The sequence below is a fragment of the Dipodomys merriami genome, unplaced genomic scaffold (assembly GCF_024711535.1).
Source record: "Dipodomys merriami isolate MVZ:Mamm:240054 unplaced genomic scaffold, mDipMer1.0.p SCAF_843, whole genome shotgun sequence".
Lineage (NCBI taxonomy): Eukaryota > Metazoa > Chordata > Mammalia > Rodentia > Heteromyidae > Dipodomys > Dipodomys merriami.
Window position 1 is genome coordinate 177,309 of NW_027206450.1, and position 72,089 is coordinate 249,397.

General features: G+C 40.4%; 1 long non-coding RNA gene across 1 annotated transcript; it reads left to right on the forward strand.

Annotated features, from left to right (window-relative positions):
• The first annotated feature begins 6,602 nt into the window (after positions 1-6,602).
• LOC138820162 (uncharacterized) lies at positions 6,603-38,690 on the forward strand. Its single transcript, XR_011369746.1, has 3 exons — positions 6,603-6,861; positions 13,426-13,545; positions 38,502-38,690. It is a non-coding gene; the product is annotated as an uncharacterized lncRNA (long non-coding RNA).
• Positions 38,691-72,089: the final 33,399 nt, after the last annotated feature.

The window sequence follows — 72,089 nt, forward strand, 5'->3', positions numbered from 1 at the left end:
GATCCCTCTACAGATTAAATGTCCACAATTAGCCAAGCAGGAAGTACCTCAGCAGGGCTGAGTGAAGGAGTGATTCTAGCGGGAGCCATGACCCTGGGTCTTGGTCTGGCGCAGCCTTCAGCTCTGTCTTCTGCAGCTACTCCAGCTATTTCTCATGAAGCTCCAGTGTAGCCCAGCAGCTGCATGTCTGCTTCCAGCAGTGCCCCAGCTCCCCAGTCCTTCTTTGCTAAGGCACCAGAGCAGACCATGCACCGCTACAAATACAACATGCAGGAGATCATACCCTTGAAGCCCAGTATTCCCCAGACAAAGCCCCTATTCCCTGGGCTACCGCCCCAGCTTCAGCTCCAACTCCACCGGATAAGAAGGGACCTGATGCTCCCCCTATAACTCAGGTCAGATTTGTCACTTCACTAGCCCAGGAGGGGCTGTAAGAAAAGATCCCATATTGGGGAAGGCAGCAGATGAGACAGTTCATCTGCAGCCCAGTTCTGGCTCCCAAATTTTTGTGGATTTGGGGGTCTGTTGAAAAAGGTGGCCTGTAATTTTCTGGCTAGAAAGTTCATTCCTTCTCCATTCATAAAGTGTTTGGTGATTCCCAACTTGCCACTGATTACTGGGTATAGACTGGCAATCTAGGGATGCCCTTGCTGGTGGTTCAAGGCAGAGGCTTTCAGGGAAAAAGGACAAAGCTGCTCTTCCTGTTATGCCTGGCCCTTGTCCCTGCTTGACCCCCTTCTACCCTGAGAGAATCCCACACCGTGTTTGTTGCTATGAATGGGTCTGTTAACCAGGTCCTTTACCTTGTGTTTACTCTGAAATTGGAGAGAAGTTGAGCCAAAGCTGCCCCTATCAAAGCTTGCCCCCACCCCATTTTCCCTGCCATTCATGGTATTGCAGGTTTGCCTTGGCAATATGTATATTGCCCTCTCTCTCTCTCTCTCTCTCTCTCTCTCTCTCTCTCTCTCTCTCTCTCTCTCTCTCTCTCTCTCTCTCTCTCTCTCTCTCTCTCTTGCTCGCTCACTCTGCATCTCTCCATTTCTCTTTTGCCTTTATTTTATTTACACTACTATGTATATACTATATCTGTATAGTATAGATATAGTATATACTTGTATATAGTACATGCTATATATATATATATATACTATATATATGCTATATATATACTATATACATAGCAGTGTACATATACTATTATAAATTTTGTGTTTTGTAACTTTGTAGCATTTTAAGTAAGGTTGTGTTTATGCTTTGCTGGGTACAATAAAGATATTCTATTGAATAAACATAGCATTAGAATGCAAAGAATACATGTCTTCTGTTACATTTTTCCTTTATTCATGCTTTCCCTGATTTTTTGAAAAATATCCTCCTCACTGAAATATTCTTTTGTTCCTTGATTATAAAATGAGTCCATTCTCCAGATAGAAGTCTACCGATAATTTTCCTATTCTTTCTGTTTTTATCTTCTTGAAAAAGCCCTCCAATTTGGGCACATGTGAAAGAAATGAAGTTGATTGATAAAGTTGCAGAATATCACTGTTCATTAAAATGTTAACCTCTTATAAATACGTTAGAAACAATAACAAGAAAGTAAAAAAAAATACTTGTGTCCCTATCTTGGGGTTTATTTTGCTTAACATCATCTTATCTGGTTGTATGTACATAGCTTTTGACCTTTTTTGCTTGTCCCAGATATATACTAGTCATTGCAAATAAGGGAAACAGTGGACCCTATGTTTCTTTGTGGCTTGTTTACTTCCCTTACTATAAATTTTTCCAAACCTTTCTGTACCATGTGATTTTTTTCTTTGTCTGTTCCTCCTCCATGGTATAACCCATGTATTCACTGTTTTTCTTGTCGATACTCTGCATCTTGTATATATAGTTCTATAATTTGGGAAGGGAAAATGCTTAAATAGGCATATAGGTTGATCCATTGTAACAATGAGATGTACAAGACACTATGTTGAAAATTGAACTTTACCATTTATGGGGGGTGTGGGGAATTGTAGTTGTGGAGGTGGGAGGGGAGGGATGGTAGGGGAAAAACAAAGGAGGAGGCAACAATGCTTGATAGGAAATATACTCATTACCTTGCTCATGTAACTGTAACCCCTCTGTACAGAATTTTTACAATAAAAAGCATATTTTAAGAAGCCAACCTTTTCTGTTTCAATTGTCTATCAATAAAAATGATTCAGAGGCTGTTGCTTCCCCATTGAAGATGAAGCTCAAATGATTTCATTGGCACTTCATGTTAGTCAAGTATGTGAGAGTTATTTCAAACCTGACATTGAAATCTTGTGTATTTTACATTCATCAGAATGCATAATTAGGAAAAAGAAGCATTCAACTTTGAAAATAACAGAGAAGTTCTAGATAAAAGTCACTGAGAAACTGCAAGATTTTCAATAACAGAAGTAGTACCACATCTGGTTTTTACTAGGGATAAGTGTCATGGATTCTTTTGCCCTGGCTGGGTGCAAAAATTAATCCTCACGGGGCTGGGATGTAGCTCAGTGGCAAAGCGCTAGCCTAGCAAGTGCAACGTCCTGAGTTTGATCCCCAGAACCAAAAAAGAAAAGACAAAAAAAATACAGTTAATAAAAACCCAAACAAAAAATTAATCCTCACATCTCATCTTCCTAAGTAATCTTTACCACTCAGAGTGAGAATCGAGTTTAGAGTTTGTTTTCAAGACTAGTGCTCTACCGGTTGAGCCACAGTTCCATTTCTGGCTTTTTATTAGAGATGTGTCATGGATTTTTCGCACAGGATGGCTGCAAACCTTAATCCTCAAATCTTTAGCCTCCTATGTAGTCCTTACTACTCAGGGTCAGATAGAGTTTGTGTCTGACCATTTGGTTCAAGACTAGTGCTCTACCACTTGAGCCACACTTCCACTCCTGGCTTTTTTCCCTGGTTAATTAGCGAGAAAAATCTCATGAAATTTAATACCTGGGTGGTATTTTACCTCGATTCTAAAATCTTAGCCTCCTGAGTAGCTAGTGTGAGCCACCACTGCCTGGTTCTACACTTGGTCCCTAGCTTCAGGCCCCTGCTCTTCACTCCCTTGATATTATTGGTGGTGTCCTCGTTTCAGATTTCAATTGAGCTTAGTGTCCTGCGTCATTCAGTCTCTGGTTCCAGGAATCTATAGCAAGGCTGTTATGACATCTAGACTAACCATAAGGCAATAAGCCTGGGATAAACAGCGTGGTGTCCAAGCCTGCGGCTTCTTACATCTGTCACTGGGCGAATGATCCCAGGACTCATTTAATGCCACTGCCTTCTTGGAGGCCTCCTAGCTTCCTTACGATCTGACTGCAGGCATGTCATAACCTGGGGTGCAGGGCACTAAGGTTTCTCCTTCATTCCACTGCCATAAATGGGACTTTCAGAAGTCACTTCTCCCTTTTGAATCTTCATTTCACAGAAATTGTGCTTAAAACCCTGCATTCTGATCCTTCCTTCTTCTGGATCTTTGCCTATCTAGCAAGTTTGAGCTTTCTTCTGGTCTCAGAAAAGCCAGATGTTCATGCCAACAATTGTACTGATTCAACACCCAGTGACATGGGGGCCCTCTCTACTCCTCCACTTATGCCAGGCTCAAAGGTCTTTCGTACCTAGCATGCATCTTGATTCCTAGGAACCCAGGGCTATGATTTCCCTGAAGAGCCATGGGCTTAAAAACTTTGATGGAGTTAGGCACCAGTAGATCACATGTATAATCTTAGCTACTAAGGAGGCTTTGTTGTAAGAATCAAGGTTCAATTCAGGTTGAACAAGAGTCAATAACACTCCTCTTACAATACCACTGCATTCCAAGACATGACCCCCCCCAAAGATTCAAACCAACTAGAGATGTTCTCATTGTGTGTGGGGACTAGCCTTTCTATGAGCGTATTCCTGAGGGCTCCTCTTGATCCAGGAGCCTTGGAAGGGGCAAAAGCTTCCTCCAGCAGCAGGCTTATTTCCTGTCTATGACCAGCATAAGCCACATCCTCTAGCAAGCAGAACCTCCTTGTCCAAGTTGGGAGAGCTGCTGTCCCCAAGATATCTGCTGGGGAGATGCTAGGCAGCTTCATGTGCCTGTGGGTGAGTGGAACCATGGATTCTGCTAGTCCATCCAGCAAGGCTTCATCCAGAAGTCTATCTAGTGCCCAGCCAGCAGAGCCTGGTATCTCCTTGGGTTCCAGCATCCCTACTCTGCAATGTTAGGGAACCCACAGAGCCCACTGTGATGTCTTTGCACTCCAGTTTCAACATTCCATTGCCAGCCACCAGCCTGTCCTTTAACTGTGGGCCTTGGCAGTTTTACCCTCAACAGCATGGGACATTTCCAGATAGCAAGCAAGTCTAGATCTTCATTTGGAACCCTGAAGACTACTAATATAGGCTCATCGCCTGCCCCCTGACAACCTGGACAGCCTGGCCCTCCCAGCTCCATTTTCCAGCATGTGCTTAGGGGCCTTCGGAGCTCGGCTTCTGCTCCCTACAACTACACATGTCTCCTGGAAAGAGCCCTTGAACCTGTTGCGCCCCAGAGGTCAGGCCACAGTGAGGTCTCTCTGCCCCCAGCCTGGCTCCTAGCACAACCAGAATCAGGGCAGCACTCCCGGGCTCCACTGCAGACCTCTGACTTGGGTCAAAAAAGTTCCTGTGCTTGTGCAGTCCACAGTCAGCAGTCGGTAGTCCTGGAACAGGGGCATCTACTAAGGTCACTCCAGAAGAACTTTTGCACCAAGCAGGTTGATTTTGGAGCAGCTCCTCTTCTAATTGCAGGCCTGGTGTCCATTGAAGCAGAGCATGACACTGCAAAAGATCACAGTGCACAATAGAAGAACCTGACAAGCAATGGTCCTGTGCTCAGAAACCTGACAGAGACAGTAAATCAGGCTAGATTGTACCTGCTTCAATATCCTTGCCAAGAAATGTTTATTTTCACCAAGATATAAAGAGGAAACTTCTAACTCTATCTCTGACAAAGCAACTTGTACGAATCTAGACTTCCATAAACAATCACAAAAGTAGAAGCTATGTGAAAAATAAATATATGTATGTAAATATATATATAATACAAATATGTAGGAATATATATTTATATTAGCGTATTCACATATACAATGTGAATATGTATATAATGTATGTATGTATTATGTATAATGTATATTTATGTGTATATATCTATATATATAATGTACAGGAGAGAAAAACTGCATAGTATTTGGAGGAATAATTACCAAAATCTTCCCAATTTTCATTAAAAGCATGAACCCTTATATGCAGGAATCTAGCAGCTCAACAAAAGTCAATTAGCATAATCCCATAGATCCACACTAAAACACATTCTAATTAAATACTCAAAGACAGCAATCCTCCCAAAGCACAGAGACACAACTCCTCACACACAAGTGATCTTCAATGATATTATGACCAATTTTTCATTAGAAAAAAGAGTATTAGGCAGCAAGGGCAACAAATTCAAAGTGCTAAAAGAAAAGGACATATCTAACACCAACCTTTCTTTTATAACATTCCCCCCACCCCAGAGGTAGGGGCCGAATTCAGGGCCTTGTACTCACCAGGCAGGCACTCTTCCATTGAGCAAAATCCCCAACCTTACAACTACCCTTTCTAAAACAAAACAAAACAAAAAATATATTTCTTCTAAAAGTGAGAGATGCTAAATACTGAAGGCTCAGGCCTATAATCCTAACTACTCTGGAAGCTGAATTGTGAGGATTGTGGCTCAGAACCAGCCTGGACCTTGTCCCTTCAGGAGTAAATTGTGGGAGACAGGTGTCCTTAAGAAGGATGGAGGACTTTGTGCTGTGTCATTCCTGGAACAAGTCATAGGATAAGGTGGCCATCAAGAATGGAGGCTATTGGCTAGTGTCTCCACAGAAGCAATTTGTAAAATGCAGGAGTGCTCTCATAGGTCAGAGGACATTGACCACTGTATTAGTGGTTTCAAAAATTCCACAAAAATAACCATAGCAACCTCAAGTCCTCCTGGAATCTCTAGCAACATTCTTGGAGGCCTAAGAGCTACAGTGTCAATGGTGGCAGGCTGTAATTGGTCCACTTTTTCTCTGACCTCACTTGGTCTGAATCTGATTTGTCCATTTCCCCCATGATGTCACTATGCACAGTTGTGATTGCTCCATTGTGATAGGTCATGTAGGGTATATAGGAAGCCACTGTGCCCCAACATTTGTCAGTTAACAGTGCTGGGAGCTCTCGCTTGGTAAGCTGCTGGATTAACTCAAAGCTAGATTGATGATCTGTTTGGTTGCAGTTTTTGTTGGTTGGATTTTGGTATTTCTTTTTTACTTTTTGCCGGGTTTCCCATTATTTTATTGAGTTAATTTTTCGGAGACTTGCTACCTGCCTTCATAGCAGGAGGATCGCAGAATACAAAGAATCATCCCCGAGCTGCTTGAAGGAGGAGATCATCAAACAATACCAGACAAAAGAACTCCTTGACCAAGTTACCTGAGTGAAACTGTCCCATCACCACTTCACAGACACCGAGATGGCAATTTAAAATACTTCATATGGGAAAGTCCTCCAGGCATTGAATAGAGAATAAGATGGACATTTTTAAGGCTGGATGGCCCAGACACATCATCAAGTTGTACCTGGTGATGGAGAAAAAAGAGTATGTATATCTCTTCATGGAATTGGCCACTAGGGGCTACCTTCTGAAGTCTATCTGAAAATCCCACCACTTATATAAAGTTGAAGCCAGGAGATTCTTCAAACAAATTGTACTAATTACAGCAGAACACAATCGCACATTGAGACCTTAAGCCCAACAATATCCTTTTGGACAGCAAAGGCAATATCAAGGTTAGTTATTTTGGTCTAATCTGGTTCTCCCCGGGGCAGCTGCTGACAAATTTATGTGGTGTTGTGCTATTCCATACCCCTGAAATGTTCCTGCAAGAAAGAAATGATGGCTGGAACTGGCTTCACACCTGTAATCCTACCTACTCAGGAGGCTGAGATCTGAGGATCATGGTTCATTGCCAGCCCGGTCAGAAAAGTCTGTGATATTCATCTCCAATTATCCACTAGAAAACTGGGAGTGGCACAGTGGCTCAATTGGTAGAGTTCTAGCCTTGAGTTGAATTGCTCAAGGACACTGTTCAAGCCCCACAATTGGAAAAAGAAAATATGCCTACAAGGTGGAAATCTGGAGCTTAGGTGTCTTTTTATATTTTGTTGTAACAGGAAGATTTCCCTTTGAGGGGAGGATGTTATCCAGGTAGAGTCACTAGTTCTGAGGGCCAAATATGTTGGTCCATATAAACTGTCTGTTTGAGGACAAAATGTAATCTGCCAACTGGTAATTGAGGACCTGAGGGAGAGACAAATATTGAACAAATAATGGAGCACCCATAGCTTAAACAAGTTGCACAATATTCCCTGTGTTCTGATGAGCCAAGACTCAACAAGCTGGAACCCATCATTCTTAATGTGTGACATGAGGTACTACCTATATGAGATCCAGGGATCTATACAGGACAGATCATTCAATTATGCCATGGGCATGTACCTTTTAATTAAAGAAAACTTAGGCTGTCCAAGTAAAAAGAGTACCTTCAACAGTGCCACCGTGCCCAACTCTTGCAGATCTTTCCAACTTACCTCTCCCTATAGAAGGAGAGCCAGTGTACTTACCTGGCTTAACCATTACATCTTGTCATCTGAGTTTCAATTGCTTTATAATGTCAAGCAGTCACCTTTGAAGAGAGGCTTAGGTACCACTCTGCCTGCCATTCCCTTCTGTTTCTTGCAGAAGAACCCCAGTCCTAGCACAGTTCCAGGCCAGGATTCTGTGTTGTTTCCCTTGCCTGGTCTTTCTTTTTAAGCAGCAGTGAAAGATTCCTCTCTGGGGAGCCACAATTTGAGATCATAAACTGTCTACTAAGAAGCAGGGCTGGAGGAGGGGGGTTAGCAGAATATTCCCTTCCTTCTGGGTAGCCTCATAATTAGACCAAAGTATAATTTTAGGCGGAGTTTGGGCAGGATTGGAGTGGCTAGCGAATAGCTACCACTCTTCTCAGAATATGCTGCAGTATTCAGGCCCAGGAGCAGAGCAATTCTCGAGAAAGGGGTGGAGAGTATTATAAGACATCAAAGATAATAGCAGTTGAGAGCACAGGGACCTGTTATTGGGATGTGAAAGATTGCAAGAATTATACTCAAAAACGAATTATAGGAGGGATAATCCCTATACAGCCAAGGCTGCATAGAGAGATCATGTCTCAATCCAAAGGCTGGCTACTGAAGCCAGAGGAACTAATGTTTGCAAGCAATTACAAGTAGGAGATAGTGTTCTACCACTTGAACAACAATGCCACTTCCAGTTTTCTGGTGGTTAAATGGGGATGAGTTTCAGGGACTTTTCTATCTGGACTGGCTTTGACATACGGTCTTCAGATCTCAGCCTCCCAAGAAGCTAACATTAACAACCTAGGATTACACTCAGGAACAATGCCCAGACCCTGATATCAAGGCCAAAGACCATACAACAAATAATAAAGAAAGGAAAGTAAAAGGGGACAGTGGGTGGAGAGATTCACCATTCATCAGATGCATGTCAGGTGTGAATGATCCAAAATGTAGGCTAGGAGCAGACAGGGAACCTACCCAAGACACAACTGATCATTTATTTGTGGAAACCAAGTAAAAAGTCAATAAACCAATATATGAAACAACTATAGAAAGATAAATAGTGCAGGTGAGAGTGCCAGAAAGAGTCCTTGTGAGTCAAGTGCTGGTGGCTAACACCTGTAATCTTAACTACTCAGGAAGCTAAGATCTGACGATCATGTTTCAAAGTCAGTCTCAACAAAAAAATGTCTCTGAAATTCTTATCTCCCATGAACTAGCAATAAAGCATAATTGGGAACTGTGGCTCAAATGGTAGAATACTATATTTAAGATTTTAAAAAGATAAGCAACAGTGACCAGGTCCTGATTTCAAACCCGTTCAAACCCCAGAATCCACATACATAGAGAAAAGGTTTCTGTGAAGAGGTAGCACTGAAGCCAAGACCTGTAGATTGAGAGGGAGCCAGCTTTGGGGGCATGTGACAGAGGCAATAGCTAGGGTGAAAGTCTCAGGGCTGGAATAAACCCCATATCAGGAGGAAGTGGTGTGTGGCTGGTTCTGAGTGAGAAAGAGAATGAGGTGAGGTACATCTGAAAAATGGGGGCCAGGTGGGCACTGGTGGTTCACACCTGTAATCTAAGCTACTCAGGAGGCTGAGGATTCAGGATTGTGGTTCAAAGGTAGCCTGACCAGGAAAGTCCATGAGAATCTTATCTCAATAACCAACTCTGAAAAAGCTGGAAGTGGTACTGCGGTTCAAGTGGTAGAGCACTAGCCTTGGGCTCAGGCTCTGAGTTCAAGCCCCAGTCCTCATACTTCAGCTTTCTGAATAGCTAGGATTACATGTGTCAGCCACCACAGACAGGCAACCCTTTATTATATATTATCTAACTTAATGGTTGTGACTTTCCCATTAGGAGGGCTCACTCTGAGCTCATCCTATTCTGGTTCACTTTCAGTCGATGGCCAGGTCAGTTTTTCCCTCTGGAACTAACTTGTCTGTGGGAGGAGGATAAAGCCCCTGAAGCCCCTTCCCTTGTTGGGTGCATCCTATATTGTAAGAGTGATGAAAGAGGTCCAAGATTAAAGCTGGGCTCCTAAGGTGGAGTTCCTATTGTGGGCAACCTGGGCTGGTGTGCAGCTTTGAACAAGTGACTCTGGGAAGATATGAAAAATAACCACACTTAAATCCAATTTTTTTCAAAATCCTCTTGAGAGCTAGAAGAGGAGAGGGGAAGGGAAGATATATTCTGAATAGTTTCCTTCCTGTTGTGACATTGATTGATACATTTTGCTCAAGCAGGAATTACTTCTTATCCTGGGAAGGTCCTCAGTTTACCTTCCCGTGGTTGAGAGTTGTATGAGCTAAAATCCTCAGCTGTCAGCTCTATTTGGGCTACTTGACCCAGAGAAGAGGGCGACCCTTTTTGCAAACTGCTCTGCTCAGAAGGAGGTCCAATTTTCTGGTTTTCAATAATGGGGACTAGGTGCTGCTAGAAAAAAGGATGCTATAAAATAGAGTGAGTTTGGAGCTCACACCCTTCAGAGGGAGGCCCAAACTGAGACCTGCTCTGAGGAAAAATCAAGGAACTGAGAGGAAGTTAATATTTTAGGTCATATGGCCAGGGAAGGCCTTTCTGTGGCAGAACTTCTGATCTAGCTGCTGAAAAGATGAACGAATTAAGCAAAGTTTATTTTCCTTTTGTGTGTGTGTACAAGTACTGGGGCTTGAACTCAGGGTCCCATACACTTGCTTAGCTTTATCCTGCAAGGCAGATGCTCTACCACTTTAGCTAAACTTCTACTTTGAAGTTTTTTGCTAGTGTATTGGAGATAGGAGTCTGTCAGAATTGGCTTTCCAGACTGGGTTTGAACATGGATCCTTAGATCTCAGCCTCCTGATAAGCTAGGATCAAAGACAGGAACTATTAAGCATTCAGGTCCACACAAAGGTGTAGAAGAAGTTTCCAGAGAAGAGAAGAACAAATTTGCAAAGGCCTTGCCTGATTTGTCAACTTGTTGGATATTGTTTATTGATTTATTTTTGAACATGGGGCTTGAACACTGGGCCGGGGCACTTTCTTTCAGCTCTTCAGCTCAAGTCTAGCACTCTACCACTAGAGCCACAGAACCACTTTGGATTTTCTGGTGGATAATTTGAGATAAGAGTTTCACAGTCTTTCCTGCCCAACCTGGCAATCCTCAGATCTCAGCCTCCTGAGTAGCTAGGATTACAGGCATGAGCCACCAGTACCTGGCTGGATATTTATTTATATAGGAATACAGCAATATCCTTGTAAATAGGATGAAAAATATTTAAGTTGGTCACTCCATATGAGCCTCACTGGCTTTAAGTTTTCTCTTTGATAATTAATATGAAGGAAAGCCACAGGGGGATTCACCTCAGTTTATTATAAAAGGATGTCTCTGGCGTGTTTTTACAACAGTGTGCACAATGTAAAAGATACTAATGTTATTCATGACATTATACACAGTAGTAGAAAGGTAGAAAACCAAATGTCTCTTGATGGGTAAACAAAATGTGGTATAACCAGCCAAGGGAATATTATTCAATCTTAAAAAGGAATGACATTCTGACCATGCTACAACAAGAATGAATCTTTAAAATACTGTGAAATAAACCATATTAAAAATAAAAACTATATTTATGATTCTACATATATAAGGTACCAAAACATAGTCAAATTTGCTGGCTACCAGTGGCCCACACTTATAAAACTAGCTACTTATAGGGCTGAGAACTGAGGATGGAGGCTTGAAGCCAGACTAGAAAGAAATGTTGCTGAAACTCTTATCTCCAAAAAGTGAGATACAGTAGAGGTGAGACTCAACAATAGAACTGTGGAGCACATGGGCAGCAAAGATGGCGTTGGGAGGGGGTTGAGTGGGCAGAGCCCAATTTACTATAGAGCACATGGGCAGCCAAGATGGCGCTGGGAGAGAGTAGAGTGGGCAGAGCCCAATTGATCTTCCGATCAGTGCCTAACCAGCCCATGAAGGCTCAGGTGCATGATAGGGTGTGACCTTGACAGTGATTGGTTCCTCTTCCTCCCTTGCCATGCCACCCGCCCTTTTTGTATTTAATAAGGGCTGCTCTCTGTTAATAAATGAGTTTTCTACCTGCTGGATTTGGCTCCCCGCTGCGTCTGATTGTCTCCTGGGCTGGGGAATGGGCGAGCGCCACACTTACCTTTCCTCAGACCCCATCCATCTTTCGTGGGACGGACGAAGACCCAACATAGAACATCAGCCTTGAACAAGTAAGTTTAACATAGAGGGGCTGGGAAAGTGGCTCAGTGGTAGAGAGCTTGCCTTGCATGCCTGAGGCCCTGGGTTCGATTGCTCAGCACCACATAAGCAAAAAGAAAAAAGCCGTTGAAGGGTAAACAAAGGAGGAGGCTGCAATGCTTGGTAAGAAATGTATGCATTATCCTGCCCATGTAATTGTAACCCCTCTGTAAGTATGTTCTCAAATAAAATAAAATATTAAAAAAAAAAAAAAGAAAAGAAAAAAGCCGGAAGTGGCGCTATGGCTCAAGTGGTAGAGTGCTAGCCTTGAACTGAAGAGCTGAGGGACAGCTCCCAGGCCCAGAGTTCAGGCCCCACGACCGGACCTTCCCCCCCCAAAAAAAAGTTTAACATCGAATGGAGAATAGAGAATGAATGATGTGGCCAGTGCAGGTAAGAAAGAGCAGGCTTTCTGTGTGCAAAGGACTTCTTGGTCAACAGCACTGAGACAGAACACACAAAGACAGTACTAGGCTGAGAAGTAAGGACAAGGAAGACAGGAGAGTTGATTACCCATTTTTTGTTGTTGTTGTTGTTGTTGTATTTGTTTTTCCCAGTACTGGCACCTGGACTCAGGGCCTGGGTGCTGTTCCTGAGCCTCTTTATGCTTTGGGCTAGTGCTCTATCATTTGAGTCACAGAACTTCTTGTTTTTCTGAGTAGTTTATTGGAGATAAAAGTGTCATGTCATGGGCCTTCTTGTAAGGCTGGCTTCAAATGGAGATTAGTCTTCAGATTTTAGCCACTTGTGTTGTATTCCAATTTAAATTGTAGTATTCCAATTTCCCAGAAAGATATGACAGCACTCAGGCAATTTGGCTGGAAGTTCTTTATTTAGCCATATTCCATCTGTCCTCAGCTCACAGAGCTAGAGAACAGCCCTGTTTGTTGTTCAGGGGGGATTTTTATAGGAAGTGCTTTCACATAGGTGATGTTTACCAAAGCAAGCAAGCAAGGTTAAAGAAGCAAATCATAGCCTTGAGTCAAACATGCCTTGGGACATTGGACCTTTGCCCTGATGTTGAAGAAGGGGAATCCTTTTCCCAGAGAGAATGCATGTCAGCATGCACCCTCACACCACACAGAAGCTCAGATGGGGACACACGAGTCAATGCCTCTGATGTTTATTACAACTTCCTGAGTAATAAAGAACTCAGTACAGCTGGTGATAAGCATTATAATTGTTAGTGGCATTCAGCAAAATTTGTGATAAACTGCAAAGCTGCCAGTCTGGGAAGCTTGAGGGAGAGAGAGAAGTTTACTTTTAGCAAAGATGTTTCTGAATTTACATTTTTGTTCCCACGTATATCCTTCTTTACCAAGGGAAAGGGGCTCAGGAGAGAAAATTAGCTACCGCAGGAAGGATTGAGGCTAGAATAAACTTTCTTCCAGTGAATAGCAAATCAGATATCACACTGAGTAGCTAGGATTACAAGTTTGAGCCAAAACTGCCTATTTTGATTAATTCTTGTGTGTCATCCCCAGGAATGTGGATTCAAGCCAAGGTGACCCAAGCCTTCAAAGTTTTGTTACAGATATTGACTCAAGCTATGATGTCAGAAATACTGACCTTACTGTTCAGCCTGGAACCAAAAGAAACGGGAGGTGAGAGTTATCTATGTTTGTGGCTTGTAAATCACCAGGATTAGTGGCAGGCTGGAAAGAAGAGAATCAAGAGGGCACATGTGGAACATGGCAGACAGGAAGGCATCAGGGAATAAGCAGTTTCGGGATGAGCAGTGGATCAGGAGGACCAGATTCTCTGTGGTGCAGAAAGTCTTTCTTCAGAGCCCTCACCACATTAGCCTGTCTTGGGTCACTCCATGTTTGTTTAGTGTTTCAGCCCTCAGTCATTTGAACTCTTAGGGCTTGGGGCTTCCTGCACATCCTCCTGGAGCCTGGCACAGGGTCTAGCCCACATTGGTGCTGGCTGATGGTTGCCTAATGGGGTTGGATAGAGACAAACACTAAAGTGGAGGTTTCTGGAAGGGATCGGCGTGCACTTAGTGTCCAGAGGACATGCATGGGACTGTACCTTCATGAGGAAGAGGCCAGAGGACAGTCTCATGTTGCCTCCCTAACACTTTGGTAGAAATGGCAGACAGATGTCACAGGCAGCAGGCAATGCTCTCTGGTTTATATATGTGCATGCACACCCAACATCTGTGGCCCATTAGTGGAACAGTACACACTGATCACAGCATGGACCCCATTTCATGGCTGCGGACACTGAAATCCTGGGGTCTTGGTGTCCTCAGGCCTTGGCCAACAGCAGTGGGGAGTCTGAGACCTTGGAGGCAGGGCAATGGCAGGGCTCCAGCAGTATCTGCAAAGCCTGAGAAGCTCGACTCCTCAAGGATAGCTCACAGACGCAGAGGAGGCTGTGAAGAGGGATAGATCCCTGGGGTACACTTGAACCACCAAAACGCACCCTGCTCACTAGCACCAAGCACGTACGGCTTATAGCCCAACAATCCAATTCTGGCTCTTTCTCACCTCACTTGGCAAGGGGGGGAGCCATGGAGGAGCAAGATGCACCATTTCAGTTGAGGAGGGATATATCTGATATCAGACCCACACATCACACCTAGATAGACTGGAACTCTCCAGAAGGCCAAGGTAACAGATATATTCGTTGTCTAACAAGTGTGGAAGTGGGGATCTTGACTGTGAGGACTCCATAGTCCCCAACTTGTGGGTTGGTGGCTGCGACTCCCCCCTGAGGTGGTGACTAAGTGGTAGCATCTGGGTTGCTAGCCTGTAAACAGAAGAAGTGAAGGTGGGCTGTGGAGTGGCCTGGTGCCTGGGCCACACTCTTTTGCTGAGTTGTTACTGTTGCCACCATGTGGACATGCCTAGGCTTGGAGCAAGGTTACAGGGCAGGTGGGGCTGACTGGCTGTGCAGAAGCAGAAGGTGTCACTTCTGCAGGCAGTGACTCTATTACTGGCAGCCCTATGCTTCCTGCTCAACGTGGGGCTGGGGCTCTGCACCATAATCGGCAGCCTGATGGCACCCCGAGGGGTTTGGAGGCAGATAACTGAGTGCCTCAGTATGGTGCTGAGAGAATGCTGCTCCCCAGTCTCCCACCCCTGTCTGGGTTTACTTCAAACCTGCAGCTTCTCCTTTCTCCTCCTCTGTGACCTCAGTGGCAGCACCAGAACAGTCTGTGCTTCTTCCTACTTTTCTCCCAGGTGGGGTAAATTGAGGCTGCGAGGATAGGGATTTGTCCACTCAGTAGAGTCAGAAATAGAACCCAGGGCCCTTGGTGCCCCAGTATGGAAGTCTTATTTCTACTTACCATACTTTACAATCAGTTCTTTCTATTGCCCTCTCCTGTCCCCTGACCTCCTCCAGCATTCTCTTTCTGGAGTGTACCCTGTCTGCACATGTCTGTATCCTGTAGGACTGATGCCCTCATCATCTTTGCTCCCCTCCCTAACTTCCACCTGCATATCCTGTGTCTCTCCTCAGGTCAGTCCTTTTCCCATTTAACCACTTGCACAGGGACGCTAGGCCTCCCCACTAATTCTCCCTATTCACTCTTCCCCATCCTATCTGTATTTTAGGTATTGTTGATTGGGGAGTGAGTGCAAAGACCCTCTTGGAGCTGTAGGCCCCTTGGAGGGAGTGAAATGTGAATTTCTGGTTCTTGAGGAATTTGCCACCTTTGACTCTCCAGTAGTCCAGACGTGTTCCTGTGGAGGGATTTCCCAGAATGTCCCCAAGAGCAGTTACCTGAGGGTGGAATGCCACATGCCTTCCTTCTCTGCCAGGAACTGATGGGACATGGTATTTTTTGGTATTCCAAACTGTGATTATATTTGATTCTGCCTCTTTGAAACTTATGTACCTGCACATCTGTACGTGCATTTGGACTAAAATAGCAATTTTTCTTCCTGTGTGTATGTGTGTGTGTGTGTGTGTGTGTGTGTGTGTGTGTGTGTGTGTGTGTGTGTGTGTTTTCAGATCTTCAGTCTTAAACTCAGGGCCTGGGTTCTGTCTCTTAGTTTTTATCACTCATGACCAGTGCTCTACCACCTGATCCACATCTCTACTTCTGGCATTTTGGTGATTCATTGGAGATAAGAGTCTTACAGACTTTCCTACAAGGGATCCTTTATTTGTTTGTTTGTTTTTGGTCGGTCATGGGACTTGAACTCTGAGCTTCGGCGCTGTCCCTGAGGTCTTCAGTTCAAAGACAGCACTTTACTGCTTGAGCCACAGTGCCATTTCTGGTTTTCTAGTGATTTATTGGAGATAAGAGTCTCATGGAGGGCTTGGAAAGTGGCTCAGTGGTAGAGGGCTTGCCTTGCATGCAAGAGGCCCTGGATTCTATTCCTCAGTACCACATAAGCAAAAAGAAAAAAGGCAGAAGTGGCAATGTGGCTCAAGTGGTAGAGAGATAGCCTTGAGCTGAAGAGATAAGGAACAGTGCTCAGAACCAGAGTTCAGGCCCCAGGACCAGACCCAACAACAATAACAAAAGAGTCTCATGGACTTTCCTGCCTGGTCTGGCTTTGAACTGTGGTCCTTAGATCTCCCACTTGAGTAGTTAGGATTACAGGCGTGAGCCACTGGTGATTTGGCTTCTTCCATTTTTTGTTTTTCAAGTTTTTCATTGTTAATTAATCGTAAGAGACTCAGATTTGCCTGCCCAGGCTGGCTTTTAAACGCAATCCTCGCATTGCAAACCTCATGATTGGATTATAACTGTGAGCCACCAGTACCACTCTGGGATTTGTCATTTTTGACAAATGCCAAATGTGTCTATTGAGATGGTCTGAGCATTGAACATTGCACTGCACCCAAGGCAAATTTCAGGAGAATGACAAAGATGTAGAGACCGTTTGGTGCCTCACACACACCATTACATAATGTAAGTTAATGACTTTCTTCCCAGAAATACATAACGCTTATCTTTATACAATGTAAGGTGCTTAAGTGCTTCTTCATATTTATCTAAAATAGTATATACATTGAAAGGAACTCCACCATATGTAAACAAAATATTTTTTGTTAGTGATGGGGATTGAACTCTGGCACTGTCCTTCAGCTCTTTAAGCTCAAGGCAATGCTCCACCACTTGTGCCACAGCACCATTTCTATCTTTGTCTGTTCATGTGGTGTTGAGGAATCAAATCCAGGGCTTCATGCATGAGAAGCAAATACTCTATCACTGAGCCATCTTCCTAGGTCACTAAACAAAAGACATTTATGTGTCAGCTGGGCACTGTTGGCTGACACTTGTAATACTAGCTACTCAGGAGGCTAAGAGGTGGGGATTGCGGTTCAAAGCCAGCCTGAGCAGGTAAATGGAGCTGTGGCTCAAGTGGTAAAGCACTAGCCTTGAGTAAAAATAGCAAAGGGACAGGGCCCAGCCCCTGAATTCACGTCCTACTCTGCACTACCAGTTTAAAACTTTTTTTAATGATAAAGCAAGTCATCATCCATGGGTCTAAAACACTTGTGAGCAGTTGCTGACATACATGTCTGCCAACCTACAACATCGGCACATGCAACATGATAGACTTATACATTTCTGTTCATTTCAAGGCTAGGTACAATCACATGATTGCAATATATGTAGAAGCTGCAATCAGTTTGAAGTCTACGTTCATTTTCTTTGTCAGTGCTCTTGTAAGTGTGTCTGAGCAGTGTCCCTCACAGGAAGAAAAGAAGCTCCTAATGACTCACCTTAATCTCATGTTGTGAGTAGAAATAAGACCGGGCTGTATGTCAATGCAACATTGCTTGGCTGTTTTTGACTCATCCTGGTTCCTTGAAGGCAGAGCCCCATCTTTTGATTCCATGTTACGGATCTCAGGGGAGGTCACCATCAAATAGGAACTGAAGAATATCACCAGCTCCCCTTCATTAAAACCTCATTATAGTTGAAGCCAGTGGTTCACATGTGTAATCCTAACTACTCAGGAGGCTAGCAATATATGGTTGTGGTTCAATGCCAGCACTGGGTAGAAAAGTCCATGACACTTTTATCTCCAATTAAACATCAAAAAAACTTGAAGTGGACCAGTGTCCCAAGTGGTAGAGTGCTAGCCTTGAGCAAAAAAGCTCAGGGACAGCCCTAGGAATGGCACACACACACACACACACACACACACACACACACACACACACACACACACACACACAACAAACAAATACACACACATACACACACACTCAAACACACATACGCTCCTTTTTGTTAGCTCATCTAATGCTCCCAACAACCATATAAGTCAGGTATGCTTATTTCCATATTACAGAGGAGGAAAATTCCTGGTGTGTCAGTGGACTCAGACCTCAAATCCATGCCCCTGTCCCAGTACTTTTTTGGGAATAAACCTGTGGACCAAGAGACAAACAGGTTACAGGCATTCAGTGGTGTGTGTGTGTGTGTGTGTGTGTGTGTGTGTGTGTGTGTGTGTGTGTGTGTGTGTGTGTGTGTGTGTGTGTGTGTGTGCACCAATCCTAGGGTTTGAACTTCGAGTCTGGGTTCTGTCCCTTAGCTTTTATTCTCAAGGTTGGCACACTGTACCACTTGAGCCAAAGCTCCACTTCTTGGTCTTTAGTTCTTCATTGGAGATGACTCTCACAGACTTTTCTGCCCAGGCTGACTTTGAATCATGCATGGTTCTCAGATCTCAGCCTCCTCAGTAACTAGGAGTCTAGATGTAACTATTGGCATCAGGCATAGATTCTTCACCCTTCTGGGTAAATCTGTCTTACCTGGTTTCCTCAGTGTGAATTGGTTTTAATAATGTTTGACCCTAGGCCAGTTGAGACTTGTATGTCCTTATTACAGAGTCTGGCTGTTGCTTCATTACAGCACTAACTACTCTGCCTGTGATGAAAGTTTTTGAAAAGAAAAAGTAAGCCAGGTGATGGTGACTCACATCTTTAATTCTAGCTGGTGAAGAGGCTGAGATCTGAGGATTGCTATTCAAAGCCAGCCTGGGCAGGAAAGACTGTAAGAATCTGGAAGTGGGGCTGTGGCCCAAGTGGTAGAATTTTAGCGTTGAATGAAGAGCTCAGAAACAGTGCCCAAGCCCTCTTTTCAGACCATAGGACAAACACAAAATGAAAGAAAGAGAAAGAAAGAAAGGGAGTAGGGGCAGGAGGAGAAGGAAAGAGGGAGAGAAGAATTATGGCATTAGTTGGTCAGATATGTAAAAGCAAACCAGTAGTGGAACTGTGTCGCAAAGTGGTAGAGAGTTAGCTTTGAGCGAAAAAGCTCAGACACGGGCCCTGTGATCAAGTCCAAAGAAGACAAAAAAGAGAGGGAGGGGATAGAAGGAGAAAGGGAAGGAAGGAATGATCTAGTTCAAGAGTTGAGTGAAATAGAAACTTCTGGGTATCCGGGAACCTACAGACAACCAGGAGGCATAGTTTTTTAACCACAAATCCTTGGCTGGTGCTGACAGTCAGATTCCCCCTACAGAGTCCATGCTGTGCTTGAGTTCAGGCCTATTGAATCCTCCCTGGGCCTTGGGACTGAAGATCTAGCCTTTGCTTCATTTGTAAAGACTAGGAACCCGAGGACATCAAGGACCTCTCATGGCAAGAAGAGTAAGACATGGGTATCCATTCCTTGAAATCAGATCCTTTCAGTGACATGCCTACTCTGATCCTTCTATTCTATCATCTAAAAAATACCTACATCACCAGCACTCCAGGAAAAGAAAGGGAGCCCCCTCAATGGCTTTAGGGTGGGTCTCTCTATCCCATTTGACAGTCCTGGTCCAGCACAGATTCTGCCAGCCCTCTCCTTCTCTCTCCCTCCCTCCCTCTATTGTTTTGGGGAGTCTTCAATGACCAGAGTATAGAATGGGCTGCTATCTCCCCATTGGCACCAACAGTATTTAGCCATTTTCCTCAAAATCACAGCCAGAACACGAGTGATTAAAGTCAAATTCAAATCTGCCAGCAAGTCATAACATATAGGGCTAGGACATTTATCAAGGCTGGGGGCCTCTAGTGACCTCAAAGAAAGCCAGTGAGATGGGGCAGGGAAGAGGCTGCAGTGGGACTTCTCTTCTCTGCCCTGAACCTTATAAGGCTTCTCAAATCAAGGTCAGGCCAAATAATAATGACAAATAATAAATATTGATTACTAACAACTCCTGTATTGAGACATGAAGGTTTCATTTATTTTATTTTTACCCCATCAAATGTCCATGCCCACCCCATGGAGTATTTATTATTATTGATGTTCTTTCTTAAACTTCATTCACATATCAGAAAATGGTATTCAGAGAAATTAAGCCACTGACTAGAGCCACACAGCTCAAAATGCAAATAGTAAACATAAGAATACTTTCTGAGGCAGGTGCTGGTATCTCATGCTTGTAATCTTAGTTACTCAGGAGGCTGAGGTCTGAGGATCATGGTTTACAGCCATGATCTCCGATTAACCACTAAAATGCCTGCAATGGAGCTGTAGCCCAAGTTATAGAGTGTTAGTTTTGAGTGAAATATCTAAGGGACAGTGCCCAGATCTTGAGTTCAAGCTCTGGTACTGGCACCAAAAACTAAAAACAAAAAAAAAGGCTCATAACCTTCACCCAAGACTATCTCCCACACACCAACAAAAACCTGGACCTGAAGGTGTGTGTGGCTCAAGAGGTAAGTACTAGTCTCAAGCAGAATAAGCTAAGGGAAAGTGTCTAAACCCTGAGTTCAAGCCTCCCCACTATAAACTTGTGTGTATATGTATATGTGTGTATATCTATATACACATATATAAAATGTGTCCACACATATGTACACATGCATGTATGTATACACATATGTGTATGTGTTGATTGGGGGATATCAGGACTGATATCTCAAGCAAGAGAAAATTTTTCCATCATTCAGCCTGTAGATGGAGACTCAGAATTTCTATACTGCAGTTAAGTGAGGATACTCAAATTTTGAAATTCATCAAATCATTGGACAAAGCCCATTCTATTTAGGAAGGGTAATCATCTTTTTTTGCTTTGTTTTGTTATGATTTTGTTTTTTGCCAGTTCTGGGGCTTGACCTCAGGTCCTGCGAACTGTCAGTGAGCTGCTTTTGCTCAAGGACAGTGCTCTACCACTTGAGCCACAGAGTAACTTCTAGGTTTTGTTCATGCGGTATTGAGGAATCAAACCCAGAGATTCATGCATGCTAGGCTAGCACTCTAACACTAAGCCACATTCCCAGGCCATAATAAATCTTCTTTACTCCAAGTTTAAAATTATTTAAATTTATCTATTGAAATTTACCCATGTGATTAAAATGGTAATCACATCCAAAAATTTTTTAATTTCTTTCCTTTTTTATTGCGAAAATACTGTACAGAGGTGTTACAATTACTTGGGCTAGGTAATGAATACATTTCTTATCAAACATTGTTGCCTCTTCCATTGTTTCCCCTTACCATCCCTTCCCATCTCCCACCCACCCACCCTTAATCCCCCCTCCCTCCAAAGATGTAAAGTTTGTTTTTCTCCATAACGACTTTTATATCTCATTGTTGCAATGGGTCCACCTGTATCCCTATTTAAACAATTTGTTTTTTATTTGTTAGGAAATGGAAAGACTTGGAAAAAATTATATTAAGTGAAGTAAGCCAGACCCAAAGAAACATAGGTCCCAAGGGTTCCCTTATATGCAACAAATAGTATATGTCTGACATAAGCAGAAACGGTCAGATAAATTGATGTTAGGCGAAATGAACCCCAAGATAAAGATTCAAATGTTTTTTCTTCCTTGCGATTATTTCTAACAGCTTTATAAGATGATTACTTTGTTGCTTTGTATGTCCCTTCCCCACAGTATAACCCCTGCTTCCAAAAGTCTTTTCACAGCAACATTTACATTGATGTTTGACTAAAACATGAGGCACTACATGCTAGCAGAATTAATGTGTTAAAATTCACCATCTCTAGCCGTGAGTTGTTCGCTCATGGCTGTAATTCTAGCTATTCAGGAAGCTTAGAGCTGAGGACTGAAGCTTTATGAGACTCATCTCCAATTAACTATCTCAAAAAACTGATGTGGAATTATGGTACCAGTGGCAGAGTGCTAGCCTTAAGCAAAAAAACCCCACGGATGGTGCCCAGGACCTAGTACAAGCAATAAAACTGTGTGTGCATGAGCATGAACACACAAACACACACACACATGCACACATATAAGCACATGCACATACACACCATTACTACCACTATCACTAGAATATCATGACTCTTGTCACAGGAGATCTGCCACAGTCAAATTGTGAGACAGGAAGTAGAATGGTGGGTTTCCTGAGACTGTGGAAAGGGATGGATGGAAGGTGCTCTTTAATAAGTGCTTAATTTCAGGTTGGATTCTGAGAAAGTTCTAGAAGTTGGTATCAGAGAGGGTGCATAAAAATTTGAATGTACTTAAAGCCACTGAAGTGTACAATTGTAACTGGTTGAGATGACACATTTTATGCTATGGTTATTTTCCCAGGATGAGAGAATAGATAACAATACAGCCAGGGAGGGCCTGGACAAGAAAAGATAGCAGGAGGCGAGGGCCCTTATAGTGTTCACTCCTTCAGTTTCCCACCAACAAATATCTGCTGTTGAGCCACTTGTGCTGGGCTTATGACAGGTTGGAGCAAAGGCAGTGGGTGGCTACCTGTAATTGGCCCTCTATCATTTGAGCCACATCTGTACTTCTGGCTCTTTTTAAGTTAATTGGAGATAAAACTCTCAGATTTAGCTGCCTGGGCTGGATTTGAACTTCAATAATCAGATTTAAAGCTTATTATACTATCTTAAAGAAATGATTGGAACTTGCTCTTTTGTTGTTGTTGGTTTTGGTTGTCAGGCTTGCACTTGGGTCCCAGGCTCTGTACCTGAGTTCTTCTATTTAAGGCTAGCATTCTACCAGTTTTCATTACTACACTACTTTTGGTTTTCTGGTGATTAATTGGAAATAAAGTATCACAGACTTCACTGCTCAGACTGGCCATGAACCCTGATCCTCTGATCTCAATCTCTTTAGTAGTTAGGATTTCAGGTGTGAGTCAATTACACCTTGCTGGGAACCTGCTCCTTTATGAAGGAAGGCATTCTGATTATCTCCATTTTCCAGATATAGAAACAGAGGCAAACAAATTAAAATGACTTGTCTATGATGTCAAACGTTAGTAAATGCTGGAGCTGGGTCTTTTATCCTGGTCTTTCCAATGGCAAATCTCACCCTCAAATAATACTCCATTAATGTGTTGCCTTTGTTATCCCCTACCCTCACATTATTGTAGCAAGGAATCAAAAAAACCCACAGGTGTGATTAAGTACAGGCTCTGTCTAATGAAGAGAGTGCCTGGGTTTGAGTCTCATCTTCACTACTGAAGTTGGATTGAGAGGTTTGTTGGGCCGGGATTAAAGGTTTGTGTTTTTGGCCCTGGCAAATCATTGGTTTTGTTCCAGTAGCCTGGTCTGTAAGACTAAGATAATGATTACCTATCTCATAGGTTTATTACCAAGTTCACAAAGAAAAAGGTGGGTTGGTGCCTAGCATATACTCAGCAACCCATTGATGTCAGCTGTTTATTTCATTGAGTAAAGATGGCAGCCTATGGCTGGGTGTCCAGCTCAATAGTAAAGCCTATACTTATTTAGCATGGTGTGGAGGAGGAAGTTTGGGAGGGGACAGGAGGAAGAATCAAGAAGAAGGAAGAAGAAACGGTAGAATGTGGCCAGGCACCAGCAGCTCAAGCCTGTAATCCTAGCTACTTAGAAGGCTAAGATCTGTGGATGGTGGTTCAACCCAGCCTGGGCAGAGAAGTCTCTGAGACACTCAAGTCTAATAAAGTACTCAAAAAAAGCTGGAAATGGCATTGTTGCTCAAGGGGTAGAACACTACCCTTGATTGAGCACAATTTGGCTCAGGGACAGTGCTCAACCAATGAGTTCCAGTTCCAGGTATGGCTAAATCAATCAGTCAATCAATAAAACAAGGAGTACAAGTGGGAGATTCGGTTGTGTGTTAGCCATGTATTTTTTTCTTGCTATGACAAAATATTTGACAGAAATATCCTAGGAAGTTATTTTGCTCAGTGTCATAGATTTCAGGGATTAATGGCAGAGAAGAACATGGAGGACATGGAGCATGGGGAGGGGTAAGAGAGGGAAAGGGAGTGCTTCGTTGGGAAGATTCTCTTTTCTCTTCATTAACTCAGTATGGAAAGCCAGCATACCGGATGGTGCCACCCATGTGCAGGAGGGATATCTGCTTTGGTTAATCTGTTATGGAAACCCACCAAACACACCCAGAGTTATGCTTTAATTATTAGCTGGGCGCATCTAAACCAAATCAAATCAATCCCATTGAAGCTCATCCTCAAGATTAACCATCACAGATATCAATTTCATTTGCCTCCAAATTTACATTCCTTGTTATCTCTCAACTCACCAATCATTTATCATTCTTGTTTTTTTTCACATTTAGGCTAGTGTGTGTGTGTGTGTGTGTGTGTGTGTGTGTGTGTGTGTGTGTGTGTGTGTGTATGTGTGTGTGTGTGTGTGTGTCCTACTTAATGGTGAAACCACATATATTTTTCTCCTAAAATCAGCAACAAGGGTACCATATCTACTGTCACCACTTGTAAGTTGTAGGAACTAGATTTGCAAGGAAAATCAATTTGACAATAGAAATGTCAATATCTGTGTTGATAGGTAGGAGTGTAATTATCTTTTTTGCAGATACTATTATCTTTTTTTGTTCCATCCTGAGCCTAGAACTCAGCGATTGTGCTTTGTCCCTGAGCTTTTTACTCAAAGCTAGAGTTCTACCCCTTGAACTGCAACTCCACCTCTGGTTTTTTAACGGTTAATTGGAAATAAGAATCTCAAGAGTCTCACATACTTCTTTGTCCAGTCTAGCTTCCAACTGCAATCCTCAGAAATCAGCCTCCTAAGTAGCGAGGATTAGAGGCAGCAGCCACTGGCTCCCAAATCTCATATTATTTTTTATTTAGAAAATTACAAGACCCAGCAATCCCACTTTTGGGCATTTACGCAAATGTTTACAAACAAGACCACACTAAAGCTACCAGCACAACTATGTTTATTGCAGCATTATTTACCATAGCTAAGATCTGGAACCAACCCAGATGCCCCTCAGTAGATGAATGGATCAAGAAAATGTGGTATATATACACAATGGAATTCTATGCCTCCATCAGAAAGAATGACATTGCCCCATTTGTTAGGAAATGGAAAAACTTGGAAAAAATTACATTAAGTGAAGTAAGCCAGGCACAAAGAAACACAGGTCCCATGGTTTCCCTTATTTGCAATATCTAGTATATGTATGAGTCAAGCGGAAAGTCAGATAATGTGATGTTAGGAAAATGAATCCTTAGGTATTTTAATGTTTTTTTTCTTTCATGCATGTGTTTCTAACGCATTTATAAGTTTATTTCTTTGTTGCTTTGTATGTCCTTCCACCACAGTATAACCCCTGCTTTCAATATATTTGATGTCAGTATAACTTATGGAGGAGATGGGGAAAAACAGTCATTTAAGGATTCAGGTGGACCTGTTGCAACAATGAAGAGTACAAATTGTCATGTCAAAAAGGAGCTTTACAATGATGGTGGGGGGGAGCGGGGGGGGAAGGAAGGATTGGAGGGAGGGAGGAGGCTGGGAAGGGAGGTGAAGGGTAAACAAAGGAGGAGGCTGCAATGCTTGGTAAGAAATGTACGCATTACTTTGACCATGTAATTGTAACCCCTCTGTACAGTATATTCACAAATAAAATTAAATTAAAGAAAGAAAGAAATGAACCTACAGACCTATAACCAAGTAGACTTCGATAAGGGAGCTAAAATAATAGAATGGAAGAAAGACAGCCTGTTCGTAAATGGTGTTGGTAAAATTGGTAAACTACATGTAGAAAACTAAAGCTAGATCCTTATATATCACCCTGTACTAGAATCAACTCCAAATGGATCAAAGACCTCGGAGTCAAAGCAGACACTCTGAAAACATTACAGGATGGAAAAGGAGAAACCATAGGTCTCCTTGGCTCAGGCCGAAATTTTCTCTTTTTTTTTTTAAATTTATTTTATTTTATTTGTGAACATACTGTACACAGGGGTTACAATTACATGGGCAGGATAATGCATACATTTCTTACCAAGCATTGCAGCCTCCTCCTTTGTTTACCCTTCACCTCCCTTCCCAGCCTCCCCCCTCCCCCCACCCAATTATACCCCCTCCCCCCCCCACACTGACATTGTAAAGCTGGTTTTGACATGACATTTTGTACTCATTGTTGCAACAGGTCCACCTGAATCCTTAAACGACTTATTTGTCCCCATCTCCTCCACATGTTATACTGACATCAAATATAGTGAAAGCGGGGGTTACACTGTGGGGGAGGGACATACAAAGCAACAAAGAAATAATCTTATAAATGCGTTAGAAACACATGCATGAAAGAAACGAAAACATTAAAATACGTATTTAAGGGTTCATTTTCCTAACATCACATTATCTGACATTTTCCGCTGACTCATACCTATACTAGATATTGCAAATAAGGGAAACCATGGGACCTAGGTTTTTTGGGCCTGGCTTACTTCACTTAATATAATTTTTTCCAAACCTTTCCATTTCCTAACAAATGGGGAAATGTCATTCTTTCTCATGGAGGCATAGAATTCCATTGTGTATATATACCACATTTTCTTGATCCACTCATCTACTGAGGGGCATCTGGGTTGGTTCCATATCTTAGCTATGGTAAATAATGCTGCAATAAACATAGGTGTGCTGGTAGCTTTAGTGTGGTCTTGTTTGTATACATTTGGGTAAATGCCCAAAAGTGGGATTGCTGGATCATAGGGGATATCTATGTGAAGTCTTTTGAGGAACCTCCATACTGCTTTCCAAAGTGGTTGAACAAGTTTACATTCCCACCAACAATGAAGTAAGGTTCCCTTCTGTCCACATCCCCTCCAGCATCTGTTGTTGTTAGAGTTCTTGATTTTTGCTGTTCTAACTGGAGTGAGGTGAAATCTCAATGTTGTTTTGATTTGCATTTCTTTTATGGCTAGGGATGTTGAACATTTCTTCATGTGTCTATTGGCCATCCTTCTTTCTTCTTCAGAGAAGCTTCTCTTTAAGTCTTTCGCCCACTTATTTATTGGGCAGTTGTTTCTTTGAGGATTTGTTGTTGGGTGGTTTAATTTTTTGAGTTCCAAGTATATTTTAGATATGAGACCCTTGTCCGTTGTATGGCTAGTAAAGATCTTCTCCCAATCGGTGGGCTTTCTCTTGATCTTGCTAGCTATGTCATTTGCCCTGCAGAAGCTCTGCAACCTTATGCAATCCCATTTGTCCAACCTTTCTTTGATTGGTTGTGCTTCCGGGTCTCTATTCAGAAAATTTCGACCTGAGCCAAGGAGACTTAGGGTTTCTCCTATTCCATTCTGTAATGTTTTCAGAGTGTCTGCTTTGAGTTCAAGGTCTTTGATCCATTTGGAGTTGATTCTGGTGCAGGGTGATATATAAGGATCTAGCTTTAGTTTTCTACATGTAGTTAACCAATTTTGCCAGCACCATTTACTGAAGAGGCTGTCTTTCTTCCATTCTATTGTTTTAGCTTCCTTATTGAAGATTAGATGGCTATAGGTCTGTAGGTTCATTTCTGGGTTTTCAATTCTATTCCATTGGTCCTGAGGTCTGTTCTTATGCCAATACCAAGCTGTTTTGATTACTATGGCTTTATAGTACAGTTTGAAATTTGGTATTGATATTCCTCCAGCAGTGTTCTTTCCGTTGAGGAGCGTTTTTGCTATTCGGGGTCTTTTATTGTTCCATATGAATTTTTGGATTGCCTCTTCTATTTCCTTGAAGAATGAGGGTGGAATATTGATAGGTATCGTGTTGAATTTGTAGATACCCTTGGGAAGTATTGCCATTTTCACGAAGTTAATCTTGTCAATCAAGGAGCATGGGAGGTTTTGTCATTTTTTAAGTTCTGTGTTGATTTCCTTTTTCAAGATTTTAAAGTTTTCATCGTAGAGGTCCTTCACTTCTTTAGTTAAGTTAATTCCAAGGTATTTAATTTTTTGTGGGGCAATTACAAATGGAGTTGCTTTCCTAATTTCAGCCACATTTTTCTCATTGTGGGCATACAGAAAAGCCATTGATTTTGGGGGGTTAATTTTATAACCTGCTACTTTGCCAAAGTTTTGAATCAGCTTGAGTAATTTGGGAGTGGAGTCTATGGGATTCTTTAAATACAAGATCATGTCATCTGCAAAGATGGAGAGTTTTATTTCTTCTTTCCTTATTTGGATCCCCTTTATGTCTGCATCTTGTCTTATTGCTGTAGCTAGGCATTCTAATACTAGATTGAAGAGAAGTGGAGAGAGTGGGCATCCTTGTCTTGTTCCTGAGTTAAGAGGAAATGGCTTTAGTTTTTCACCATTGAGTATAATGCTGGCTGTAGGTTTGTCATATGCAGCCTTTCTTGTATTGAGGAATGTTCCATGGAATCCTAATTTTTCCAAAACCTTCATCATAAAGGGGTCTTGGACCTTGTCCAATGCTTTTTCTGCTCCTGTTGATGTGATGAATAATATTAATTGATTTGCGTATATTGAACCAGCTTTGCATCCCTGGAATGAATCCTGTTTGATCGTGGTTTATGATTTTTTGGATGAATTGTTGAAGTCGATTGGCCAAAATTTTGTTGAGAATTTTTCCATCAATGTTCATCAGAGAAATGGGTCTATAGTTCTCTTTCTTTGATGAGTCCCTGCCTGGTTTTGGGATGAGGGTTATGATGGCTTCATAGAATGTGTTCGGTAGTGAGCTTTCTCTTTCAATTTCATTGAAGAGTTGGAGGAAAATTGGTGTGAGCTCTGTTTTGAAGGCCTTGTAAAATTCCACTGTAAAATCATCTGGTCCTGGACTTCTCTTAGCTGGGAGGTCTCTTATTGCTTTTTCTATTTCAATGCTTGATATGAGCCTGGTAAGATAGTTTAACTCATCTTGGTTTAGTTTTGGCATGTCAATAATTGCTAGGAAGAGGTCCATTTCTGTGAAGTTGTCGAACTTATTAGCATAAAGTTTTGAGAAGTATTCCCTTATAATGTTCTGAATCTTGGTTGTTTCCGTGGTGATGTTTCCATTCTCATCTCTGAGTTTATTAATTTGGGTGTGTTCTCTTCTTTTTCTGATAAGATTTGCTAAGGGTCTGTAAATTTTGTTAATTTTTTCAAAGAACCAACTCTTTGTTTTGTTAATTCTTTCTATAGTTTTTTTTGGATTCTAGTTCATTTAATTCTGATTTAATTTTGATTATTTCTTTCCGTCTACTGGATTGGGGTTTATCTTGCTGCTCTTTTTCAAGGAGGTTTAGATGTGTCAATAAATTGCTAGTTTCAGATCTCTCCAATTTGTTGATGTAGGAGCTCAGAGCTCTAAACTTGCCTCTGAGTACTGCCTTTGCTGTGTCCCAGAGGAGCTGTTAATTTGTGTGTTCATTTTTGTTGAATACCATGAACATTTGAATTTCCTTTCTAATCTCTTCCATGATCCACTCATGATTCAGCATTGTGTTGTTCAGCCTCCATATGATACCGGACTTTCTTTGGTGGCTTTTGGTGTTGAGTCCTAATTTTATTCCCTTGTGGTCAGAGAGAATGCAAGGTATAACTTCAATGTTTCTGAATTTAGACAAGTTTGCTTTGTGGCCTAAAATATCTTCTATTTTAGAAAACTTTCCATGTGCTGCTGAGAAGAACGTGTATTCTGAGGCTGCTGGGTGAAATGTTCGGTAAATGTCTGTTAAGTCTAGTTGATCCATGAAGCTGTTTAGATCTGCGTTTTCTCTGTTGAGTTTTTGCCCAGTTGATCTATCTAGTGGGGAGAGTGGTGTGTTAAAATTCCCAACAATTAATGCCTTTGGATCTATATGGGATTTGAGGGAAAGTAGTGTTTCTTTGATAAATTTGGGTGCTCCTTTGTTTGGCGAATAGATATTTAGAATTGTAATATCCTCCTGAACGAGAGATCCTTTCATTAGTATGTAGCGACCTTCTGTATCTCTTCTCACGAATTTTAATTTGAAGTCTATTTTATCTGATATTAGGATTGCAACTCCGGCCTGTTTATGGGGGCCGTTTGCTTGGTAGATTTTGTTCCAGCCTTTAACATTGAAAATGTGTTTGTTTTTACGGGCAAGATGTGACTCCTGAAGGCAGCAGATAGAAGGGTCTTGTTTTTTAATCCAACTAGACAGTCTATGTCGCTTAATTGGAGAGTTCAGTCCGTTAACGTTAAGAGATAGGACTGAGAGGTATTTGGGAGTTCCTGCCATGTTATCTACCTTCTTGGGGGCTGCGAAACCTGGGTTCTTCCTAAGGTTCTTGGATTCTCAGTTTGGGTGCAGTTTCTTGGCCTTTGTTGCAGTCTTGTTGGTTTTCTATGTGTAGGACATCTTTAAGAATCTTTTGCAGGGCTGGTTTGGTGGAGATGAATTGTTTCAATTTTTCTTTTATGGAAGGTTTTTATTTGGCCTTCAGTTATGAAGGAGAGTTTAGCTGGGTACAGTATTCTTGGTTGATAGTTGGTTGTTTTTAGGGCATGGCATACGTCATTCCAGGCTCTTCTTGCTTTGATTGTCTCTGCTGAGTAATCTTTGGTAATTCTACTTGGTTTCCCTTTATAGGTGATTAACCTTTTCTCCCTGACAGTTTTAAGGATCTTTTCCTTGGTCTGGGTTGATCCTGTGTGGATTATAATGTGATGGTGGGATATTCTATTCTGGTCTGGTCTATTTGGGGTTCTAAAAGCTTCTTGTATCTGAATAGGCCTATCTTTTTGTATGTTTGGGAAGTTCTCTGCTAGAATCCTGTTTAACAAATTTCCTAGACCATTAACTTCTGTTTCTAGGTGCTCCTCTACACCCATTGTCCTTCGACTGGGCCTTCTGATGGTGTCTTCCAGGTGTTGGATAGACCTCTCATATTTCTTGGACTTGTCTTGGATGGTTGTATGTTCTTTCTCTATAATATCTAGGCTGTCTTCAATCCCTGAGATTCGATCTTCTGCATGGTCTAACCTGTTGTCAAGACTCTCTACTTTGTTTTTTATCTCTTTTCCTTCTAATTTGTCAGCTTTGATGGCTTCAAGTTCTTTGTTGAAGCTTTGTTTTAGGTCTTGTATGAATTTCTTTACTTCCTTAATTTGGTGTTCAGTGTTTGTTCTCAAATCACTTAGTTGATTGGTTATGGTTTCTTTGGACTCCCATTCCTTCTTTTGGGTTCCATTCAGCATTCCTTTTGTGGTCTCCCTGACTTCATCTTTGTGTATTCCCTACCTGGTCTCTCAATTCCTGAATTACTCTTTGATTAGCTTCCTCCCGTCTGTGGGATTCCTGCAGTTCTCTTTCTTCCCGTTCGTGGGATGCCTGCAGTTCTCTTTGAGTGTTCTCAGCCTGCTCACGCCATTCCTCCCTTTCTCTTTGAGTATTCTCAAGTTGTTCACGCAAATCCTGTAACAGTTTTTGAGTAGCTTCCTCACGCTTATGATATTCCTGTATAAACTTCTGGGATGCCTCCTCTCTCTCCCTATCACGCTCATACAGAGTCCTTTGTACATTGTCAAACTTCTCATTTATCATGTTTGCTAGTAGTGATTGTAGAGCTATTTGGGAACTCTCCTCTGGATTATTCTTTATCTGTTCTAATCCCTGATTATCAAGATTGGGAATTTAGATGCCCGAATTTGCCATTTTTCTTGTGGTTTTCCGGCTTACTCTGCCCATTTGAGATGAAGATAGCACCAGTTTTGTGCTAGAACACTATCTGAATGCAACCATCAACCAAAGTTTGCGTTTGTACAGTCAATAGTCTACAGATACAATCTAGTTCAACAGATAGATCTATTCAACATCAAACAACTATATGTTAAAGGACTTCGAACCGCAGTAAAAAATTTGGAAAGCCAGAAATTATTAGGATTAGGGAGAGATGTGGGTAAAAAATAGGAATAGATTGGTGTGGGGAGGCACAGGGAGAGTTAACTATGTCCTAATCATAATGCAGGAAATGGGTTGGGTAGGATGCAAGTAGAGAGAGAGAGAAAAAGAAGAGACGGAAAGAGGAATGAAAAGAGACCAGAAAAAAATAGAAACATAAAAGTTAATGTTATTATAGAGATTAAAAGACCGTCTATTTAGAGAGGAATGTGAATATGTTTAGAGAAAGGGAGGGACATAGAGGAGATGTGAAAAATTTAAGGATAGGAAGGGGAGAAGAAAAGATCAGAAGTTCAGTAGAGCTAGACAAAAAACAAAAAGATAATTAAGAAAGAAAGAAGACAAGAAAAGAAAGGAAAACGCTCATTCACATATTCCTAAAATAAAAATTATAAGAGGAGAAAAAAAAAACGTTACTGGAAAACAATTATTTTTTCAGAAGAGGCAAAAATTAAAGATTAATAAATGTTTTAGAAGAGAAAAAAATTTATGTATATATATATATATATATATATATATATATATATATAAGGTAACAAAAAACAAAAAAAAAACAAAAAAAGAAAAGAAGAAGAAGAAAAAAAAAGAAAAAAAAGTCTTTTGATTTTTTGGGGGGAGGAGGGGTGGGAAGAATCCTGTATCTCCCTTTTGTCTGTAACCAGTCTCTTGTTGGAGTCTCTGGTCAGCTTGAGGTCCTGTGGCTTGATTGGTTTCTTAATAGGTTTGTTGGAAGAGGCAGAAAAATGCTCTGCTTTACCGAAGATTTTGAGATCCCCCTCCCAGGTTAGTTTTCTGGGAGGGTGATCTGCTTTGAGAATCGCAAAAGAGGGGGATGCGGTGATGAGGCTAGGTTCTGGGTAGAGGTGAGGCCTTTCAATAAACAATAGCTTTTCCCTGGGGCTATTTTGTGATAAAGCTCACAGCGCCCAGCCTGGAGCCATTCTCAGGGTTTCTGTTTTTCAATTGAGTGTGGTGGCTGCTAGAGGGAGGGGCAGCCTCTGGCTCTGGTTACTCAGTGAGGCAAGCCACTCCAATGGCTGGCGCCTGAGCTGGGTGACTTTTCCCTGGATGGAGCCGAGTCTGGCAGGTCACTTCACCGTTAAGTTCTTGTGACCTGCTAAATGACTCGTTTTGTTCCAAGGCCTGAGATGGAGCTAGCAGCTCCTCCGAGCTTTGTCGGTATCCAAGATGGAGATCACCGGTGCTGTGGGGAGAGGGGTGGCCTTCCCTCCTCTGCTTCCTGAGAAGGAGTGAGGACGTCCGGCTTGTACTCATGCCGAGTCTTGGATCCTGGGTCGTCTCTGGTCTGCAAACTGCAGGATGAAGATGTCCGCTCCTTGTCGGTCTTGTTGGTGTTGAGTAGAATCTGCTCGTCCGCTGCGTCTGGCTCCTTCGTCCCGGACTCTCTGTGTCTCAGGTATGACCCTGCGGTGGTGGTCACCGCCGCGACCCTGCAGGCGCTCAGATGTGTCTCCTTGGCTTCCCCTCTCTTGACTAACTCTCTGTCCTGTGATGGCACACTTGGTGTGATTCTCTGGCTTAGGACTGTTCACTGGAACTCTAAAACTGCTTTCTATGCGAATGCTTGTTCAGATTCCAGCTTCTCCTCCGCCATCTTCCCGGAACCACATCCGAAATTTTCTTAATTGAGTCCCGGAAACAACAAATCAAAGAAAGGTTGGACAAATGGGATTGCATGAAGTTGCAGAGCTTCTGCATAGCAAAGGACATAGCTAGCAAGATCAATAGATAGCCCACAGATAGGGAGAAGATCTTCACTAGCCATACAATGGACAAGGGTCTCATATATAAAATATACATGCAACTAAAAAAATTAAATCCCCCAACAACAAATCATCAAAGAAACAACTGCCCAGTAAATAAGTGGGCTAAAGACTTGAAGAGAAACTTCTCTGAAGAAGAAAGAAGGATGACCAATAGACACATGAAGAAATGCTCAACCTCCCTAGCTGTAAAAGAAATGGAAAACAAAACAACATTGAGATACCACCTCACCCCAGTTAGAATAGCTATAAACAAGAACTCTTTAAGTCTTTAGACCTCTTATTTATTGGGGAGTTGTTTCTTTGAGGATTTCCTGTTGGGGAATTTAATATTATGAGTTCCAAGTACATTTTAGATATGAGACCCTAGTCCGTTTTATGGCTAGTGAAGATTTTCTACGTGGGCTTTCTATTGATCTTCTAGCTATGTCATTTGCCATGCAGAAACTCTGCAACTTCAAGCAATCCCATTTGTCCAACCTTTCTTTGATTTGTCGTGTTTCCGTGTCTTTATTAAGAAAATTTCAGCCTGTGCCAACAAGACCTAGGGTTTCTCCTATTCCATCCTGTAATGTTCTCAGAGTGTCTGCTTTGACTCTGGGGTCTTTGATCCATTTTGGAGTTGATTTTGGTGCAGGGTGATATATAAGGATCTAGCTTTAGTTTTCTACAAGTAATTAACCAATTTTGCCAGAACCATTTACTGAACAGGCTGTCTTTCTTCCATTCTATTTTTTGAGCTCCCTTATCGAAGATTAGATGGCTATATGTCTGTAGGTTCATTTCTGGGTTTTCAATTCTATTCCATTGGTCCCGAGGTCTGTTCTTGTGCCAGTACCAAGCTATTTTGGTTTCTATGGCTTTATAGTAGAGTTTGAAATTTGGTATTGATATTCCTCCAGCAGTGTTCTTTCCGTTGAGGAGCATTTTTGCTATTCGGGGTCTTTTTTTGAATTTTTGGATTGTCTCTACTATTTCCTTGAAGAATGAGTTTGGAATTTTGATAGGTATCGCATTGAATTTGTAGATAGCCTTGGGAAGTATTTCCATTTTCACTATGTTGATCTTTCTAATCCAGGAGCATAGGAGTTTTTGCCATTTTCTTAGTTCAGGTTTGATATCCTTTTTCAAGCTTTTAAAGTTTTCATCATAGAGGTCCTTCACTTCTTTAGTTAAGTTAATTACTAGGTATTTTATTTTTTGTGGGGCTATTACAAATGGAGGTGCTTTCCTAATTTCAGCCCCACTTTTCTCATTGTTGGCATACAGAAAAGCCATTGATTTTTGGAGGTCAATTTTACACTCTGCTACTTTGCCAAATTTTGAATCAGCTTGAGTAATTTGGGAGTGGAGTCTATGGGATTTTTTAAATACAAGATCATGTCATCTGCAAAGAGGGAGAGTTTTACTTCTTCTTTCTCTATTTGGATACTCTTTATGTTTGCATCTTGTCTTATTGTTGTAGCTAGACATTCTAATACTTCATTGAAGAGAAGTGGAGAGAGTAGACATCCTTGTTTTGTTCCAGAGTTAAGAGGAAATGGCTTTAGTTTTGATGGCTTCCAATTCTTTGTTGGAGCTTTTTTTAGATCCTTTATAATTTTTTTACTTCTTTACTTTGGTGTTCCGTGTTTATTCTCAAATCACTTAGTTGATTGTTTATGGTTTCCTTGGACTTTTATTCCTTCTGTGTGGTTCCATTAATCATTCTTTTTGTGGTCTCCCTGAATTTTTTCAGTTGTCTGCTTATGTATTACATGAATTCCTCTATCGATCTTTGTCTATTCTCATCCCGCTCTCGCAATTCCTGTATTACTCTTTGATTAGCTTCCTCATGTTCAAGCAATTCCTATAGTTCTTTTTGACTGTTCTCAGCCTGCTCACGCAATCCTTATCTATCACTTTGACTGTTCTCAGCCTGCTTACACAATTCATTTATTTCTCTTTGAGTGTTCTCAACCTGCTCATGCAATTCCTGAATCACTCATTGAGTAGCTTCCTCACACTTAAGAGATTGCTGTTTTGATCTTTGGTTTGCATCCTCTCTCTCCCTATTAGGCTCACACTCAGTCTTTGAAGGTTTTTGATCTTTACATTCACCATTTTTACCAGTATTGTTTGTACAGCTTTTTGGGAACTCTCCTCTGGATTATTCATTATTTGTTCTGTCACCTGATTACCATGAGTGGGAGTGGAGATACCTGGATTTGCCATTTTTCCGGATTTTTCTGCCCATTTGGTATGAAAGTAACACCAACTTTGTGCTAGAAAACTATTTTAAGGCAAGCATCAACCAGAGTCCTATAGTTGCACAGGGAAAAGGCTGCAGATACAATCTAGTTTAACAGATAAAATCTGTTCAACATCAAACAACTATGGATTAATGGGCTAAGAGCAGCAAGGAAAATTTGGCAAACCAGAAATTATTATGTTTAGGGAGAAATATGGTGAAAATTAGGATTAAATCGATCGGGAAATGCCAAAGAGAGTGAAATTAACCAAGTCCAAATCTCAAAGAGTGAAATATGCTGGACCGAATGATAGGAGAGAGAAAAAAAAGAGACGAGAAAAAATGGAAAAACAAAAAATTAATTTAAAAATTGAAACTTGAAGATTATCTAATTTTAAAGGTGAAATTGAGAGAATGAGGGTAGGATGAGAGGAGGAGTGGGATTAAAAGGACACTTGAAAAACTAAAAAATAAAAATTCTTTTTTTTATTTTTTTTATTGTGAAAATACTGTACAGAGGGGTTACAATTACATGGGCAAGATAATGAGTACATTTCTTATCAAGCATTGTAGCCTCCTCCTTTGTTTCCCATTCCCATCCCTTCCCATCCTCCTCCCACCCCCCCACCCAAACCTTCCACCCACCAAAATTCTAAAGTTCCTTTTTCCACATAATGACTTGTACATCTCATTCTTAAAAAATTATATAGGCATAAAGATATAATACTGCTACTAAGGAATTTAAGCCTGAGAGTATTTGAATTGAGTAATAAATTTCTGTATTAAGTGTGTACAGTATGGTAGATAAGGTGTAATAATTGAGGACGGATATATCTGAGGATGAGCAGAACAGCAATTAAGTCGCGCACAAAAGGACAAAAGAGAAGAAAAATGAAGAAAATGAGAAAGAAAAAAAAGAACTGAAAGGTCAGTAGAGACAAAAACAGCACACATACATATACACCTAAATAAAAATTTTAAGAGGAAAAATAAAAGATTAATAGAAAACAATTTTTAAAAAATTAAAAATAAAAAATAGGTAAAAAATAGTTCTTTGATTTGTTTTTTTATCGGGGGAGGTGGAGGGGAAGATCCTGTTTCTCACTTTTGTCTGTATCAACTCTCTTGGTTGAGTCTCTGGTCTGCTATGGTGTTTGGTTTTCACGTGCTTTGATTGGTTTCTTAAGTCAGTTTGTCTGAGCAGGCAGAAAAATGCTCTGCTTTACCCAGGATTTTGTAATCCTCCTCCCAGGCTAGTTCAGTGGGAGGGAGATCTGCTTTGAGTATCACAAAACAGGAAGATGGCTCTCTCCTCTAGTTGGGAGATGCTGTGATTAGGCTTGGTTCTGGGTAGAGTTGAGGCCTTTCAGCAATCTATAGGTTTTCCTTGGGGGCCTAGCTTCTGAGACACTCACAGAGTCCAGCCTGGAGCCATTGTCAGGGTTTATGTTTACTGAATTTCCTTTAATTGTCTAATATGCTGTAGGGAGGGGCAGCCTCTGGCTCTGTTTACACAGTGAAGAAAGCGACTCCTGAGGGGGAGGAGCTTCTACTGCCTGGGCTTGGTTACTTTCCCCTAGGTGGAGCTGATTATGGCAGGTCAGGTCAGGTTCCTGTGATTTGCTAAATGACTCTTTTGTTTTCTTCCAAGGCCTGAGTTGAAGCTAGCTGCTCAGCTGGACAGCTAGCTAGATTTCCATCAAGATGGAGATCTTGTTTCTTTGAAGATTTGTTTTTGGGGGGTTTAGTTTTTTAAGTTCCAGGTATGTTTTACATATGAAACAATCCCATTTGTCCAACCTTTCTTTGATTTGTTGTGTTTCTGGGTCTCTATTAAGAAAATTTCAGCCTGTGCCAAGGAGACCTAGGGTTTCTCCAATTCCATTCTGTAATGTTTTCAGAGTATCTGCTTTGACATTGATCCATTTAGAGTTGATTCTGGTGCAGGGTGATATATAAGGATCTAGCTTTAGTTTTCTAAAAGTAGTTAACCAATTTTGCAAGCACAATTTACTGATGAGGCTGTCTTTCTTCTATTCTATTTTTTTTTTAGCTCCCTTATTGAAGATTAGATAGCTATAGGTCTTTAGGTTCATTTTTAGGTTTTCAATTCTATTCCATTGTTCGAGTTTGATATTTGGTATTGATATTCCTCCAGCACTGTTCTTTCTGTTAAGGATTGTTTTTGCTATTCAGGGTCTTTTATTGTAACATATGAATTTTTGGATCGCTTCTTCTATTTCCTTGAAGAATGAGGTTGGAATATTGACAGGTATTGCACTGAATTTGTAGATAGCCTTGGGAAGTATTGCCATTTTCACAATGTTGATTTTTCCAATCCAGGAACAAGCATGGGAGTTTTTGCCACTTCCTAAGTTCTGTTTTGAATGCCTTTTTCAGGTTTTTAAAGTTTTCATCATAGAGGTCCTTCACTTCTTTGGTTAAGTTAATTCCTTGGTATTTTATTTTTTGTTGCTATTCTGAATGTAATTGTTTTCCTGATTTCAGCAACATTTCTCTCATTTTTGGCATACAGAAAAGACTTAAAGAGAAACTTCTCTGAAGAAGAAAGAAGGATGGCCAGTAGACACATGAAGAAATATTCAACCTCTCTAGCCAAAAAAGAAATGCAAATCAAAACAACATTGAGATACCACCTCACCCCAGTTAGAATGGCTATAATCAAGAACTCTAATAACAACAGATGCTGAAGGGGATGTGGACAGAAGGGAACCATACTCCATTGTGGGTGGGAGTGTAAACTTGGTCAACCACTTTGGAAAGTAGTATTGAGGTTCCTCAGAAGACTCCACATAGAGCTCCCCTATGATCCAGCAATCCCTCTTTTGGGCATTTACCCAAATGATCACAAACAAGACCACAATAAAGCTACCAGCATGACTGTGTTTATTGCAGCATTATTTACCACAGCTAAGGTATGAAACCAACCTAGATGCACCTCAGTAGATGAATGGATCTAGAAAATGTGTTATATATCCATAATGGAATTCTATGCCTCCATCAGAATGAATGATATTACCCCATTTGTTAGGAAATGGAAAGATATGGAAAAAATTATATTATGTGAAGTAAGCCAGGCCCAAAGAAACATAGGTCCCATGGTTTCCCTTATTTGCAATATCTAGTATATGTCTGAGTCAAGCAGAAAAGTTCAGATAAGTTGATGTTACAGAAATGAACCCCAAGATAACTATTCAAATGTTTTTTTTCTTTCATGCAAATGTTTCTAACATATTTATAAGATGATTTCTTTGTTGTTTTGTATGTCAGTCCCCCATACTATAACCTATGCTTTCACTGTATTTGATGTTGGTATAATTTGTGGAGGGGAAGGGTAAAAACAAATTGTTTAGCTATGCATGCAGGTGGACCCATTGCAACAATGAGATGTACAAGTTGTTATGTCAAAAAACGAACTTAACAACTTCGGTAGGTGTTAAGGGGAACATTGGGGGAGGAGAGTATGGGAAGGGATGGTAAGGGGAAACAAAAGGAGACAACAATGCTTGATAAGAAATGTACTCATTATCTTGCCCATGTAATTGTAACTCCTCTGTATGGTATTCTCACACACACAAAATGATGGAAATCTTAAGTTGTGGCGTTGGAGGAGTGGCCTTCCCTCTTCTGCTCCCTGAGAAGGAGTAAGGATGTCAGGGTTCTACTCACACCCGGAGTCTTGGTTCCTGGGTAATCTCTGGTCTGCTATCTGCAGGATGAAGATATCTGCTCCTTGTCAGTTCTTGCTGATATTGTGTAGAATGCACTTGCTCGCTCTATCTGGCACCTTTGTCCGGGACTTTCTGTATTGTAGGTATGACGAGTATGGTTGCCACCACTGCTGCTTCACCCCTGACTGCTGGCAAGTGCTCAGATCTGTCTCCTTGCCTGCATTTTCCCTCTCTAGCCAAACTCTCTGTACTATGGTGGCACACTTAGTGTAATTCTTTGGCCTAGGACTGTTCACGGGAACACTAAAACTGCTTTCTATGTGAGAGCTTGTTTAGCCTCCAGCTTTTCATCCATCTTCGCGGAACCACCAGGTTTCATTTTTTTGGGGGGGGGTTCCAGTCATGGGGCCTGAACTCTAGGCCTGGGCACTGTCCAGCAGCTCTTCAGCTCAAGGCTAGTGCTCTATAACTTGAGCCACATTGCCACTTCTGGCTTTTTTCTTTTTGCTTATGTGGTGCTGAGTATTCAAACTCAGGGCCTCAGGAATGCAAGATAAGCACTCTACCACTGAGCCACCTTCCCAGCCCCTTAATTTTTATATTATAGGTTTTTTCACATAATTTAGGATTTGTGATTATTGTGCCAGGTGATTTTTGTTTTTCTGTTTGTGTTACTTTGAAATAGTGATGTCAGGCTTGTATGAAGAGAGAAAGAATATGAAATGTACGTTACTACATTGAAAGAAAGAGAACAGACATTTTAACCTATTTGCTACAAGTAAATTAATATTAAGCAAAGGAAATTAATATAATTACTTATTTACTTTTCAGAAGATGAGTAGAGTACTCTGGATATCTTGGAGTAAAAGACTTTAGATTCATTTCAACTGATGCCTTACATTGAACTTACTTGCTAAACTTTCTTCCTCAGAAAGGAAAAAGCTCCATTTCTTTCATATTTGTATTATACAGTCATAATAGCTGCATGTTAAATTGCTTACCTCTACTTGTTTGAATTCCATTCTTCATCCATTAGGTATCTAGGGCTTTGAATGACCAATTCCTTAATATACCTATATTGCTCATATTGTGATGTAAATCTCTGTAATATTAATATGAATTTATCTCTGATTCTCATCATGAGCTACATTCTCATGAAACTTATGTAGTACCAAGCTTGAAACCTGATAATTTAACTCTTTTCTATGTTTTAATCAATAAATCCATTCTCTTTAGAAATATGTTTCCATCTTTTATGTTGCTCAAGTAAACAACATGTATTTCTAGTGCTTTTCCTGAAATAAATATAAAGTTTGGAACAGGAAGAAAAACTCTCCCATTATCAATTTGAAGTAAATCCTTGGGGACTATTTTATACAAATAAATTTTAAAAAGCCGAGTGTAAGTTGATCACGCCTGTAATCTTAGGTACTCAATAGGCTGAGATCAAAGCCATCATGGGTAGGAGAGTCTGTGAGACGCTTATCTCCAATAAACCACTAGAAAGCCGGAAATCGTGCTGTGGCTCAAGCAGCAGTGAGTTCTCATTGAGCTGAAGAGGTGAGGGATAGCACCCAAGCCCATAGTTCCAGCCCCAAGACCAACAAAATAAATAAATAAATGAATAAAAACTGCAATGCACATGTTTATAAATGAATAATCTAATGGATAGACACGAAAACTACATCAAGTCTCAATTTACTTAAAGGCACCAAAATATCAGTGTGCACGAACATCACTCAGTTTTAGAAAACGACTAGTAAAAACAAAGTTTTTATTATATTTGAAATGTAAAAAGTGAAATTTATACCCAGATTTGCTGTGAGTATCCTATTTCCAGGAATACGTTTATTCAGCAAACAGAGAAACAAAAAATAAGGGTTTGTCATATAGGATGAAAGATGTAGAAGCAGACTCTCCTTAAGATGATAAATTACATGCAAAAGTGTGATTTATCCATTCATCTACTGAAGGGCATCTAGGTTGGTTCCATATCTTAGATATGGTAAATAATGGTGCAATAAACATAGCTGTGCTGGTAGCTTTAGTATGGTCTTGGATGTGATCATTTGGGTAAATGCCCAAAAGTGGGATTGCTGGGTCATAGGGTAGCTCTATGTGAAGTCTTTGGAGGAACCTCCATACTGCTTTCCAAAGTGGTTGAACAAGTTTACACTCCCACCAACAATGCAGTAGGGTTTCTTTGGTCCAAATCCCCTCCAGCATCTATTGTTTTTGAGTTCTTGATTATAGCCATTGTGATTGGGGTTAGGTGGATTGTCAATGTTGTTTTGATTTTCATTTCTTTTATGGCTAGGGATGTTGAGCATTTCTAAATGTGTCTATTGGCCATCCTACTTTCCTCTTCAGACAAGTTTCTCTGTAAGTCTTTTTTTATTTATTTATTTTTTTTATTCTTTTTATTTTTTTATTGTGAAAATACCGTACAGAGGGGTTACAAGTACATGGGCAAGGTAATGAGTACATTTCTTATCAAGCATTATTGCCTCCTCCTTTGTTTCCCGTTATACAATGGAATTCTATGCCTCCATCAGAAAGAATGCAGTGCCCCATTTGTTAGTACATGGAAAGACTTGGAATAAATTATATTAAGTGAAGTAAGCCAGGCCCAAAGAAACACAGGTCCCATGGTTTCCCTTAATTGCAATAACTAGTATATGTCTGAGACAAGCAGAAATGGTCAGATAAGTTGATGTTAGGTGAAATGAACCCCAAGATAAGGACCCAAATGATTTTTATTTCTTGCTAGTTTTTCTAACATTTTTATAAGATGATTTATGTGTTGCTTTGTATGTACCTCCCCCATGTTATAAGCCCTGATATCTCTGTATTTGATGTTGATATAATTTGTGAAGGGAAAAAACAAATTGTTTGAATAGGGTTACAGGTGAACCTATTACAACAATGAGATGTACAACACGTTATTTTGAAAAATGAACTTTATGACTTTGGTGCGGTGGGGGATGAGAGGTCGAGGACTGGTGGTAGGGGGGTGTGGAGGTTTGGGAGTGTGGCGGTGGAGAGGGGAAGGGATGGTATGGAGAAACACAGGAGGAGGCAGAAATGCTTGATAAGAAATGTACTCACTATCTTGCCCATGTAATTGTAACCCCACTGTATGATATTTTCACAATAAATAAATAAATAAATAAATAAATAAATCATTGATGGGAGAAAGAGAAAATTATAGTTTCCAAATGAGCCATTGGTTATTGGTTTATGTGTGTATTACTAGCTAATCAGAAAGTTGACATATGAGGATCACAACTGAAAGCTAGCCTGAGTAGGAAAGTGATTGAAATTCTTATCTCCAACTACCCAGCAAAAGCTGGAAATCTATTTTCATGATGTCTATTGCTACTAAAATAACAAGGTGGATTTTATTTTTTTGGTTTCTAGGTCCAGTAAATTTTAGTAATTTGGAATAGTAGGATAAATTCATGGAGTTTGACTTGAATGTCAAGTTTGAGGATACTGTATTCAGGGTATTGTGAATTGGCATGAAGCAGCCAATAACATATTGTGAATACACATAACCCCCATAACCTTCAGCTAAACAGGCCATAGCCAAGAGAGGAGGTGGGGAAGATCCCATCCTCAGCCTTCTTTCTCTGGCACCTGCTATAGCATATGTCCAGCTCAAACTGGTGGAAGGGAGGCTTGGCAGCTGGTATGGGAGTTTGGGAGAGGGGGTGGGACCAAATCATCTCAAAACAGGGCTGTCCTGGAATGGCTGCCACAAGGGTCAGAGGTAAAAATGGAAAAACAAAGAATCAAGGACAGGGGTCTCACTTACCTCGTGGGGTCCTCTGAGGATGGCTGTCACAGCTGGGTGCACAATGAGCAGGAAGTTCATATAGTATAGCTGAAGATCCCTGAGGCTTACCAAGTGGCTGTGGCAGGCGTAAAATCTGTTGAGAGAGGGAGGCAAGGACTGCATCTCCAGTCCCATAAATGCCAGTGGAAATGGAGAAAACAAGGAACCCTGGAGCTCTACAAGCCATTGCTGGGAGTGGAGGTGGAGCACACTCCATTCTTCATCCATTAGGTATCTAAGGCTTTAATGATCAATTCCTTAAAATACCTATGTTGCTTATATTGTGATATAAGTTTCAGTAATATTAATATGAATTTATCCAGAGTCTGTGGCCTTCACAACTGGGTTCAGACCAGTCTGGTACCACTTCTGTGTGTTGTGAGTTGACACACACACATATCCCCTCACCCAATCATGTTCTCACAGGAGGGGTTGAGCCAGGAAGTGGACAGGGAGGGGAAGAGTGGGCGGGACACCAGGGTCTGAAGTGAGTGGGGATAAGGGTGGGCAGGGAGAAGGGAAAAGCTGGGATGAATTAGGCCCCATTTACCTTGATCCAGGGCTGTCCAGTGATGGCTCCTGCAGATGGGCCCACACTGATCAGTAAACTGGTGGTACCCCATGGTGTTGTTGAAAAGGCAGCAACATTAACTCCAGTACCAGCAGATGTGGTGGAACTGAGGAACTAAGCATGCTACAAGGTGGAATGGTGGACAGGGAAGACTCTGATTCCCTGATTTCCTTCTCCAATGACTGTTTTACCTTGGTTCAGTCCAATTGCATCGCCTACCTATGTGCATGCCACACACATCCCTTCACTCAGGAGGGGCAGGGATGGGGGGCAGGTGGGAATGGGTGGCAGGGGAAGCAAGGGATGGGGGATGGTGTGGGGAAAGTAAAGGATAGGGGAGCCCCTAGGGTGAGGAAGCATGGTTTGGGGTGGGCAGGGGAAACAATTGGTTGGGGTAAGGGGAAGCATGGGGTGAGGAAGGGGGTGGTAGGGGGTAGTGAGGAAGAGGGACATGGGTTGGGAACCTAGCAATAGAAAGGAAGAGAAGAAGAAGGGTTCAGCCCACTTAACATTTAAGAACCCTGTCCCAGGGATGGCTCCTGCTGGGGGGCACAGGAGAGAATGGAGTAAAGGGCAATGGAGGGGGGTGAGAGGAGAACACTCACTTACATTGAATCTGGGTCTTTGGTGATGGCTCCAGCAGTTGACTCCACACTGACCTTTTAATTGGAAGTTGGCTGGCTGGTGAAGCCTAAGAGGCCCTGGAGGACCACGTCCCTGAACAGATGCAGAGGTGGGAAAGGTGGCAGCTTCCTCAGCTCCAATCCCTCCATCAGTTGCTTCATAGAAACGGTGACTACTGAGACCATGACCATGAGGGGATGGGGTGAACTCTAAGCTCCTATCTTCCATCAATGGAGGAGCTACATCCCCTCACCCATGAAACTTCTTACACTGAGAGGGGCAGGGCCGGGATTAGGGTGAGGTTCAGAACAACAGGTGTGGGGAAGAGGAGATTGGTGGGAGTGAGGCGCTATTACCATGGAACTGGGTTTTCTAGGGTTGTCTTTGGCAACTGGGTCCACACATCTCTAACCAAACGAAAGTTTGTGGGACAATGGAGGGCCAGAAAATGGGGTATGGGTGGGCAGTGTGATGAAGAGCATAGGATGTGGGTGGGCCTGGTGGTGGTGGAAGGGGGAACCTGGCAGGGGATATTGGGGCCCAGGATGAGTGTATGGGCAAACTTCAGTTGAAACTGAGCTTAGATGGGAGGCTCCCACAAGGGAGCAGAGAAGAAAATGAAAAAGAGAGTGGGTTAGGAGAGGGGGCTCTGTAACATCAAATCACAGTCCTCATGGGATATTATCTGTGGCTGGGCCAACACTCAGTAGAAGGATGGAGATCCAGATAGTGAAGCTGAAGATCCCTCAGGAAGATGCAGCACTGGTTGAGGAGATTGAGGCAATGTCTGCATCTCCATCCCTGCAACTGCCAGTGAACTCAGGTAAAACAGAGAGCCCTGGGGCTGTCCAGGCCTTAGCCAGGCAGGTAGGAGGGACTGACTCTGACCTGGGCCTTCCTTCTCTGTGGCAGCTATAGCTCATGTTCAGAATATTCTGGCAACTAGCATTGTGTAGTGAGTGCTGGGCAAGTACACATTTCCCATCCCATGCAAGTGTTTCCACGGGAAGGACTGGGCCAGGCAGTGAAGAGAAAGCAGTGGGGCCAGAAGGGGTGGGGCCGGAAGGGGTGGGGCCAGAAAGGTGGGGTGGAGGTAAAAGTTTGGCTGTGAGATGATTGGGTCAGGAGAATGGATGCAGCTATGAGGGGGTATCTGGCCTCAAGAAGCAGTCCAATCCAAAAGTGGTAGTAGGGCACATAGCATGGTGGTGGGCTTAGGAAACACGGGGTGACCATGGGCCAGCAGGTGGGGGCGGGAGGTGGGCTGATGAGGGGGAAGTATGGGACAAGGAGCCTAGCAGAGGGGATCAAGGAAAGGGGTTGGGCACACTTAACTGGAAACAGGGCTGTCAAGTATGTCTCTCTCCATGTACTATGCTCATCTGTGCTCTGTCGGGGTTAAGCCTAGCAGGTTAGAGTTCCCATGCCCCACAATTTAGACTAGAAGAAAGGAACTCTAACTATTCACCTGGAAGGGGCATAATTCTCTGGCACCTGAGAAGAGGTTTATTGTGAAGACAGGAAGTTAGAATGGGCCACATCTGGCGTTACAGACTCATATCCCCTTTACCCATGAGGCATAGGTAATATGTAAATGCACTCAAACACTAGGTCCTTGTTTTTTCCTCTTCCTTTTCTTTACCTCTTTCTTCTTCTAGTGCTGGGGCTTGAACACAGCTTCTAGGTGCTACAAAAATTCCCTGCCCAAAGGCTTATTGTTCTTCACCTCCTAGTCCTCCATCTTCTTGGTCCCTGTCAGTCCAGGTACCATGGCCAGATGGCCCCTTTCAAGGCAAGTATGTTCCCAACAGCCTTCTCTCTGAAGGAACCAAAAGGAGGATTAAGGGTTTTGTGCTTTTGTGTGTACATTCACATGAATATTTCCTTCCATCAGTGGGACAGTTCTAAGTACTCATCCTCTTATTGATCTTCAGCTAAAAATCATTTGAAAATGGAGGCACGGGAGCAGGAAGGGAAAAAAATCAAAACAACAAAACAAAAAAACATATCCCACAATCACTGGATGACTGAATGAAGGCAAGTAAATCTCAACCTAACAATATTTTACCAAATCTGTTACGTTTGAATGGTGAGAGCTCCATAGAGGGAGATGCCAAAGCAGCCAGGCAGTGTCATTTCAATATGTACAAGGATGCTGTTATTAATATTTAATCATTAATATTTGCTCATTCATCTAGGAAGGGGAGATCAGTTACTATGGTACTTTGATTGTGTTAAATCCAATTACCATGTTATAAAAATGGCAAGCTTCCATAATAAAAAATAAGGTTCTTCTACCCAGCACCAGTTATCTTTAGTTCACTTCCAAGCCATACACATTATAACCATGTCCAGAGAATACATGGAAGGGAGGTAAGGAAGCAGCATTCTGGTGTATTAGCTGGGACCAATACTTTGCTCAAGTTGAACTGTTTATGCTCTGTGGTATTACTTTCTTCCTATTTTTGGATATATCCATACATATATTCTTACTGAAGGTATATGTCTATCAATTGAGATGTTAGCTTGCAAAGGTTCATTTTTTTAATTAATTTTATTTTATTTGAGAACATACTGTACAGAGGGGCTACAATTACATGGGCAGGATAATGCATACATTTCTTACCAAGCATTGCAGCCTCCTCCTTTGTTTACCCTTCACCTCCCTTCCCAGCCTCCCCCCTCCCCCCACCCAATTATACCCCCCTCCACCCCCCACACCGACATTGTAAAGTTGGTTTTGACATGACATTTTGTACTTCTCATTGTTGCAACAGGTCCACCTGAATCCTTAAATGACTTGTTTGTCCCCATCTCCTCCACATGTTATACTGACATCAAATATAGTGTTAGCGGGGGTTACACTGTGGGGAAGGGACATACAAAGCAACCTTATAAATGCGTTAGAAACACATGCATGAAAGAAATGAAAACATTAAAATACATATTTAAGGGTTCATTTTCCTAACATCACATTATCTGACCTTTTCCGCTTGACTCATACCTATACTAGATATTGCAAATAAGGGAAACCATGAGACCTATGCTTGTTTGGGCCTGGCTTACTTCACTTAATATAATTTTTTCCAAACCTTTCCATTTCCTAACAAATGGGGAAATGTCATTCTTTCTGATGGAGGCATAGAATTCCATTGTGTATATATACCACATTTTCTTGATCCATTCATCTACTGAGGGGCATCTGGTTTGGTTCCATATCTTAGCTATGGTAAATAATGCTGCAATAAACATAGGTGTGCTGGTAGCTTTAGTGTGGTCTTGTTTGTATACATTTGGGTAAATGCCCAAAAGTGGGATTGCTGGGTCATAGGGGAGATCTATGTGAAGACTTTTGAGGAACTTCCATACTGCTTTCCAAAGTGGTTGAACAAGTTTACATTCCCACCAACAATGAAGTAAGGTTCCTTTCTGTCCACATCCCCTCCAGCATCTGTTGTTGTTAGAGTTCTTGATTTCTGCTGTTCTAACTGGAGTGAGGTTATATCTCAATGTTGTTTTGATTTGCATTTCTTTTATGGCTAGGGATGTTGAACATTTCTTCATGTGTCTATTGGCCATCCTTCTTTCTTCTTCAGAGAAGCTTCTCTTTAAGTCTTTCGCCCACTTATTTATTGGGCAGTTGTTTCTTTGAGGATTTGTTGTTGGGTGGTTTAATTTTTTGAGTTCCAAGTATATTTTAGATATGAGACGCTTGTCCGTTGTATGGCTAGTAAAGATCTTCTCCCAATCGGTGGGCTTTCTATTGATCTTGCTAGCTATGTCATTTGCCCTGCAGAAGCTCTGCAACCTTATGCAATCCCATTTGTCCAACCTTTCTTTGATTTGTTGTGCTTCTGGGTCTCTATTCAGAAAATTTCGACCTGAGCCAAGGAGACCTAGGGTTTCTCCTATTCCATCCTGTAATGTTTCCAGAGTGTCTGCTTTGAGTTCAAGTTCTATGATCCATTTGGAGTTGATTATGGTGCAGGGTGATATATAAGGATCTAGCTTTAGTTTTCTACATGTAGTTAACCAATTTTGCCAGCACCATTTACTGAAGAGGCTGTCTTTCTTCCATTCTATTGTTTTAGCTTCCTTATCGAAGATTAGATGGCTATAGGTCTGCAGGTTCATTTCTGGGTTTTCAATTCTATTCCATTGGTCCTGAGGTCTGTTCTTATGCCAATACCAAGCTGTTTTGATTACTATGGCTTTATAGTAGAGTTTGACAATGGTTCATTTTAACATACAGCAGCTGTATGTCAATGGAATTGCTCCTGTGTCCCATATACATCTCTCCAAGTTCTACACAAGATCATGCCTCTGACGATTTTACCTATGTTGCTGCTGGCATTACCAGTCTTCCTTCTCCCAATTCTCCCTCCTGCCTCCCTCAATACCCTGCAGCAAACCACAACCATTATGGTTTTGTTTCTTCAGTGTTGATTGCCTGAGGTTTTATTGGTCCAGTTCTAACACACTTGGTAGCTATGGCAGGTGAAGGGGGTGGCCTTTCTTCTAACTTCCCTGACACATACCAGGAGAATCTGTCCGTATTTCAGGAGTTTTACTTGAATTACTTTCCACTTTTTGGGCTTTGCCACCTATCTGATATTGTCTCTTCTTTTGTGTTATTGATGATTGAACCTAGGATGTTTAATTTGCTAGGCAAATACTCTCACTTAAGTATAACCCAGCCCCAGAACATCTTTTTAAATTCTCCCTACATCTGAATGTAGGATGGAAAGAAAAGTTTATTCCAGCATACTGGAATGTTTCAGATTTTTAGATTTTGATTAATCTAGCTATATATAGTCATGGTCTAGAAAAAAATATATTGGTAGAACTTGATAAGACAGGCTTTCCCTCACTATACAGCTGTTGCAGGGAAGGGATTTTCCTACAGCATAACCTTGGAAACTTAGTGGTGAGGGCTTCAACATCAATTCATCAGGGACATGAGTTCAACCCAAGTGAGTTGCTGTGGTCTGAAGCCTCCCCTCAGGTTCCTCCTATTCCATCTTGCATACTACATTCCAAACTAGTAATAACCACCATGCTCAGTCTGACTGCTTTGATTTGTTGAAAGGTTGTGAGTGAATGTATGTCATCTTAGACGACTTAATCATTGAGTCATGTGAAGAACTTCACCAAAAAAGAGATCACTCTTCAGTTGCAGTGATGCTTTATGACAAATTTTCATAACAATCACAAAGCTTCCTTTTTTTAGCCCAAACACTTTAACTTGCACCAAAATGATATTATGGAAAAATGATCTAATAATAGGGTTTCTAAATCCAAACACAAAGTACTTTTGCTTAAGGAAGAATTAACTATGCCAGCCAATATATTCCCAGAATTATTATCTCTGTTTTGACCATATTAAAGAAATTTTGTGTTTGTTTTTGTTTTTATGGTCTTGGGGCTTGAACTCTGGATGAAGGCACTGTCCCTCAGCGATTCAGCTTAAGGCTGGTGCTCTACAACTTGAGCCACAATGCCACTTCTGGTTTTCAGGTGGTTAATTGCAGATAAGAGTCTCATGGACTTTACTGCATGGGCTGGTTTTGAACCGCAATCTTTTCTCTCAGCCTCATGAGTAGCTAGGATTATAGGCGTGACCCACTGGTGCTTGGCAACTATGTACAATTTCTAACCATGATTGAAAATGTTGGGAAAAACTACAGAATACTTGTGAACAGCAGCAGTTACATGGGTATAAATATATGTAATGTACCAAATATTTTTGCATAATTGAATTCCTTGGTGATCAAATATATAACAAAACTCATTTGGATCTCTTATTGAACATAGTTTATTAATTTTTCTATTCAGAAAAATATATATATGACACTACAAAACTATAGAAATAATGCTTTAGTATTTATGGGCACAATCCTAAATAGAGAGAGAGAGAGAGAGAGAGAGAGAGAGAGAGAGAGAGAGAGAGAGAGAGAGAGAGAGAGAGAGAGAGAGAGAGAGAGAGAGAGAGAGAGAGAGAGAGAGAGAGAGAGAGAGAGAGAGAGAGAAACACAAAATCCCGAACATTAAACTTAAGGTTGGAATTCTGTAATTCCCAATTACATATTGTACTGAAAGGGAAATTACACTGAAATCGAAAATTAGACCATTCAGCAAGGATTCCAAAAAAATAGTTCTTACACATTCCTTGTTTGTTATCTTGATGTGTTTGTGACTAGTTGGGTCATCTGGTTTTCATTAGGATGTAAACAACACTATCTTGTTCTTAAAATCCAAGGGAAAATTACAAGTGTGCAATTGAAAGAGGTATATGTATATTTGGATCAACCTTTATTTGCTTAGTTTTCAAACATTATGTCATGTTCCCAAATAATAGTGGATTTTGCAAATATAAAAATTTGTGTTGATGTATTTCTTTTTTTTAATGTATTTCTTATGACCAGATAAGATGTGTTAAGACCCCAAGATAGCGACAAAGGTTGTTTTATTCCCTTGCGATTTTTTCTAACATATTTATAATGTACCATGTGATTTTTTTGTTTCTTTGTATGCTCCTTCCCTACAGTATTACCCCTATTTTCACTGTATTTGATGCCAGTGCCCTGGGAGGGGAGGAAAAAAACAAAATGCTTAAATAGTGATTCCGGTTGATCCATTGTAACAATGAGATGTACAAGACACTATGTAGAAAAACGAACTTTACAATTTAGGTGGGGGAGGGAGGAGGAGTGTAGTTGTGGAGGTGGAAGGGAAGGGATGGTAGGGGAAAAACAAAGAAGGAAGCAACAACGCTTGATAGGAAATGTACTCATTTCCTTGCTCATGTAACTGTAACACCTATATACAGTATTTTTACAGTAAAAACGTATTAAAATGTATTTCTTAAAATGAAATATTTTTAGATTCTTATGCATATTTCCAATTAGGCAGTTCAGATGATGTATATATGAATTGCTGTTAGTTAGAATTTTGTGTATATGTGTGGTGGTCACTGGGTTTGAAGTTAGGCCCTGTGTGGTGTCCTCTGTCCCCACCCCCGATTTTTGCTTATTCAAGGTTAGCACCTTCCCACTTGAGTCACATCTTCCAGCTTTTTGGTTTTCAGTTAGAGATAAGAGTCTCTATCTTTCCTGCCTGAGCTGGTTTTAAACCATTGTCCTCAGATCTCAGCCGCTTGAGTAAGTTAGCACTTAAATTTATTGTTTTTCTTTTAGTAAAATATATTTTTATTGTAAAGATACTGTACAGAGGGATTACAGATACATGAGTAAGGTAATGACTACATTTCCTACGGAGCATTTTTATCCCCTGCATTGTTTATCCCCTACCATCCTTTCCCTACCCACCTTCCTAATTCTTCCATTCCCTCCCCCATGCGCAAAGTTGTAAAGTTCGTTTTCGATTTAGTGTCTTGTACATCTTATTGTTACAATGCGTTAATCGGTATCCATATTTAAGCATTTTAAGTTTTTTTTCATTCCCCTCCCCAAACTAGAAAAATGTATATATAAGATGCAGGGCACCAGAATCAGCAGAGTGAAAACAGAGGTTATACCATGGGGAAGAACATACCAAAGAAATAAAAAATCACATAGTACACATAGTATATTATAAATACCTTTAAAACTATAGCAAGAAAGAAAAAAACCACGTGTGTCCTATCTTGGGGTTAATTTTGCTTAACATCATCTTATATGGTCATATGTACATAGCTTTTGACTACTTCTGCTTGTCCAAGATATATACTAGCTATTGCAAATAAGGAAAAACATGAGACCTATGTTACTTAGCTCCTGGCTTACTTCACTTAATATAATTTTTCCAAGTCTTTCTATTTTCTAACAAATGGGACAATATCAGTATTTCTGATGGAGGCATAGAATTCCATTATATATAGATATATATATGTATGTCTATCACATTGTTTTGATAGATTCATCTACTGAGGAGCAACTGGGTTGGTTCCATATCTTAGCTATGGTAAATAATGCTGCAATAAACATAGTTGTCCTGGTAGCTTTAGCCACTTACATTTAAATCAGGTGATCTACTAAGTGTTTCCCTGTCCTCTTTTGTGAAAATACACCTTCCAAACAAGTTAAAAGAACAAGTTAAAAGTTGTTCTGATACTCCCAACCCAAAGAAGATACATGACATAATTATTTAAATGCTAAGATAAAAAATTTGGAGTTGTTGAAAGACTGAGTTTCTTTAGTGACATTTTGGGAAAAGTGAATCAAATATTCAAAGCATTCCTAAAGAGAATAAAGTAGACTTGTTTTTTAAATGAGAAGTAATGAGAAGAAGAACAGTTTTTGTGTCAGTAATGTAGCCTATTTGAAAGAGTTTGAAGGTACAGATGATCATGTATACTTTCTGTGTAGCAATCACTTAATTCTAAAATTCTTAGTTTTCCTCTGCATTTTCAGTTTGTTCTCCACAGGTGTTTTATTTGAAACATATACCTTGGTACCAGGGGTTTCTGTAGTTATTTTACTTTTACAAAAGTAATTTTAGGTTTTTTTAAGCCAGAAAAACTAATAATGATAATCATCCTCTGATATCATTTACCAAGATCTCCACATTTCATTCTATTTGTTTAATATGATATCAGTATATTTATATGCTATAAAGTTTGGTTTTGCTTTTGGTTTTTGGGCTGGTATTGGGGTTTGAAGTCAATACATTGGTCTGTCACAGATGCCATTCATTAATGTAATTCTGGATATTAGGAGGCTGAGATATAAGAATCAAGGTTCAAAGCCAGCCTGGGTAGGAAACATTACGATACTCTTGTCTTCATGACTAAAACGCTAAAAGTGAAGTGTGGTTCAAGTGGTAGAGCACTGGCCTTGAGCAAAAAAGCTAAAGGGTAGTACCTAAAGGATAGTTCCCAAGTCCTGGGTTTAAGTACCACTACCAACACACAAACCACACACACACACACACACACACACGTTTTCTTTCTCCCCAAGCAGGTGGTTCTGTGTGTGTGTGTGTGTGTGTATGTGTGTGTGTGTGTGTGTGTGTGTGTGTGTGGTTCTTTTTTATGTGACCCTGAAATCCACTTTGCTTTCTTTTTCATTTAGTTGGTGGTTTTTGCACAGGGAGAGCAGAGTAATGGTGTTACCTGAGACCTGGGTGCCACTGATTCCGCTGGGATGACTGAGGTCTGACTTAGTGAGAAATGGGACACCAGGAAAACTCCACAAAGCAAATGGATGGAAACGTGAGAAGATATGCATTCAGGTAATTCTTCAGTCTATCTTCCTCCTGCCAATTGTCTTTCTATCTCTGTGGGGTGAGTTCTTTTTCTTACCAGGTAAACTTGAACATTGTATGGCTTTGTGTGTGTACCCATATGCGAATAAGTCTTTTGTAAAATTTCAGCAATCACAAACATGCTCTTTTTTCTTCTCTCACTATTAGCGACTTTGTTGGCAGCTTTCATTGTTCTGAGAAAAGTGGAATGTTCTAGATAATTTCATGGGATATTTATAGATGTAGGTCAGAATTTATAGTTCTTTTGCTCTAGTGAATCGAGAAACATCTATGTGAATTTATAGGTAGCCTATAGTTAACTAATTTCTACAATATAGAAAATTTTTGGATACGATATCTTTATGGAAAATCAAAGACATCTTTAAGTACTTTGTCTAAATGAAGCAGAAATTGAGAACACTTCAAAATTTTCAGTTTTAATCAGAATCTTGTAGTCATTTGGCATAAAATATTTTTTTGGGGGGTCCGGTCGTAGAGCCTGAACTTCTGGGCCTGGGCACTGTCCCTCAGCTCTTCAGCTCAAGGCTAGCGCTCTACCACTTGAGCCACAGCGCCACTTCTGGCTTTTTTCTTCTTTTTGCTTATGTGGTGCTGAGGAATCGAACCCAGGGCCTCAGGCATGCAAGGCAAGTGCTCTACCACTGAGCCACCTTCCCAGCCCCAGCATAAAATATTTTTAAGTGCTGCAATCAATTGATTTCACTTGAATGTCCTTTTAGATGTAGTGTACGTTTTTCCTTTTCATTAATTAAGAACATTATGTTTAATTCCAACTAAGGTATTGTGAGAAATATCAAGATATGAGATTGTTTCTCCAATAATTAGATTAAATTAGTAGGAAAGGTCCTCTGCAGTAAAAATTGCAATATAGTATATAAAAAGTGTATGGTCAACACATTTGTGTACTTGTGTAGTTATAGAATTTTAATAAATTTCTTCAAGCACAAGGAAAAGTTTAAGACGTTAAAGTTTTACACACAGCAAAGAAAATACCAGGTTGTTTTTAACAAATGTTTTCATTTTTCAATGTGTGTTTGTGTGTATGTGTGTATGATGGTACTTGGGCTTCAACTTAGGGTATTGTGCCATACTCATTTCCAGTATTTTTTTCTATTTATTGTCAATATGAGTATCATAGACATTGCTGCTTGAGATCCCTTTGAATCTTGATCCTCAGATCTCAGATTCCTATGTAGCTGGGATTACACATGTCAGCCACCAGCATTCTGAGAGATGTTTTTGTCATGTTGTGTGGCAAGATACCAGAAATCTAATGTTTACTCACTGAATACCAACTTTTGTAGGCTACAAGTTTGTGCTAGTACTTTGCGTGTGGTTTTTCTGTAGCAGTTGCTCAGTTTTTAGCAGGGGGCCACCAGGCTATAGTCTCTTATGAAATGTGTGGACCTATTCCAAACTTAAAGGATGCCTGGGAGGATTTAGGTCCTCTAGCTGTAAGATTGTGGTTTCTGCTGTCTGGTCACCTATCATACAGCCACTGTTGTCAGCTCCTAAATACTCCCATGATTTCTTGACAAATATATCCTCCTTAGTGTTTCATTCACTCTGTTACTGACTTCTAGAAAGTCCTTAATTTGCACTCACTCCTTGGAAGTAACTCATAACCAACTCTTGTGGGAACTAATTATATCTGTAGACTTTAAATTTGTTATCTACCAGAGCATATTGTAGGGTTAGCGAAAAATAAAAGACTTGGCAAGCATCTGGGTTGTTGTGCATTGACTTCGGTAGATTATTAGCTATTTATTATTAGCTGTTGATTATTCTATGTGTCTTCAATTTCAAACACTGGTAATATTGAGTTGTTGTTTGATTTTAGCTGATCAAGTGTGCAGTTTAAGAAAGTGAAAGATAATTCTTTCAATGGAATAGAAAATAATTTGCCTGTTACAGTGAATGAAAGGCAGTTAAGAGTTAAACAAATAGGTTCAAGAGCACTGGCACTGGCTGCAGAGATGGGATAGAGGTAAACAGGTAAGACATTTTTTAAAGAGAACATTTGGGAATGTAGATTGGTGGTAGAGTGCTTGCCTAGCGTGCATGAAGCCCAGTGTTCAATTACTCAGTACCACATAAAGAGAAAAAGCTGGAAGTGGTGTTGTGGCTCAAGTGGGATGGTGCTAGCCTTGAGCAAAAAAGAAGCTCGGCCTTCTTAGTTTATGCCCCAGACCCTTAGTTTATGCCCCAGGACTGCCAAAAAATAAAAAGAGAGAACATGTCAATAATGGATGAGGGTAGGATCCAGAGGCCAAATTCATCACTGAATTTTTCACCTCTATTTCCAAATCAAGACATCATTCTCAGAGAAACAATGGAGCAAAAAGATGATCCAGAGAGAACATATGTTATGAAGTAATACTAGAATTTTATAGTGCAACTGTCCTGTAGAGATAATTCATTATGTATAATTGTGTCTTTTTTCTCTTTTTTCAATTGTGAAAATACTGTACAGAGGGGTTACAATTAAATGGGCAAGATATTGAGTACATTTCTTATCAAGCATTGTAGCCTCCTCCTTTGTTTCCTCTTCCCATCCCTTCCCATCCTTCCCCTGTCCCCCCACCGAATCCTCTGCTCCCCCTCCTCCCCTCACCTAAGTTGTGAAGTTCATTTTTCAACATAATGACTTGTACATCTCATTGTGTCTTGCAATAGCACAAAAGCTCATTGTAATAGCCCAAGTGCTATCTGGAGATTTTGTGTGGGTGCTGGTCCTGAAACTTGATCAGAGCACAGTTGTTATTTCTATTTTTCTTCCTCAAGGCTAGTACTCTATTACTTAAACCACAGCTCCACTTGTGATTTTTTGGTGTTTAAATGAAGATAAGCGTGTCATGGACTTTTCCTGGTTCACCTGGCTTCAAAATATGATCCTCAAATCTCAGCATTCTGAGCTAGGATGACAGCTGTGATTCACTAGCATCCAGAGAAGCAATTTCTTTGGTGTGAAAGGAATTAAGAATACAGATCATCCAGGAATATTCACCCTCAGTACTAAATAAATCACCATGACCAATTTCCATGAATACATACACACACATGCAACTCAGTGGTCTGTATCATCTTTCCCCAAAAGAATAGTGCCTTCTTAAGTGGCAAAGTGTGCTATTACAGGCCCATAATCCCAGCTACTGAGAGGCAGAGGTATAGGAGGATTGGATTCTGCGGCTGGCTTGAGTGAAGTTAGCACAAGACCCTATATGGAAAGCAAACTGTAAAAGAAAAAAGGGTTGGAACCCTGGAGGGCTCAAGTGGTAAAATATCGGCCTAGTAAGTGAAAGGCCTTCAGTTTTATACTCAGTTCTATGGAAAAGACATTAAACTATAGCATCTCAGCCCATTTGTCATGATTTAACAAAAACCCGAAGCTTAATTCATAAGGAATACTTCTTATTCCTTACTTCATAAGGAATAAGAGGTCTATATCATTCATAATAGTGTTGGCTGGAAACTCTAAATAGCATGGTAGTGCATGGGACAAGGCCCCTAGGTGCATCACATCATGTAGGATCTCGGAATCATGGCATGTTCTAGAATGAGAGTGAGTAAGGGGCTTACAGTGCTTTTTACAACTGCTAACAGTGATCATGTTAGTCCCTTGAGAGTTAATGAGATGGCATTAATACATTTATGACAGAATCCTCTATTAAAGGTTTCACCTCGTGACACTGCTACATTGAGAAGTTAAACTTCAGTGTGAGCTTTGATGATAACAGGCCATTAACAGGCTTCTGGCAGAGACAGGTGAGACCATTGGAAGCTGATGACATTCATACAACTAGGCACCTTGAACAGCTGCTTGGATTTCATTGATTCTGGTATTTGCTATATTTGGGATCATATCACAGTTAGGATCCATCGAGTCCATGTCTGTTCCATGTGCCAGCTACAGTTATGCTGACTGTGACAGAAACTGCTGGGCAATAGGGAGAACAAGGATGGAGATGGGTACAAAATTGAGGTTTAGCATTCTTCATGGCACTTAATTAATATTGATTGATTTATGTAAGAAAATCATTAGAAAGCTGAATGTCTACACAGAGCCATGTAATAACTACTGTATGACCCAGAAGGATTCCTTGTATAGCACTCTGTTTACACATAATGCTGACATTCCTCTGAACACAAAAGATAAAAAACAAGTTCTAGCTTACAAATTTAATTTTCATTTAATGTATGGTTATGGACCAGTACTAGGCCTTGAACTGATGGGCCTTCCTCTTACTTCCACACTTCCAACTGGGATCTATATATGTCTTTAATTTTTTATTAATGTTTTTCAAGGATAGATCTTAACACTGACTCTAATTTTTGTCTAAAATAAATTTTGAAAGTTTTCCAGTGAATGAAGTGTTCTATTTCACTTGGTCATTCTATTTTCTTGGTATCTTGCTGTTTCTTGGTAGTTAAAGACAGGTTCTCTGCAGCATTTTAAAGGAAATCTTTTTACCTAGCCCCGGTCTATAATCCTAGCTTCTTAGGAAGCTGAGATGAGGAGAATATTGTCTTAAAGCAAAGGCGGAGAATTCCATGAAATACCATCTCCAAAATTGTGTATATTTTACATATAAAATATTATATGATATATTTAATATGTAATATATTTGTGAAATACATGCATACTATGCATATATATGTGTGTATGTGTGTGTGTTTTTGTGTGTGTGTATACCTCACAAATTAAGCAGGTTCAGTAGCTGAAAGATTCAATAAGTATACTTGAAAACAACTAAGAACTGCACGATTTCCTCCCATATCCATCCTTTCTTTAAATACTATGTGGGTTGTAGTCTAAAAAGGTAAATTTTGACCAAAAAGGAAAACCTTAATTTTTGACCCATCCTAGACCTTTTTTCTCCAAAATTTAAAGTACTAAAATGCCTATATGAACAATGGATATTGTCAATGTCATCCAAAATGATGAATGATTGTTAGATGAAGTGTCCAAGTTTGTAGATAAGGATTCAAAGTGGAATTCCCCAGCGTGAAATTGAATTGAAGAACTGGTACTGTTGTTTTGTTATGAAAGGGCTCTGAACACTTTTTCTGGAAAAAAAAAAAACTTCTTTGTAATCTGTGAATGTTATTTTTAGGCCTGCACATGGCATTATGTTCTGCAAATAGTGGTACCTATCCTGATAGCAACCCTCCTCCAATCCTGACTCTCATTTGAGATAGAATTTGTGATCTTATTGTCCAGCTACCTAAAGGGAAGGGCTTTTTCCTCTTACCAGCATCTCTCATTGTTCCTCAGGAAGAAAGAGGAACTAAAGGCAACCATAGATTCATTGTGTGTGATCATGCTGGAACGGGAGTTCTTCTGCAGGAAGCAGAGGAGAATGGATGGAAGAGTGGCAATTCTCTTCAGTATTGTTGGTTTGTCATCATAGGACAATTGAAATTCAGATGACAGGCAGCAAATCAATTAATATTATTCATCACATCAACAGGAGCAGAAAAAGCATTCGACAAGATACAACACCCCTTTATGATGAAGGTTCTGGAAAAATTAGGAATCCATGGAACATTCCTCAATACAATAAAGGCTGTATATGACAAACCTACAGCCAGCATTATACTCAATGGTGAAAAACTAAAGCCATTTCCTCTTAACTCAGGAACAAGACAAGGATGCCCACTCTCTCCACTTCTCTTCAATCTAGTATTAGAATGCCTAGCTACAGCAATAAGACAAGATGCAGACATAAAGGGGATCCAAATAGGGAAAGAAGAAATAAAACTCTCCCTCTTTGCAGATGACATGATCTTGTATTTAAAGAATCCCATAGACTCCACTCCCAAATTACTCAAGCTGATTCAAAACTTTGGCAAAGTAGCAGGTTATAAAATTAACCCCCAAAAATCAATGGCTTTTCTATATGCCAACAATGAGAAAAGTGTGGCTGAAATTAGAAAAGCAACTCCATTTGTAATAGCCCCACAAAAAAAAAAATACCTAGGAATTAATTTAACCAAAGAAGTGAAGGACCTCTATGATGAAAACTTTAAAATCTTGAAAAAGGAAATCAACACAGAACTTAAAAAATGGCAAAACCTCCCATGCTCCTGGATTGGCAAGATTAACATCGTGAAAATGGCAATACTTCCCAAGGCTATCTACAAATTCAACGCGATACCTATCAAAATTCCACCCTCATTCTTCAAGGAAATAGAGGAGGCAATCCAAAAATTCATATGGAACAATAAAAGACCCCGAATAGCAAAAACGCTCCTCAACGGAAAGAACACTGCTGGAGGAATATCAATACCAAATTTCAAACTGTACTATAAAGCCATAGTAATCAAAACAGCTTGGTATTGGCATAAGAACAGACCTCAGGACCAATGGAATAGAATTGAAAACCCAGAAATGAACCTACAGACCTATAGCCATCTAATCTTCGATAAGGAAGCTAAAACAATAGAATGGAAGAAAGACAGCCTCTTCAGTAAATGGTGCTGGCAAAATTGGTTAACTACATGTAGAAAACTAAAGCTAGATCCTTATATATCACCCTGCACCAGAATCAACTCCAAATGGATCAAAGACCTTGAACTCAAAGCAGACACTCTGAAAATATTACAGGATGGAATAGGAGAAACCCTAGGTCTCCTTGGCTCAGGTCGAAATTTTCTGAATAGAGACCCAGAAGCACAACAAATCAAAGAAAGTTTGGACAAATGGGATGGCATAAGATTGCAGAGCTTCTGCAGGGCAAATGACATAGCTGGCAAGATCAATAGAAAGCCCACCGATTGGGAGAAGATCTTTACTAGCCATACAACGGACAAGGGTCTCATATCTAAAATATACTTGCAACTCAAAAAATTAAACCACCCAACAACAAATCCTCAAAGAAACAACTGCCCAATAAATAAGTGGGCGAAAGACTTAAAGAGAAGCTTCTCTGAAGAAGAAAGAAGGATGGCCAATAGACACATGATGAAATGTTCAACATCCCTAGCCATAAAAGAAATGCAAATCAAAACAACATTGAGATATCACCTCACTCCAGTTAGAACAGCAAAAATCAAGAACTCTAACAACAACAGATGCTGGAGGGGATGTGGACAGAAAGGAACCTTACTTCATTGTTGGTGGGAATGTAAACTTGTTCAACCACTTTGGAAAGCAGTATGGAGGTTCCTCAAAAGACTTCACATAGATCTCCCCTATGACCCAGCAATCCCACTTTTGGGCATTTACCCAAATGTATACAAACAAGACCACACTAAAGCTACCAGCACACCTATGTTTATTGCAGCATTATTTACCATAGCTAAGACATGGAACCAACCCAGATGCCCCTCAGTAGATGAATGGATCAAGAAAATGTGGTATATATACACAATGGAATTTTATGCCTCCATCAGAAAGAATGACATTTCCCCATTTGTTAGGAAATGGAAAGGCTTGGAAAAAATTATATTAAGTGAAGTAAGCCAGGCCCAAAGAAGCATAGGTCCCATGGTTTCCCTTATTTGCAATATCTAGTATAGGTATGAGTCAAGCGGAAAAGGTCAGATAATGTGATGTTAGGAAAATGAACCCTTAAATATGTATTTTAATGTTTTCGTTTCTTTCATGCATGTGTTTCTAACGCATTTATAAGATTATTTCTTTGTTGCTTTGTATGTCCCTCCCCCACAGTGTAACCCCCGCTTTCACTATATTTGATGTCAGTATAACATGTGGAGGAGATGGGGACAAACAAGTCGTTTAAGGATTCAGGTGGACCTGTTGCAACAATGAGAAGTACAAAATGTCATGTCAAAACCAGCTTTACAATGTCGGTGTGTGGGGGGGTATAATTGGGTGGGGGGAGGGGGGTAAAATTGGGTGGGGGGAGGGGGGAGGCAGGGAAGGGAAGTGAAGGGTAAACAAAGGAGGAGGCTGCAATGCTTGGTAAGAAATGTATGCATTATTCTGCCCATGTAATTGTAGCCCCTCTGTACAGTATGTTCTCAAATAAAATAAAATACAATTAAAAAAAAAAGAAATTAAATCTAGTAGGATGCTACATATCATTCATAATCTGAAAAGCTGCTCTAACTTTTGGCTTTTAAAGACCTCTCCAATTTACTCAAGATATTCAATAACTTTTTTGTTTAAACCTGGAGTGACTGGTGTCAAAAGAATAATGGTATCGCTTCAGAATCTTCTGATAATGTCAAAATGCCCTATGCCATACAGCAACATGGATTGGGTTACTAACATCTATAGGAGTGAGAGAAAATAGAGCATCATCATACCCATGATAGTTTCTTATCAGATAGTCAACAGCAGAAAGCTTGAAATACATAAGGCAGTTTGTTGATATGTTCAAAGTGAAGGAAAAGGGCTGGAGTAGGGGACTTATATGGTTGAACCACTGCCTAGCAAATTGGAGGCCCTCAGCTTGAACTCTCTGACTATCAAATACATCCCTCTTTCCTACAGCTACAGGAAGAGTATTTCCTTTAGGGAAAAAGGTGTATCTGGGTGTTTCAATTCCATTTTGATGCTATAACAAAACTCCTTAAGACCAGGTCCAATAGCTTAGAGCAAGTTATTTGTAGTCAACAGATACTCTGAAGGACAAGACCTAGAACCTAGAAAATTCAAGGTACAGAGAGGTCGGCTTCACCAGTTTTAATGTGCTCAATTGTTGCTGTGTCCTCATATGGTGTAAAAGGTAGAAACTTATTTTAAAGAAAAAAATATAGTTGACAGACTTCTTTCCACCATCCAGATGAAGTTTAATTTGTTTCAGATCTCTATTTTTTTCTTCTCTCATGGTCCTCCTCGTCCTCCTGTTTATTTGTTGTGCTTTTTAGCTGATTGGCCTTGAACATTTGAACCACCAAAGAAATGGAAGTTTGGATTCCAAGTATGTGCAACCAAAATCATCTGCTGCTACTTCTATTTTGGAAGTAAACCACTTACTTGCCCCAAACCCTGTGCGTTATTGTCCTTTCTTCATTATTTTTTTTTAAATTTTTGTTCTGTTTTGAATTTTGCATGAGATTTATCAAGGTCCCTTCACATATAATAGGCAAATATTCTGCCACTGAGCTACAAATTCCTTGCAGAGATTTTTTTTTTATTTCTTCATTGGTTGACTTCATGTTAAACCAACTTACTGAAAAGTTATTAGTGTATACCTGTAAACATGTTTGAATTTTTATGAAGACTACCATGTCATCTTGCTTACAAATTAGTGTTTCCCTTCCATTGTGATCTTCTTCTTCTTCTTCTTCTTCTTCTTCTTCTTCTTCTTCTTCTTCTTCTTCTTCTTCTTCTTCTTCTTCTTCTTCTTCTTCTCCTCCTCCTCCTCCTCCTCCTCCTCCTCCTCCTCCTCCTCCTCCTCCTCCTCCTCCTCCTCCTCCTCCTCCTCCTCAGCCTCCTCCTCCAGCTCCTCCTCCAGCTCCTCCTCCTTCTCCTCCTTTCTCCTCCTCCTCCTTCTCCTCCTCCTCCTCCTCCTCCTCCCCCTTCCTCCTCCTACTCCTTCCTCCTCCTCTTCCTCCTCCTTCTTCTTTCTGTCTTTCTTTCTTCCTTTCTTTTTTTCTTTCTTTCTTCTTCTTCTTCTTCTTCTTCTTCTTCTTCTTCTTCTTCTTCTTCTTCTTCTTCTTCTTCTTCTTCTTCTTCTTCTTCTTCTTCTTCTTCTTCTTCTTCTTCTTCGTTAAAACATCAAATGTGTCATCCTATTCATCACTGAAAACAAATTTATCTCTTGATTACATCAAAAATACGTCAGCTAAATAAAGAAAACAGTGTATGAGTTTGATAGACATTCTACATGCGCTAAAGCTATTTTCTTTCAGTTTTAGAGTTTTCAGTAATATTAAAAATATTAAATACTTTTGTATCATCATCTGTTCAGATGAATATATGGGATTTCTTCGTTTCTCAGTGTGATAAATTACATTAGGTTTTCTAAATTTTATCTATGTAAGTGGGGTTGCAGCTTGATGTTAGAATAACTTGATTATCATTGGTGAAGCCTGTGTTATATCTTCAGGAAAACACACACATAGGAAAGAGGGAAAAAGGATAAATATAAATGGTCCTACATTTCTGATACATAATCTCTTTTGTTTAGGATTTTTTGCCTTTCTCTTCATGAATAAAATTACTATAAATACATTCTCATTTTTGTCATGGGGATTATGAAGATAATTAGGAGGTGCTTCTTCTTTTTTAAAATTTCTCTAGTAGTCAAATAAGAGCTGCATTGGGTGAGGTGGTATATACCAATTATTTCAGCTACTCAGGAGATAAAAACAGGAGGATCACAAGTAGAAGACCAACCTTAGCTAAACATGGTCTATGCTTGCAAAAAAGAAAAAGAAAAAGTAAAAAAAAAAACAAAATAAAAACTACCAACCAAACAAACTAAAAAACACCATGTGAATAAAAAGGCTTGGGACATACTCAAGTAGTAAAGGACTTGTTTAAAATGGGCAATATTCCGGGTTTGACACCTGCCAATAAGGAAAAAAAAAAAGAAGGTAATTTCTTTGACAAAATTGCCCATGAAATATTTGGTTGGAATGGTTTATTCTCCCTTTCATCTTTTTCCTTTTCCTTTCTTTTATTTTTGAGAAGTACTTTTGGTATAACACATGCTATACGAGGTACTCAGGAGGATGATATCTAAGGATCACGGTTCATGACCATCCCAGGCAGGAGAGTCATATATATATATATAATTTGCCACCAAAAATAAGCTACAATATGTACTTTGGCTCATGCTGTTGAGTGGTAGTCTCAAACAGAAATCTTGGAACAGCACCTAAGCCCTAAGTTGAAGTCCTCTACACACATTTCAAAAAACAAAAAAGCACAAACTAAAAATGATGGGAAAAGAGAAAAGTAAAGTTTCAAAATGAGCATGGGTTTTTGTTCATATGTGTATTCCTAGTTGATCAAGGTTCAAAGCTAGACTGGGCAAGAATGTAAATGCAACTCTTACCCCCATCTACCCAGTGTAGATATGATTGTAGTTGTAAAGCACTGTATTTGGAGGAAAAGCTAAAAAAAAAAACCTGTTTGTTGACCCAGAGATTAATTCCTGGTGCTAAAAAATTGTAGGAGAAGAGAAGAAAGGCCAATTGTAAATTTAAACATAAACCTGGTGCTTGTTGATCATGGCTCTAGGCCTTCTCATGAGGCAGAAATATGAGGATCAAGTTTCAAGGCCAGCCCAAGAAGCAAAGTCCAGGAGACTTTGGGTGTATGTGTATGTGCATGTGTGTTGTATGTTTGTGTGTGTGTGTGTTTGTATGTGTGATGTGTGTGTGTTTGTGTCCTAGCATTCCCAGATTTTGGGTGGTACATTGGAGATAAGAGTGTCATGGATTTCCTGTGCAGGCTGCTTTGAAACATGGTCCTCAGATTTCAGAAACCTGATTCAGCTGTAAGTTGAGCTTTGGCTTAAGTGGCAGAACTGGACAAATATTTTCTGGGATTGCACCTAAACCCTTAGTTCAAGCCTCAGGACATGCACAGAAGAAATAAAGAAGAGTAGAAGTAACCAAGGAAGAGTGAGTGACAAAGTCTTAAATAAATCAAGCATTTGTGGCTGATACATGTTTTACTAGTTATTCAAGTGGCTTATAGCTGAGGATGATGGTTCGTGGCCAGCTCTGGCAGAAGAGTCCACGAAAATCTTGTCTGTAATTAATCTTCCCCCCACCAAAAAGGGCCCAAAAGTTATGGTATGTCTCATGTAATAGAGGATAACCTTGAATAAAAACTTCTGAGACAGAATATGAGCCCCAATTTGTAGGCCCAGGAACAGCACACACATGTAAAAAATAAAAAGTAAACAACAGTAGGTAGAGGTAAGCATATATTAAAGTTTTAAAATGACACAAGGGTTGTTGGTCCTGTGTATAATCCTAACTACATAAGAAACTGACATCTGAGGATTGTGGTATCAAGTCAGCATGGGCAGGAATGTGCTTGAGATGCTTATCCCAGCTAACTAGCACAAAGCCCTGAACTGCAACTGAGGTGGTAAAGCAGCAGCTTTTAGTTAAAAAGCTAAGAAATAATTCCCAGAGCCAGAGGTCAAGCTGCATGACCCCTAAAAATTACAAAAAAACAATAAATAAAAAGGACAGTGGAAGAAGAGAAACTGAAATATGAGGATCACAGTTTAAAGTTAACACAAGCAAGAAAATCCATGAGATTTTTCTCTGTGTGTTTGCATCTGTGTGCCATCTTGCGGCTTGTGTGTGCCATCCTTGAACTTGTGCTGCTTTGTTCAAGGATAGAGCTCTACCATTCCCAGCTAATCAGTGGTTAATTGGAGGTCATTGTCTCATGGACTTTCCTTCCCAGGCTGGCTTGATTTATGCTAGGCTTTTTCTCAGACTCTTATCTCCAATTAATTGTCAAAAAGAAAAGAAAAGAAACTGGGAATGGAGTTATGGCACAAGTGGCAGAACTGGGCAATCAATTTCTGGGACAGCAACCAGGCCCTGAGTTCAATCCCCAGGACAATCACAGAAGAATTAAAGAAAAGAGGGGAGAAGTGCAGAAGGAAGATCCAATGAGAGAGGTTTAAATAAATCAAGCATTGGTTGCTCACTGATGATCTATCAGCTACTCAAGAGGATGAAATCTTAGGATCACAGTTGAAGGCAAGCCCAGGTAGGAGAATCTATGAGACTCTCATGTCTCATTTGTCTCCAAAAATATGCCACTAGCTGTGCTCTGGCACATATGGTAGAGTTCTAGCCTTAAACAGAAAGCTCTGGGACAGCACACATGCCCTGGTGCTGATGGCCTAGCACAGACACTTACAAAAATAAAGAAAAAAGTGCACAAATTATAAAAGATGGGAGAAAGTGAAAGTATTGGTTTCAAAGTGAGCCATGGGTTGTTGGTTTATGCGTATATTCATAGCTACTCAGAAAGATGAAATATGTGGATCACAGCTCAAAGCCAACCTGGACAGAAAAGTCATTGAAATTCTTTTCCCCCACTACCCAGCAAAAGGTGGAAATGAAGGTGTGAGAGTAGTTATAAACTACTGAAATTTGGTGAAAAACCTGGGAAACAGTTCCCTGGTCCATAATTCAGCCCAAAGTCGACCAAAGACAAAACTGAGAGAAGAAATGACCATTTGAGATTTAAAAATAAGCCTGGGGCTAGTGGTTCCTGCTTATTATTTTAACTATTCAGAAAGCTGAAGTCTGAAGATACATTTTAAGTCCAGTCCAAACAGGAAAGTCCATGGAGCTTTTATACTGTGAATGCCAAACTGTGGCTTTAATTTGTGTAGCAGCTCTATCACTCCTAGAGGCTTTGTAGTTAGTTGATGAGAAGAGTCTCATGCACTTTCCTGTCCAGGATGGCTTCAACTTCAATCCTCAGATTTCAGCCTCCTGTGTCTTGCTGGGCTTTACATGAGATTCTTATTTCCAATTAATCACCAAAAGGATGAAAAATAAAACCTGGTGATTGAGCTGTGGCTCCAATGGCAGAAATGAGAAAATAATTATTGGGACAGCATTCAGACCTTGATATTAACTTCAGGACCAACACACAAAAAGGAATAAAATAAATAAATGTAGAGAAGTTAGAAGAGCCAATTTCAGAGTTTAAAATGATCCAAGCATAGGTGGCACACACCTATGATGGTAGCCACTCAGGAGGCTAAAATGTGAGGATCACAGTAGAAAACCAGCCCAGGTAGGAGAATTCATTGACTCAACTCTAAGTAGCTACTTAAAACAAAACAAAAATTAATAGCCACAAGTTGTGCGGTGGCTCATGCCTTGGTGTCCTAATCTTGAATAAAATCTTCTGGAACTGTACATGGGCTGATTTTTAGACCTAGGACCAGCATACACAAGGAAATAAAAATTACAAATAAAAAGGTGAAAGAATGGCTGGAAATGTGGCTTAGTGACAGAGTGCTTGCCTATCATGTTTGAATCCCTGGGTTTGTTTCCTCAGTACCTCATAAATAAAAAAGGCTGGAAGTGGCATTGTGGTCAAGTAGTAGAGTTCTCATCTTGAGTATCAGTTCAGGGGCAGTGTCCAATGCCTGAGTTCAAGCCCCAGGATTAGTAAAACGAAGAAAAACTGAGAAAATCCAATTACAATTTCAAAATGAGCCATGAGTGAATTTTTGGTCAATATGTGTAATCCTATGACTCAGAACGCTGAAATCTGAAAGTTGTTCATAGCCAGCGTGGACAGCGAAGTACATAAGTCTGCAACTAACCAGCAAAAAACGCCAGAAATCAAGCTGTGGTTGTAGTTGTAAAGCACCAGCCTTAAACAAAAAACCTATTGAAACAATGCCCTGGCTCAGAGATCCAGCCTCAGGATCACAATAATAAAATTAAATGGTTGGAAGTAAAGAACCCAAGACTGTTGGCTCAGGTCTGTAATTCTAGAAATGCAGGAGGCTGAAATATAAGATCCTGTGTAAAGGCAAACCCAATGAAAAAATTCCAGGAGACTGTTTTGTGTGTGGTGGCCACAGTGGGGATAGGTTTTTGTTGATTGATTAGAGATAAGAATTTCATGGATTTTCCTGCTGAGGCTGCTTTCAAACCATGATGGACAGATTTCAGCCTCCTGAATAAGGCCAGGCCTTGCATGAGTTCAAGCTCCAGGAACAACACACACAAAAACAACGAAATAAATGAAAAGAAGGGTAGAAGAGATGAAGTAACAGAGGTTTCGCTGAGCCAATCATTGGTGGCTCATATTTGTAATTCTAGATACTAAGGCTGAAATTTGATGATACTGTTTAAAGCTCAGCTCAGGTGTTCATAAGATGTGTGTGTGTGTGTGTGTGTGTGTGTGCCAGTCCTGGTGCTTGAACTCGCACTATTTTGCTCAATGATTGACTACTCTCAGATTTTAGTGGTTAATTGGAGAAAAGAGTGTCATGGACTTTCCTCAATTTTCAGCCTCCTGATTCTGGCCTAACTCTACATGATTCTTACATTTACATGATTCTTACATTTAATTCTACAATTAACCTCCCCCTAAAACCAAATATTATGTTTGGTCCCATATATGCTGTGAGACAACATCTGACCTTCAATTTCTACTCCCAGGACAAGCAAAAATGAAAAAAAAGAAAAAAAGGTAGTAGCAAGCACATATTAAAGTTTTAAAATGACCCAAATGTTGCTGGTCATATGTGTAATCCTTACTACACAAGAGGCTGACAACTGAGGATTGCAGAGACAAGTCAACCTAGGAAGGAACGTGCTTGATATTCTTATCCCCAGCTAAACAGCACAAATCCTTGAGCTGTAAAAATCCTTGAGTGTAAAAGCTACAATATAGGCCCCAGAGTCAGAGGTCAAGCCACAGGACCAATAAAATTTTCAAAGGAGAGAGGATGGTAAGAGGCTGAAATCTGAGAATCATGGTTCAAAGCTAGCCCACGCAAGAAATTCCATGACACTTTTTCTGTGTGTGCATCTGTGTGCTATCTTGTGTCTTGAACTTATGCTGTTTTGTTCAAGAATAGAACTCTACACCTCCCAGGTTCCAGTGATTAATTGGAGCTAAGATTCTCATGGGCTTTCCTGCCCTGGTTGGCTTTGAATCATGATCCTCAGATTTCAGCCAATTGATACATGATGGGCTTTGCATAAGTTTCATCTCCTATTAACTACCAACAATTAAAACAAAAACCAAAAACTAGAGTTGAGCTGTGACCCAAGATGCAAACTGGGCAATCACTTTCTAGTACAGCACCCACTTTCTAGTTCAAGCACCAAGACAAAACCATTATAACCACAGGCTATACTTTGGCTCATGTGATAAGTCACTAGTCGAAGAAAAAGCTCTGGCATTGTATCCAGGCCCTGATTTGTAGCCCCAGGACTAGAACATACACAAAAATAAAAAGCAAGGAAATTTTTAAAAAGTGGAAAAAACATATTAATATTTTTAAATGACCAATGGGTTTGTGGTTCATGTGTATAATTGGAGCACCTCAGGAAGCTGAAATCTGAGGATAATGGTTTGAAGCCAGACTGCCCAGAAAAGTACATTAGAAACTTATGTCCAATAAACAAAAAAAGCTACAAGTGGAGCTGTGGTTGAAGTTGTAAAACATGATACTTGAGTCAAAAAGCTAGGAAACAGAAGGGCATTGCTGGCTCTATCTTGTAATCTTAGCTACTCAGGAGGCTGAGATATGAAGATCACGGTTCAAAGCCAGCCTGGTCAGGAAAGTTCATGAGACTCTTAGCTCCAATTAACCACCAGCCATAAAACCAGAAGTTGCTCTGTGGGTGAACTGGTATAGCATTTGCCTTAAGCTGAAGTGTAGAAAGATAGCACCCATGCCGAGAGTTCAACCCCTACCCCCCTTCAAAACTACTAAGAAACAGCAATGTGTCCCAAAGATCAGGTCTACTGGACAAAATAAAATTATTGAATTTGAAAGCAAGAAATAGCTGGTTAAAAATATTAAAATAAGCCAGGCACCAGTGGCTCATGCCTGTAATCCTAGCTACTCAGGAGGCTGAGGTCTGAGCATCACAGTTCCAAGCCAGCCTGGGCAGGAAAGTCTGTGAGACTCTTATCTCCAATAAACCACCAGAAAACTGAAAATGGTTCTATGACTCAAGCTGTAGAGTTCTTGCCTTGAGGGGAAGAGCACGAGGACAGCACCTAAGCTCAGAATTTAAGCCCCATGAAAAACAACAACAAAAAATTAAAATAAGTCAGCAGTTGTTTGCTCATGCCTGTGAGTCCCAACTACCCAGGAGGCTGAAATCTAAGGGCTGCAGTTCAAAGCCAGCCCAAGCAAGAAAGTCCATGAGACTTGTTTGTGTAATTACCAGTACTATGGCTTGAACTTTCCCTGTTTTACTCAAGGCTAAAGTTCAGACTGACTGGCTTCAAACCAAGATCCTCAGATTTCAGCCTCCTTAGTTGTGCTGGGCTTTACCTGATAATTTTCAAAAGAATGAAGCTGGAAGTTGAGCTGTGGCTCAATTGGCAGTCCCTACATGCAGAAAAAAACATAAAAACTGTGAAAAATAAATAGTTGCAATATAGAAAAAATAAAAAACAATGTTTAATATGATACAAAGGAAAACTGTGTTTCTTTTTAAATGTAGCAAACAAGAACATAGTACAAAGCTTCAAAATGACATACTAAGAGTAAGGTAAAATGGAATTTTTTTTAAATTCATGTAAATATTAAATACAAGCTGACATGACCAAAATATAATGTGATCAGAAACTTATCTCTCACTTGTAATTGCTTACAAATAATTGTCCCTCCAGTTTCAGCAGCTACAGTGGGGATTTAGACATGACCTCTCTATGCAGACTAGACTGTGTAAGGGTCTTCTTGTTTTAGCCTCTTGAATTAGAACTGCAGGCATTGTGATCATTTTAATATAGGAGGTTTCCTTTAAAACTCAGAAATAATGTTCAAATAATGGATTATCTGTAAGGCATGACTAAACATCAGAGAGCCACCAGAGATCCTCTGAGGAATACAATCAAAAGTAGAAAAGCATCTACCACTCAAGGTAGGAAACAGAAGGAAGATTTAGCATTTTTGGATGTGCTGGGGGTTGAACGCTTGGCCTCATGCTTGCTAGGCAAGTATAAAATTCAGTGACATTAATTATATCCACACTGCTTTGTAACCATTACCTCTTTTGTGAACTATGTTTTCAATGCTGATGCAATCCACACAATCATTGAGTAACAATCACCCCAATGACCTGTCCCAGAAATTTTAATCTTCCATTTTCTCTTATGAAATGGTTTAGCCAATATGTTTCACATAAATAGTAGATTCTTTTTTGTGTCCGTCCGTGACAGACATATATTAATTGCAGCCTTTTTGTGGATAAGTCATAATCCATTTATGCATACCTCATATTTTATAAACCTGTTCATCTGATAGACACTCCAGGTATTTCCAACTTCTATTGTGAAATTTGCTGTTATCATTGGCATATGAGCTATTAGTTTTTTCTCTTCAGTTGTTTTGGTTATGCAATGAGCAAGGGAATTGCTCGGTAATGAGGTAATGCTCTGTTATGTTAGAAGACTGTGTCAAATTCTACCATAATTGATATATCACTTTTCATCAGCACAAAAATGTACAAAAGGTCAAT